The sequence below is a fragment of the Ixodes scapularis genome, unplaced genomic scaffold (assembly GCF_016920785.2).
Source record: "Ixodes scapularis isolate PalLabHiFi unplaced genomic scaffold, ASM1692078v2 PGA_scaffold1__304_contigs__length_218370807, whole genome shotgun sequence".
NCBI classification, from domain to species: domain Eukaryota; kingdom Metazoa; phylum Arthropoda; class Arachnida; order Ixodida; family Ixodidae; genus Ixodes; species Ixodes scapularis.
The window spans coordinates 41,165,803-41,237,891 of NW_024609846.1; the positions used below are offsets into that span (position 1 = coordinate 41,165,803).

At 46.0% G+C, this 72,089-nt stretch overlaps 2 protein-coding genes across 2 annotated transcripts; one reads left to right on the plus strand and one right to left on the minus strand.

Moving 5' to 3' along the window:
- Positions 1 to 7,884: 7,884 nt before the first annotated feature.
- LOC8034954 (cytochrome P450 3A16) lies at positions 7,885 to 28,945 on the minus strand. Its single transcript, XM_040498493.1, has 14 exons — positions 28,905 to 28,945; positions 28,725 to 28,821; positions 28,376 to 28,428; positions 27,813 to 27,909; positions 24,852 to 24,971; positions 23,145 to 23,233; positions 16,350 to 16,492; positions 15,512 to 15,630; positions 14,987 to 15,052; positions 13,626 to 13,814; positions 10,783 to 10,871; positions 9,178 to 9,315; positions 8,075 to 8,237; positions 7,885 to 7,995 (listed from the first exon to the last, which is right to left on the minus strand). Exons 1-14 carry the CDS (start codon positions 28,943 to 28,945, stop codon positions 7,885 to 7,887), a joined length of 1,515 nt encoding a protein of 504 aa, XP_040354427.1.
- Positions 28,946 to 47,351: 18,406 nt separating this feature from the next.
- On the plus strand, positions 47,352 to 48,881 carry LOC120850159 (neprilysin-1-like). The gene has a single exon (XM_040222572.1). It carries the CDS (start codon positions 47,352 to 47,354, stop codon positions 48,879 to 48,881), a length of 1,530 nt encoding a protein of 509 aa, XP_040078506.1.
- The last annotated feature ends 23,208 nt before the right edge of the window (positions 48,882 to 72,089 follow it).

The following is a 72,089-nucleotide window of genomic DNA, read 5'->3' on the forward strand; positions in this document are numbered from 1 at the left end:
ACGCTTCTGAAAAATCCATGAACACGACGTCAACCTGACCCCGCTCATTTACAACAGATGAGAACTCATGCGCACACTCAATTAATTGTGTGACCGTCGATAGACCCCGTCTAAAACCGTGCTGATGTTTGTATATTAAGTTGTTTTCTTCTAAGTACTGAGTGACATGATTTGAAATAATGTGTTCCAGCAGTTTGCAGCAAGTCGACGTTAATGATATAGGACGGTAATTTTGGACTGTCATTTTGTTTCCAGATTTGTGAATGGGTATAATTTTACCACACAACCAGTCTGCTGGCAATTTGGATTGTTGGAGAGAGGCTTGAAATATTATGAAAAGATATCGGGACACCCACTCAGCATATCTTTTCAGAAATGCATTTGAAATGTCGTCTGGCCCCGACGCCTTTTTTACATCAATATTCAAAAGCAAATTAAGTATACCACTTTCCGAGACAACCAAATCTGACATACAAGGTTCATCAGAGCTGCTGACGTGGTCTACCGGCGGGTCACTCGAGACTGTAAAGACTGACTGAAAATACGTGTTAAATTCCTCTGCCACTTGATACAACCTCATCGCTTACCATCACTTCTGTTATTACTTCTTTTTCGACGAGAAAAACCGCCAGAATTTTTGCGGAGATTCCAGCAAGAAACGAGAGAGCACATTGCCACAGTAATTTTCCCTAGCTTGGGAAATAAGATTCTTCAATTGTCGCCCCAAATTTGCAATGTCTGAGGAATTTTGTTTTGCTTTCCTTTTGCGCTTGATCTTTCGCTTTATTTGCAAAATTTCTCTTGTTACCCATGGGTGATGTCGTTGTGCTCTCACGCCCCTTGTCGGAACAAAGTGATATGTACAGTAGGAAACAATACTCTTAAATGTTTTCCATAATTCGGTAACATCACTTAACTAACTAAAATGGTCAAAATATTCATCTAAATAATCGAGGATGGACACATCATCAGCATTTTGAAAATCTCTGACAGTACGTTCGTGACGAGCATTATCGGCAGCTGTTTTATGTAGTTCTAAGTCAAGGAACACCATTTTATGATCTGACACTCCGTCGAGCACATGTGCTCTATCCGCTTCCACTATGTTGCTAACAAAAAGTAAGTCCAGAATCGATTGGCTCGTATCTGTTACTCTTGTCGGGCTGTCCACTAACTGTTGAAGATTAAAACTGAGTGCCATATCTAACAAAAGCTCGGAGGACGCGATTTCATTTTTACCTGGTTTTTGCTTTGCCCAATCAATATCAGCAAGACTGAAGTCTCCAGTCAAAATAATTTTAGTTTTGTCATTGAAGCGCAACGCCATGTAATCATACAATTCTTCTAAAAACCTCGGGGCGGTGTTTGGGGGCCTATATACAGCACCAACAACAAACACGTTGCCGTGAACTTTAACCTTACACCATAACACCTCCCCGTTGACAACGCAATCTAAAGGTACCAGGTCCACCGAACTTTTTGCGATAATAGCCACGCCGCCGCCCCTTAACCCTCGGTCTTTCCTAATCATTCTGTAACAAGGCGGAATAACTTCATTATCACCAATACCACTGTGAAGCCATGTTTCCGTGATGACGATCACGTGGGGGTCATGAGTTAGCAAGATTGTTTCCAAATCATCTACTTTATTCACAATACTTTGCGCATTGAAGGAAAGAAGTCGAAATGTCTTTCGATGGGGTTTCCCGGAGTGTGCTTGACGTCATTTTACACTTTTTTGTCGAGTTGGTCGATTTCTTTCTTTGCATATTTGCCCCACATTATCATCCCATTCGAAAACTTGGCCTCGTATCTTAATTTTATCGTGAATCAAGAAGACAGTTTCCCCGTTATCGCGATTGGGTTTACTGGTTTCCCACAACTGTTTGCGCTTTTGAATAGTCTGCCAAGAATAATCGTGTTCTAACGTTATTTTAGTCCCTTTCAAACACCTTCGCTTTTTTAGCACGTTTTCCTTTTCTGCGTAGTCAAGAAATTTAACTACAACTGGGCGGTTTTTGTTTGTTTTTCGCCCCACGCGATGTACACGCTCGACTGTATTAACATGAATTCCAAGTTTTTCTTCAAACACATCACCAAGTACTTTCGACCGCAATGAGTCATTTGTTTCCCCTTGAGCCTCTGGAAGACCGAAAACTATGAGGTTGTTACGGCGGTTCCGATCTTCTAAGTCGACGATTTTTTTTGGCATTCCTTTAAGTCATCATCGATCGCCTTAACATGTTTTTCAATGCTTATGATTTGAACTTTTTGTTCTTTCATTTCTTGAACTGTTGCTTCAATTTGATTTACTTTTTTTGTTAGACCTTCAAATTTGTGTTCAAATTGTTTTTGGTTATTTTTTATTTGACTTAGATCTCTCATAATCACGTTTTGTGTGTCCAGAATCGCCTTCACCATCTCTTCCATTGTAGGGTTACCACCCCCTTGGCAGTCATCAGGTCCCGGATTCGATTCAATGTCACCGCTTAACAATAAATCACGAGTGACACAAATGCACTCAATAAATAAGGTTAAGCACATCCGGGGGCAAGGCAGCAGGAAAAGGAAAGTATTGCTTGATCGTTTACAATGCAATGAGTGACAATTACTCACCTGCGTGAAGAAGATCAGAGGATTAGACATAGTGCACACATGAGTGCTGCCTTGCCCTCTGATGGCGAACCGTTCAGACAGCCCTTTTGTAGCTTCGTAGGCCACGGTTGATGTCGATGCCGATCTTGTGCTTTCGTCAAAGACGAGGCGCTTGTTTCTGCCGTCGTCCTCGTTGTCGGCGAGGAAGGTGATGCCGCTGACGTGTCCTTGAGTAGTCTTCAAACTTGATAGTGGCACAGTGACGGAGCGGTCCGCTGGGTCATGCTGGCGCGACAACGGACAGGCCAAAGCAGCCTGAGCGATTAGGAGCTGCGTGAAGAAGATCAGAGGATTAGACATAGTGCACACATGAGTGCTGCCTTGCCCTCTGATGGCGAACCGTTCAGACAGCCCTTTTGTAGCTTCGTAGGCCACGGTTGATGTCGATGCCGATCTTGTGCTTTCGTCAAAGTCGAGGCGCTTGTTTCTGCCGTCGTCCTCGTTGTCGGCAAGGAAGGTGATGCCGCTGACGTGTCCTTGAGTAGTCTTCAAACTTGATAGTGGCACAGTGACGGAGCGGTCCGCTGGGTCATGCTGGCGCGACAACGGACAGGCCAAAGCAGCCTGAGCGATTAGGAGCTGCGTGAAGAAGATCAGAGGATTAGACATAGTGCACACATGAGTGCTGCCTTGCCTAGTGGTTGATTCCGCACAGGACGTATCTATACGGCGAGCAAGTGTTCCGAAATGCGCGTTTGGCGCATCGGAACGCGAAGAAGAACACGCCAATCAAAGGGCAACATAGAGAACGCCGACGATAACGATATCTGGATAAGGGGAACAAAAGGGACAAAGGACGAACACAAATCTCCAAACACAGCCAGGTGACTGGTGCACGACCGAAAAGACCCACCTTGTCCTGGACTCCTGGTATAAAACCAGGGACCTCTCCATTTCCAGTGGAGCGCTCCACCAACTGAGCTAACCAGGAGTTAAACGTAAGTACAGCACACAGTTTTTATCTGCCACCAGTCTAAAACCAACGAGTGTGAACGACTTGCATTTTAAGGTTATGATGATAATGTAATTAAATGCTAAGGTGCAAGCGAGCTGGACAAGAATGACGATAATAATCCCTGGAGAAGGGCAACAAGGGGGACAAAAGACAAACACAGCTAGGTGACTGCATGGTACGCGACCGAAAAAATCCGCCTGGTCCTTGTCCAGCTCGCTTGCACCTTTGCAATAATTACATTATCATCATAGAGAGCCCGGAGGGAACGCGCGATGACGAAGCAGCCAAACGCTCGCCGTCATTCTTGGAGGTCAGGGGGAAACTAGAGCAGACGAACTTGCAGGCCGTATACTTCGTTTCACCTTTAGTTCAGACGCAGCTGACGCTATATTGGTTATATCTGCTCGTATACGAGCCTTTACAACCAATCAGACAGCGGCAAAAGAGCACCATGAGGTCGTGGCGTCATCTTTCTGAACATTCAACGTTTTTTAAAGCTTCATTATACGACTGCTTCGTCCGCTTGACATATTTTGTGCACTTCACATGACAGCCGAACCTTCTCAAAGATAATATTTTATTGGAATATTTAAAATGGAATGTTTGGCAAAAAAGAAAAACGAGTTTATACATCGGAATAAAATGTTCCCACTGCTGCAATCTGCAGGTCGCCTATGACACTCTTACATATCGTTGCTTGATAGTCGAGTTCATTGCAAAATAAGAAAAGGGTACGATCAAAATGCTTCAATCAATGCGCTTTGATTTGTAAACATTGGAGAGACCAAGTCTACGTATCACTACACTATGTTCTCTGATGTGTACGATCAAAAAATAAAGTATATTCGTGAAAGCTGTAAAAAGCCCACGCACATATCAATATTGTGACGTCAGCGAAGTAGAGAGACAGTGATCGAGCGTCTACGTTGGTGGAAATATATAGTGTACCGAGCGGGTGAGAGAAAAGAGAAATGTGTTTTTCTCGCCACAAAAATAAGCTACGCTTTGCCGAACGCTCAAACTCCTCCCAAATGTAGCGGTAGTGGTGCGGACCAGAGGGCCAAGTTTCAGAACTTTAAAATTGAAAGATTATTTAGTTAGCATGTGATTCTTAAAACAATGTGCTCCTAAAACAGGAGCACAAAGACACGATAAAAAGCGCAACCTTCTACTAAATGTCTAATTGGAAAAATACAGGGCTATTCATACACCCTATCGGATTGCTCGCGTATATAATTCATATTTCTTATCAGATAAGGGATATGACTATAGACATTTGATGTCCCTTAACAATCTAATGTTGTATGATTCATATACTTCTCACAATATTTTTCTCCTTAAAGGGACCATGAAATGATTTTAAAATCGAGTTTCATCCACCGCACGTCGTAAAAGGTGTGAAAAGAAACACAAAAACACAAAAATAGGGAGCCAAAAAAATTATTTGCCATAGAACTTTTAAAAGAAAACTGGACTCTTTTGCGCCTTCCTTCCTTCGCCTGTTCACTACGATGCATCCGCGGAAATGGAGCACGTCAGCCAAATCCAGGTCGCCTATTGGGTAAGAGCCTACCTCACCAGCACCGCGATCGTAAACAATAAATAGCCGGCGAATGTTTCCTAAAAGTTTTGTTAAATAATATTCAGATCCACATTTTGTAGCATAATTAGAGATGTGTGGCGAAAATTGCCAAATTTGATAATGCTGAGAGCCAGGCGCCATCTATCGTGTGGTAAACGAAGCAACTACTGCGCGTGCGCAATAGGGCAGGGCCGACAGTTACTTGGGTGGCGGCCAGCGACGAACGTTTATTTTCTTTGTTTTCCTTCCTCTCAAAACTCTGACTGACTGAACGTTTATTTTTCTACGTGTTCTTCCCGCGCGTGCCGACTTCAAGCAGCAAGAAAACAGTACTTAAAACAGACCACGACGAACAAGAACGCTGGATCCACCGACTCCGACGAAGCGTATAGGCCCAGCAGGCATTCCGACTCGGCGCTGCGTTGCTTCGTCGCAAGACTGTCTGCCTACGATCGGCTGGCGTGCTAAATGGAATATGCCCGCGCGACCCTTGTGGACCCTTCCCGTATTATTGTTTGATCACTGACCTCAATTCTAGATTAAGAGGTGAGGTCAATCTCTTCCCCTTGTTTTCCGAGGCAGTGTTGACGAACACTCGTCGAAAAGGGACTCTCGTCGATTCTATCTTCTTGTTTTGTGTGATATAGAGCTGAAATAAACGCCGTATCGATTACCTCCGTAACACGGTATGTACACTTTGTTATTGGTATGCCATTTTTATTCTGACAGACTGCACGTCACTGTCGAGCTATAACAGTTCGTGGGAGGTATACGTACAACCCCGGTCCAACCTTTCTTTGCCGAGTGTCGTGTCAGTATCGAGTTGCAATCGTAAAAGAACGGTCCCGAAGCGCTTACAAACAGCGCGAATACAAGACTTCCATCAAGCGCGCGCGTCCGCTCCGAGTGTAAACAGGTATTTACGTGGCTCTTGCTGACACTCGTAGTTCAAACGTATCTTTTTTAACGTCGGCTCGCTCCTGCATCTCCGAGGCCGCGAAAAATGCCATCTACGTCGCTTTGCAAACGACTGACACGGGCCGGCCCTTCTGCCAACAATGACGGGGTGGTTGACTTCTGGAGTCTTCACCGGAAGACTCGCTGCACTTCCCAACAGGCATACCGGCGTATGGAACTAGTCCCATGCTGTCGCTGTAGCGCAACATATCTCATTGAATTTCGCTCAGCTGCGATGCGGCGATGAGAGGCGCCGATTCAGGAAATACGTCGGTGACATCAGCGCAGTAAAACCTACCGGCGCACCCCAACTCGTTGCCGCTAACACTCCCATTCTCCTACTGCCGGGAGAACTTCCGGTTCCGGAAACGGCCTACGTCACGGCTTCTTTTGCGGTCAGTTGGAGCGAATGAAAAAGTCGATATTTCAATAATTTGTTGTGTAGAAGTTAATAAACCGAGACGAAAACGGATGCCTGTTCGGCATTCAGTGAACATTGACGGTTTAATGTAAAAGTTATCTGGAAAAAGTAAAAAGGTCATTTCATGGTCCCTTTAACGTTTCAAGAATTTTTTTTTTTTTTTAGCGAGAAATATCGCGAGACTTATATAAATCACAGCATTAAATTGTGGGGTGACAGCAAATGTTGCACCGCCAGTTCCTCTATTCGATAATTAATTTGTATGTGTACGCAAGCAACCTCATAGTCTTGTTGTTATTGTTGTTGTTAATATTATTATTTTAATAAACATTCAGTTGAAAGTAAGGCTTCGTGTTGTCTCCCTCACCATCTTTCCCCGTTCTACGGCGCGTCTTGTTTTAAGAACTTGCCCTTCTATAGACGCTTTGCACACGTGCCAGATTATAGCCGCTAGGCGGAGCGCAAGTTCGTCTGCTTCTTGGTGATGTCAAAACGGCGAGCTCTTATTGGCAGTATCAAAAAAATAGTGGGTAGATCTCGAGGCATCTAGCATTGAGGTCCATCCACTGTCCTTCCAATCAAAGCCAATCGGAGCTCAGCGTCATTTTGACGTCACCGAAACCCCTGCGCGAAAAGCAGACGACTTGATCTCCGCATTGACGTTCTCCTGTCCTTTCCGAGATATCAAGCCACTGCAAAGGGCGTTGACAAGCCTCTACGAGGGCCAATGCTGGGGAGAAGGACACAATCAAATCTAAGGTGGCAATAACTTGGCCTGCTAGGGTAATAATGAAGTGAACGGAATAAGAGGAAACAAAAGCTGGATATGTAGGTTATGGCGGCGCTCATACACAGCTGCTGCGAAGCGTCTATAATTCAAATGTTCAAGCGATTTTCGACATTTTCTTAACGAGACAGACGCCATTCATCCCACGCATTTGTTGGCTTCCTTGGCAGTCACTTCCTCGTTGAAAATTTCCGGAAATTACTCCTAACTTTTTAATCGGATAACGGTAATTACTGAAACCTACATCATGCTTTTGGTCCCAACCACTAGCGCTACAGATAAGCCCAATGCAGATGGTGCGATTTTGCTTGCGAATTCACAGCTGCGACGTTGGGCACCGCAACTTTCCCACGTTTTTTTTTTTTTTTTTTTTTTTTTTTTGCACGAGCGATTCTGCAATTACGTTAATCGCATATAAAATTTCACCATGTGAATCAAGCTGCGGAGACAGTGTTCGCCGACGCATAGTTCATTTCTGCGGAGAGAAGAACACGGTTATCTTTCTTCACGAAATACCCGATATATTTTCACTCCGATAGAAGTGCACAGTGGACGGCAGCCGGTTTTCTTCTGGTCACTTTCAATGTGACAGTCTCTGGAATCATCACCAGAATCACGGGCTGGTGCGTCGGTGGGATCTGAGAACAGAGAAAGAAACGATATGCCTTCAGATAAGCGATTCGACACTGAAAATACAGTATCGAAGTGATAGCTTACGTCGGTCTCGGGGCACACTTGGAATCTTATCTTCGAGAGCACGTGAAACAGGCAGAACTTGACCTTGAAAAGAGCGAACTTCATTCCCACGCACTGGCGTGGTCCCTCGCCGAAAGGCAGGTAGGTGAATGGTTGGATCAGCTTGCGGTTGTCTCCCAGAAACCTGCAAACGTAAAGAGCAAAAAACAAATCCTTAACCATAGTTTTCCAGGACGTCACTGGCAGAGTCCATTGCGGCTGCATGCGTGCTGAAGGTCAGCTTCCGCGACGCTTTCACATGGTGCATTTCACCGCAACCTCAAGATGTCGTCCTTGAGCTTTGGCAGATGACAAGTGAGAGCTCGTGCTGATTGAAATCACTGAACCGAGTGAATAATTTTTATCGATTAGCTTACAACGCTATCGAGTTTGCTAGCACGAGCTTGTTAATTGATGAACACTCTCATTTGCGCGGGCTCCACCGCGAATGAGGTGCTAAATAGAGGAACGTATAGGCGCAGATAACTTTGACAGCGCTGTACATTGTGTATAAAAACAAGTGTAGGTCTGATTATGATTTGTTAACAACATGTTTAAATGTGGCGCCCAGTCAACTTTAACATCCCAGTTTGGACAGTGTCCCCAAAATACAAAATAAATTCGCCTCCCGGGAAACAACTTGCGCATCGCGGAACTCTCCTTGATTGGCGACATTGCCGCAAGGAAGAACGCCGACATATGAAAACAATGAGGTAACATTTTCAAGCACATGGTAAAGAGAAAAGAAACCCCAAAAATTCAAACAGAATGTCATAATGTTGCTGGCTCCCTTCAGCAGGATATGAGTTGCGCCGCGTTACAATAATTGAACAATCACTCCATCCATGCGTACCGGGAATCTCGGGGACCACCCCCGAGATTCCCGGTACGCAAGTTTACACGCGTCGGGAATCTCATTTGCATGTTTCCGTTTGTATTTGGTGCCGGTAACTTGAAACAACAAAAAAGAAAGGTAAGAGATCGCGACTATTTTCCCAAATAATAATCGATTGCCAAGTGCCCGACATATTGAATCCTGCGCGGCTGCTGCTGCTGCTATTCTGCGGCGTCGCGACTGCACATACCTGCCCGGATCGAACACTTCTGGATCCGGGAAGTATCTCTGGTCGTGATGGAGGGAGTAGATGGGAATACGAACGAGGGTGCCCTTGTCGACTGGGATCGTGCCCACTCTGGTGTCCTTGACACAGGTGCGGTAAGTCCTGCGTGAGACATCAGATATGCACACGTGTCGTTCCACCTTCCGATGCGGTCAATCGAGCTTCGCAAAAACTGCAATGGCACGGTGTTCGTCGTCTTTCTGGGCATGTACTCTCACCGGCTAAAGCAATCAAGTACAGTGGATGCGCAAACTTTCCTAGTTTTTTTTTTCTCTATTTTACAACGAAAATTGGGGTTACGTTTAACAGTATAACAAAATAAGAGTTGTAAGCATTTAGAGAATGACAGTATAAAAGTGGTCACACATATAAATTGCCGATGCATAAGGTAAAATCTATCTCGGACATGTGCGCACAACTGAATAATGCAACTCAATCAATCCCAGAAAAAAGAAAACAACATTGCTACTTTTTTTTATTTTGTGGACGACAAGCGATAAGACAGAGCTAAAAAAGCAAGACGTTTACAAATCTCTGTAATGCGAAACTAGAGCCCAGCTCTTGAAGAGGAGGAGAAGGGGAGGGTATGGAGGGGAGGTTATGCCCCTCCTCTTCCTCCGTACCTTCCCTTCCTCCCTTTCCCCGCTAAATTTAAATTTAGCGGTGAAACATAACCGCTAAATTAAGCGGGAAAACTTCTCCGCCAAATTGAATGGGGAAACGTCCCATAATGCAACGCGCGCGGTTACGCCGACGTCGACGTCGACGCCGACGGCGCTAAACCCGGAAACAAAAGCATTAAAAACACAATCTAAAAAAAAAAAAAAAAAACACGGCACGTTTTATTTGCTGATGAGGCTTCCTCTACTTTCTCGCGGCTTGAACGTTTTGGGTTCTCTTTGCCGAAGAACGTCTTTCGCTTTTTTCCTTCCCGAGAGGAATACGCTTTCCCGGGACGATTGACGCCCCGCGGCATTATTTACTTTCTCTGGGGACTGCATTGTTGGCGGGAGAGAACGCTCTAAAGCGATCTTGAGTGATAATCGGGTCTCTCTTGGCGTAAAAAAACAAACAAACAATTGTTTCCCCGATTAGCACCTTTTTCCTAAAAGAGTAATTTGCTCCCGCAAACAATTCGATGATGCACTTCATGGTATCACTCACTGATTCACTCTACAGTGCGGTCGCGCACGTTTAAGGGTCGCCTCGGCAAAAAATGTAGATCTGGAACCGCAGATATCCGCATGCGATCCGCAATCCGCCAAATCTGATTTCTTTTCATCCGCATCCACCAGTTGACTGCGGATATGCATTGCCCTACTCACGCGAGTGACAGCTACCATGGCAACCGCGTCTCTTGGTTGCCGTGATACCTCGCAGTCGTACCGCGACGTGAGCCCCCGCAATGGAGTCAAACCAAAGGCTACTCTGTACGGGACGACACGCACATCTGCTTCCTTCTACAAGAAACGAATTCCCGCGCACGCGTGCAGCTCCCACACCTCTAGCGGGTAAGCGCTCTTTTTTTCAAACGATGAGTTGGTGTGAGCTGGTACACATGCCACTTACATCGTGACAGGCCCGCTGATGCGCAGCACTTCCATCACGAACGCATCCAGGTATGGCAGGCCCATGACAACGTCGAGCGTGATGTCTTTCTGGAAAGCGGTGGACAGACGTCGACAAAGTATGAGCCGACGAGACATTCACTATTCTCCAATTTTTAGTCTCCAAGTTCTCGACACAGCATCGCATCTATTTATTCGTGAAGTCCTCGCGTGTGGACAATTGAATACAGAAACCTTCATTAGCAAAATAAAACAAAAACTTTGAGCCGACTTCAGGCATCATCTTTACTAAAACAACGTCTTTTGAACTCGTGCAGAAACCCAAAAAGAACTTGTGACACGTGTAGCGCTGATTTAGTCTTAAGGGAATTAACAATAACCGAATCAAAGGGAAAATATTTGGGGGTTTAACGTAACACCATTTGCCAGTGGACACAAAGGGTGGCGCCAGAGTCGCTCTGTTTGTTGAGTGTGCCTACATCCGAGAGTGTTTCCAACGGATCGATTGAGGTCACGTGGTTTACGAGCCGCGTTTGCAGTAGAAGACGCGAGGAAAAGGCGAAGGCGTCGCTCGTTTGCCAACGTCACAAGCCTTTGTCCAGCCACTCCTCCCGCTTTCATTCTCGCCGTGTGACGACACACGAATGCGAGCGTACAGCCTCCGTCAATATACAATACCCATACGTTGAGGCAATATATAGGGTGGTGCTAGGCACACTTTAGCCAGGGACACGTTATTTCGGGGGAGAGAAAAAAAACAAAGGTTGATTCATTTACTTATGCCGGCTTAAACTGCATTGTCGAATGGGTCTTTCATATTGATGGAGACCGTACAACCAACCTGCGCAGGAGGTGTTTGCCAATAAATTCCGAATACACTCCACGATTTGGGATTTTCGACCCTCTCTCAGACCTATCGGCGAGGAGATGTTCTGGTGGCGCCACCTCACGGGCGCCCCCCTGTGACGAGAATGCGAGCAGACGACGCACGATGTCAAAGCACGGAGTGGCTATGCTACTTCGCAACTATACAGATTAAAATCGGTTTATGTATTAAAGAAACGTGTATAATGTTTCGGTAAGTGATCTTTCTCATGAATAACAACGCGTCAAAGTTGCTTTTAGAGCGCAGCTCTTAGGCGCCCGTTTCCGGCTTGAGCGGCGTCGGCGTCGCCGTCGCCGTCGGCGTAACGGCGCGGTGCATGATGGGTAAATTTCCCCAGTAAATTTAGCGGAAAGTTTTCCCCGCTAAATTTAGCGAAAAAATTTCACCGCTAAATCTAGTGGGAAATTTTCCCCGCTATATTTAGCTGAAACTTTTTCTCCTAAATGGGGGCCAGCAGGAAGCCCCCTCTCCGCACCTTCCCCTCCTCCTCCTCAAGAGCAGCCCTCTAATTCGGCGTTAAAGGGAGTTGTAAACGGCTTTCATTTTTTATATAAAAAAAAGAAACTTTCGAATGTTCAAAAACAAGGCAGCAGCTTCACATTGCAGCTTCCGCGGCGTGCCTCAAGGCTATTCACAGGCTCTCTGATCCTGTTCTTTCGGATCTGTGAAGGTTGCTGTAAAAAAAAGTTTTGCATTCTCCAGAGTAAATGACGTGCTGTCGTTTTAGCTGTGTACGCGCGCACAGCTGTGTAACTTGTGTTGCAAAGCGCCGCGCACTTCTTTTAGCTACATTGAGTTTGCCGATACGGACGGTTCCATCCAAGTGTGACTCGACAGTTAATGACGAGCAACTGGCGTTTAGCTCCTCCCGCGTCGAATACGTGGCGAGAAAGTTTGTCACATCGTGAATTCTGCTCGAAAGAAAAGCAGAAGTGTAGTAAGTTGGGCGAGTGAAAAGCAGAAATTGTTATGAAATATTAAATTGTCGGGCATGACCCGACAAATTCGGACAATTGATTAATTTGCGCATGCAATTTTTACTAAGAATTGTTTACAAATTTTTAATCGCTCACTGAGAAACGCATCACGCATTATGCGCATTTGGGTCCGCAAAATTAAACATACAGATGATAGTAATTCACAGCAGGAGTACACCTAAATTTTGGGGGACGCTGAAGTGTCACCTTCTTACTAGATCTGAGACTTCAATCTCGAGGGGGTCTCGCACGTTTCGCGTCGACCGGATGATTAAGCACGGATTTAATAGAAACGACTCCGGAAACCAGCCGCCGCTTCTTCCTCCCGGTTATACAGAGAAAATGTTTGCTTAGTGGTTTTCAAAATTCAAAAAGGAATCAACTTTAAACCAATAAGACACCGGCACTCACAAAACACATTGGAACCAATAGGATACACGGAGTCGCTTTCACTGAAGTGTTTACTACACACGCGAAAGGTTCTCGAATTTCGCTTTCACTTTCCTATTTTTAATTTGATAATACATTCCTTAACTTAGTTTTTTTTTTAATTATAGTAAAATATATACCATAATCATCATGGTAGAAGTTGTAGTGAAGTAAAACGTTATATATTCTATTTCCATCATCCAGCTTTTTGTACTGGAGCAGAGAAAAGCACAGGACACCACCATCCCAGCGCTTCGACACCCCAGCGTCAAAAGCGTTTGTTAGCATGACTACGCGTGCAAACGGTTTCAAACTTTGGTAAAATCTCCTACTTCAAATATTACTTCACCTCATAAATGCCGCAAAACCTACGCTTTGCAGTGAGACGCAGTTCCGGGGCAACGTCATAGATGGCGCCAGCTTGTTCTGTCCTCGCAAAACATATCAACGGGTCGTAAGGCACTCGGTCGTAACCAGTCGCGAGGGTGCGAACCTGCTTTTATTCTATCGTTGAACCTACACGGCCGTCTCGTGAGCCGTCCGTGCACTCACGTGCGTGAGGAGGGCCTGGTCTATTTCTTCCACGAGTCGCTCCTGGACGTCCTGGTTGAGTGCCAGGTGGTAGGCGCTCATGGCCAGAGTATTGGCGCTCGTGTCCACCCCGGCCAGGAAGAACAGGACGGCTTGGGCGAGGATCTGGTCCCTGGACAACACTACGACGCCGTCCCCGTTTAAAGTGTGCTGCGTCTGACCACAACTATAACTCCGTTTCACTTTAGGTCCCAAACGCTGCCAACGCTACGATCTGACGAAGCCAATCAATCAGCGCCAAGCGTGCATCATCGCGATTCGCGGCGCTCGTCGCCTTTCCGCGTTTGCTTTCACCGCTAAACCGACTACGCTCAGCGATTGCGATCCTGTTTTTTGTTGACTTTTTTTCTGTGCGTAATTGCTTTAGCCGGTGATTACAAACGCACAAGTTCAGCGAGCGCCTTGACAATGCACTTTTCGGCGCTGATTGATTGGCTTCATTCGGATCGCAGCATTGGCTGCGCTGGGACTTCAAGTAAAACGAAGATCCGCGCAGCGCAAGTTCGTCTGCTTCTTACGCAGCGGTTGTGGTGACGTCAGAAGGACGGCGAGCTCTGATTGGCTCTGATTGAAAGGATAGTGGGTAGACGTCAACGCTAGTTGCCTCGAGGTCTACCCCCTATCTTTCCCATCAGAGCCAATCATAGCTCGGCGTCTTTCTGACGTCACCGCAACCCCCGCAAAACAGGCGGACGAACTTGCACTCCGCGAAGCTCTAATTTATTGTCTGCCAAGAACTTAATTGGGTGGAATGCACGTTTATGGACGCCATCCTACCCAGTCACCCTAGCGAAAAGAAGCAGAAAAAGTCTTACATGATTTTTCGAATGATTAAGTCTGTTAAAACGTATGTAAATCTTGTTATAGTCACTGACAGTATAAAGAACGCAGGGAACGGTTTATTACGTTCGTGTTTCTTGCTTTGTGATTCGCTCATCTGCGTTCTTATTGGCCGATGCCGAAATCTGATTGGCTGAGAAGAGATAAGGCTGTGCTCGGGAGTCGCCTCATCCTGCTGTTCTTAAGCTGTCGGTCGGTGACTATTGTGCTATATCCATATTTCTCTAATCTTATACGTTCTTGGGGACTTCGTAGATATATCATTATTATATATTCCCTAAGGTAGCGTCGTTGCTTCTTCGCAGACGATAAATAGGAGCAATAGTTCTGAGCATGCGGTGTACCAATAACCTCAAATATTGCGTCCAGTCAACAGTCCCTATACTTTTGTATTGGGTGCAAGATACGAGCAACAGGATTCGCGAGCCTCGGCAAAGAGGAATACCTCGTTTCTTAGCCGGCTTGGCCCCACCGTTTTCCACCGCGCAGAGGTCATCCTCGTCCGTTGGCTCGGCGTTCATCAGGAGACGAATGAAGTCTTGCATTTCCTGGTGACGGAGGATTAAGACGGAACCTCCAAAGGCTGCGATTGGCTGAATGCAACGGTGTATCGTATCGATAGAGCCAGTTATTGAGTTGCGCTCAGAGTATCACCGCAGTATTCCCCGATCTTCTTGTGGGCGCCGCCATTTTGATGCTCAGTGCAAAGCGTGCGCTATTAGCGTTCGTTACAATTCGAAAATTTTACTTTTTGACGTTTAGATGCAGTTTCAGAAACCTCGTGCAATGTCGTTTTGCATTCTTGCGGACCGCTTTAATATTTTCGTAAATAATTAAAACATGTTTCTCTGCGATTTAAGATAAATTTATAGAAAACTAACAACAATGGGTTTAAGCACCAAGATGGCTAGAGTGTCGTTACTTTGAAGTGTGGCATACTTAGTGACTCTGTATCGAATGGGGATCACCGCGATCAGAGTAGAGTGTGACGAGTCAGACCCACTCACGTTTTCGGTGCAACATTTCCTCCGCTGCAGCAGGTCCGTCATGAGATCGGCGAAGAAGTGGATCGCTTCTGGCGCAAATATTCGAAGACCCAGGGCGGTGCTCAGGCGTGGAAACTGGACTGAGAACAAGAAAAATTCATTGCAGTTAAATAATGCACTGGTCGGTTTCCCTCTGTGCCAGCGACACGCAGTCTTACTTGCACTCGCTAAATTGCCCCTCTACCAACAGCTGACGTATGTCACACCAGACACCTTCGTGTTGTACTGGCCTGTACACAACGAATTTGATTTTTATTTGCAAAGAATACGGTCTACGCTTACAGATACAAATGTATTTGTAAAATAAAAAAAATTTAAAAATTCGACTGGTGGCATTTACTGCGAGAAATTGTACCATTATCGTCGACTAATTGTTCGTGAGTTCCTTTTTACAAAAGCTAACATATCTTGTGACGGCTCACAGCTGAGCTAGTTGATTTATTCCTTGCTTATGGTGCCAGCTGAGCTTGAAGGGAGATTACGTAGACAGAAAAGCAAAGACTCCGCTGGACTAGCAACTGTTTAATTAAGATCGTCTTTTTCTTTGCAAATATTACATTTCATTTAATAGAGGAATCTACTTTCTCTATCTCTCTGTGTGTTCGTCCTTTGTGTTCAGCTGGCACCCTACACAAGCTAAGATATATTTTGAGGGCAAGTAATCTATGAGGAATGAAGACGGCAAATAAATTGTAAAGACGCAGGATAAGTCGAGGAGATGAATACAGATATCCTATGCAGAGTACGTCCTTTCCGTCGTAACTATAGGGTAGAAGCGGGAATTACGGGCGCAGCTTACAGCAAAAGAAGGCTCTCCACTTCTCGGTGCCGAATATTCGTTTGGCCTGGACCACGAACGGGTTATTGGCGTCTCGATGGGAGTCCAGGCGAATGCTGAAGTTTGTTTGCGCAATCACGTCTAGCACGTAGGCCGTAAAGATCCTGGAAGGAAGCGTCGAGAAAGTTTTTCAGGTGTAATTAGCCTCAGTTCTAGCACAACGTGCACAAAACCGACACTGAGGACTACACCGATAACATCCAATAGACAAACTCCTTTTTTTTTTTTTGACGTCACGTGAGTGCGGTTGCGCTACACTCTAAAAAAAAGCCCGTGCGCCTACTTTCCCGCTCAACACTAGGAGAACCAATCACCTCAGCTTATGGAGGCAGCTCAGCGAATGACGATGCCGAAACATATGTTTAGGCGAATGAACGCAGTCTGAGTTGTGACATTAAGCAATGCAAGCGTGACGTTTTGCATTGCTTAATGTCACAACTCAGACTGCGTTTTTTGGTCTAAACATATGTTTCGGCATCGTCATTCGCTCACCTGCCTCCGTAAGTTGCGGTGATTGGCTCTCCGAGGTGTTGTGCGGAAAAGTAGACGCACAGGATTTTTTTAGAGTGTAACCGCCTAACAAAGTATAGAAAAATGTCTCGTTCATTAATAAAAAATATAAAGATTTAAAATTCTCTGAAGTACGGTGCTCATCCCAGCGTAATTTTACGATATTTGTAATTCTCAAAATTTGCGAACAAAAAAAAAAAAATTTATAATATCTACAAATGCCCATCCAGACACAGAAAACTATACTAATTGCGGGAACTGCATAATTATGGGTGCGATTTTATGCAAAAAAAAAAAAAGCTCACTAGATTCTACTAACTGATAGAAGACGAAACAGTAGACTCTTTCATTTCAGACAAGAACATAGGTTAGCGCGGTCACATGTTGGTTTCTGCCAAGATCATCGCTGTCCTGAACGGACGTTTGTTAGTCGTCCGTGATTGGAAAGGAGAACGGGACTGCTTCTCCTCAGAGCCTCTAACCTGACGCTTTATGTAGAAGAGCAACGCGATGGATTTATGTTCTGTGTATTGTTTCTAGCTTATTTTTAATTTTAAAAAGTTTAAATTCGAATTTAGAAAAAAAATATTCCGGTGAGTTTGTGCGGTTTTCTTTATTATTATTATTATTATCCTTTATTATTATTATGTGGAATAAAACTATTATTATTATTATTATTATTATTATTATTATTATTATTATTATTATTATTATTATTTTAAGAGAAGAAGAAGAAGTCGCCGGGCTCCGGCGTTCCTTTTGATAGCTGCCAAATATTAACTTTGATTCTAATTATTTCGTCGACTTAAGACCTCTGGCGAAGTCCTACCACCTGGACAAGAAAAGGAGCCTCTATGGGACCGTCGATCGACATCCTACCCTCTACGTAAAGTGGGCAAATGGTCTGAGGCGATCGCTGAACCGCCTGCACGATCGCCACCATGTCTTCGACGTCCTGCTTGTCCCCACTGAGGCCCCTTGCGTGCCCGGCATCGGAGTGTTGAATATCGCTCCAAGCCAGCGCTCCACGCCGACTCCGCTGTTGCGCCAAGTGAGGGCCCTTTTCATTCGCCTACGCCATCAGACCTAATGATCACCGGACACACTGCTTTCACGGTGGGAATCGTGCGCTCATTACGCGCACAGATCTCACGGTGTGCTGTCTTGGTACCGAGTGCCTCACCTTCGCCTCTCAAGTCTCAATAACGGCAATCTAGAAACCAGACGCTGTCTCTACTAAGCAAAGTGAGCGCGTGTGTTAGGATACTTTCTGGTTGGGCTGGTAGACCTATTTGTCGGTATTCACAGCGCCTTTATCTGAAGCTTGTTTCACTCACGTTTTACTTGTGTCATCCGACCATGTCTTCAACAGGATGCTTTAAGTGTCATGAGCCGGTACCTAGAGCCACTAAATAAGCTGCGCTTAGAGTATCGGCACTCCGTTCCCCGGCATTGTTGTGGGCGCCGCCATTTTGGCTCGTATGCAGAACAGACGCAACGGCCGATCGTCATGATTCAAAAGTGCGACTTCCTCAGCATTACATTCGGTGTTAGGAAGGTCATGTAATATTGCTTTGCTCTGTCGCGAACGGTTTAAACATTTGTGGAGGGCAAAAAAGCATTTCCTGTGATTTCTGAAAAAGCTTCAGATAACTGGCAACCATGATTTTACGACACAATATGGCCAAGTGGCGTTACTCTGAAGCGTAGCTTATTTAGTGGCACTACCGGTACCGTTGGATGGCAGATAGATGACATGCACGAGCTGTTCAAACAGCTTTCATCTTGGAAAGTCTTGTGCTGGTGTTTCTGCCAGTACATTTAATGCAATGAGCTCCGTGAAGCGCGAGCAATGGTGCTGTCACCTCTGCCGCGCCCGTCTGCAAACAAGTCGAATGCAGGAAGCGCGGGAGCGAATTCGCAGAGTGAATCTACGTCTTTTTCCTCGCAGTTAGCAGAGGTTAACAACAAATTAGACCTGCTTCTTTCTCTCAAGAGCAGTGTCGACACGCTACTTCAGCTTCCTGCAAAAGTCGAGGAGCTCCTGGCCGTCAAATCCGCTGTAGACACCATGGAAAGGTCCATAGCTGAGGTGTTGGAATCCATTGCTTTTCACTCAGCTCAGTATGACTCTCTTTTAAAGAAAGTGCCTGAGAATGAGGCCACTGTGGCTGAGCTGCAAACTGAGGTTGGGTCTTTTAAATCCACTTTGTCGGCCCAGTCACAGGAGATTCAGCTCCTTCGTGCTGAGCTCAATAACTCCGAGCAATTTAGTCGGCAGTCTAATTTAGAGACTCATGGGTTTCCATGCAGCCCTAAAGAAGACCTTCCATCCATATTATGTGACATAGCCCAGAAGATCGGCATACAAAATTTTCAGACCTCGGAAATTGATACCGTCCATCGCCTGCCCTCTACTCGAAGAGCCACCCCGGTTATTCTGGTGAGGTTTCGGGCAGTGCAGACCAGAGAACGCTGGTTAAGCTCTCGTCGTTTACTGGGTCCTCTTGCACGTGAGAAAGAACTGCCAAGACTATTCTTTAACGAGAACCTCACCCATGCAAACAGGGTACTTTTCTGGAGGGCAAGGTCGAGGGGAAACGAAAAGCAATATAAATACGTCTGCGTGAAAAATGCAAAGATTTATGCAAAAAAGACACAAAATTCTACAGTCATTCGCATTAATTCTGTGGGTGATTTGGAACTGATTGTCTAACGGATATGACCTCATCGTTTTCTAATTTCCAAGACTTTAACTCGCTTCTTGCGAATTTCGACTTGTCTTCAGTTAATGCACTTACCCTTGTTCACATTAATATTCGAAGTGCTCGGAAATACTGGGACCAGTTTTGTGTTACTGTGATTTTTTTGAAATCCCTTGTGGATGTTTGGGTCTTAAAGCAGATAAATTTACCAAAAGATTTAATTAGTCAATTTTCACTGCCTGGTTACAGAGAATTTATTTTCATCCGTCCTTGCAGGACAGGAGGTGCTATTTCAATATGCGTCCAAGATTCGTGGGAAGCTTTGAAACTGAATTTTACATTTAATCATGCGGAATGTATAGCCCTGAATATTTTTAACTCAAGATATTCCTTAACGATGGTCGCCTGCTACCGTCCCCCATCTGAACGCGTCTCCTTATTCCTGGAAGAATTGAGAGCATGTCTGACTGGCTTGCAGGCCACGGAACATATATGTCTGCTTGGAGACTTTAATATTGACACTCTAAATCCTACAAAGGCTGTTGTGTGCGACTATCTCAATATACTTGCTGAATTTGGCCTTGTAAATTCTATCCAAGCCCCTACCAGGGAGGAACATTTCAATAGTAGCTTTGTCACTTCCTGTCTAGATCACATTAATGTACGTGCCCACGGCGTTTCAGTTAAATCTGCGGTTGTCTCACAAAAGCTCGCGGACCACTACTTCACGGTTTGTCAACTGCTCTCAAAGGATTCTGTCAAAACCACCTGTTCTAAAAAGAGACAAGTAAAAATTTTTGATCGCAAAGCGTTTGACAAATTAATCGCATCATATGACTGGGACAATTTCTTGCGGTCTTTTAGTCAACAGGAGATTTATTCAAAGTTCATTCAGCTATGGAGAACTTTTACTGACTGCAGTACAAAAGTAATTATCGTTAAAAAGCGTCGACCTGAACTCGCGTGGCTGAATGATGACATTATTGCCGCAACCAAATATAAAGAACTTTTGTGGACGCGCAGTCGACAGTCACCGAAGAGCGAGGAATTGCGTATCAAATTTAAAATTGAACGCAATAGAGTAACCGCAATGATCAAATCAGCTAAGCGTATCTATGTCAAAGCAAAGTTAGTTGAATCCCGCTTTGACACCCGGGTAACTTGGTCTCTTGTCAACGAACTCCGTGATGGTCCCCGTGCTAGACGTTCAGTTGACGAAACCGTGGAAAAGTATTTCCCGTGTTGTCCTCTCTCTGCAGCCAATGCTTTCAACACCTATTTCGGAAAGACCTCAAGCATATCGCGCGATAATGAAGTAGATCTCTCGCTCTCAATCATTCCAAATGTATCGTCCGCTTTCCTGCCTGGAATAACTGAGCAAGCGCTACAAACTATGTTGTTCAGCTTTAAACCTCGTTTGTCTCCTGGAATTGATGGTGTACGAATGTCCGATCTGTGTAGAAATTACAACTCACTAAAAGATATACTTCTACGGACGTTGAACGGTTTTATAGCTTCAGGCATAATTCCAGACGACCTTAAAATAGCCATTGTAAAGCCTTTATTTAAAAGTGGAGATCACGGTAAGGTCGAATGCTATCGCCCTATCTCGATCTTGCCTTCAATAGCGAAGATTTTGGAGAAACATATTTTTATAACAATGACTGATTTTATGGATAAATTTAATCTTTTTTCCCCACAGCAGTATGGTTTCGTTATCGGAAAAGGCACACAACCTCTTCTTGAGGACTTCTCCGATCTGTTGAACACTGCCTTCGAAAATAATCTTGTTACGTGTGCGCTTTTCTTAGATGTTTCGAAAGCTTTCGACTCTGTGTCACACAAATTTCTTTTGAAAAAACTCCTTAGCTTAGGGTTCAGGGGTCCATTTTATTCCCTGCTTAAAAACCTTCTGTCAAACCGAACACAACTGGTTTCGATATCTGGACAATACAGTGCTAAAATATCTTTGAAATCTGGCGTACCTCAGGGGTCTGTGCTCTCGCCTCCTCTTTTTAATATTTATGTCAACGACCTTTCCCAGGCAGTGAAATACAGTAAGATATTTCAATATGCAGACGATACCGTTCTACTATCAAGTCATTTACATTATAGTAAGACAGTAGAATTACTGCAGTTTGATTCAATTAAGATCATGGATTGGTTTTCGAGAAATGTCATTAGCGTCAACACGAAAAAAACGCAACTAATGTGCTTTTCTAGTCCGCTTAAAAGAGTCATTTTAAACAAGCCAATACTTCTGCACGCCTCAGACTGTGCTTCTTGTGAATGTGTGCCAGTAGATTACGTGAACACTACAAAATACTTAGGAATTTATTTTGACTCTGATTTATCGTGGAACTCCCATCTTTTCTACATCATGAAGAAGCTGCGAGCAGCATCCTGCACCCTTTACAATATAAGAACATTTATCCCCATGTCAACCCGAAGACTCATTGTGCACGCACTCGTTTATAGTGTGCTTCGATATGGAATTACCTTGTTCGGGCAATGCACAAACCTATTAGAAACTAAAGTGAATTCTCTCCTAAAGGGCATCTTGCGTAGCGTGGCATATGGCTCCAATATTCAAACATCCGACAACATCTTTGATGATCTCTCTTTACCATCCTTCCGAGCCCTATTTCTGCATACCGTTATACTCCGACATTACTGGGATAATACCTTTAAGGTTCCCAACGTGGTTTGTCGTGACCTTCGGAAAGTGGCACCATATGCCACGCCGCGAATTAGTACTCATTTTGGGACATGCATTCGTAGTTATTATGTTCCAAACACCTTTAACAAACTCCCACCTGTGCTGAGTGACATTACTTCTCGTGGAAAGTTAAAAAGAAAACTGAAGACTATGTGCTCGCCCATAGGAAAATAGCGTCAACCTTCAAGACTTTTTGTAATGAGTTTGTTCTGTGCAATTCGTCTTTAACGATATTTACCTTGTCGCGTCTCTGAATCTCTGTAACTTCTTTGTTCTGTGTTTTTTGGTTTTCTTTGTGTGTGTGTGTGTTTTTTTTTTTTTCATTGTTATGCGTGCTTTTGTTGATATTTTGTTGGGATCAGTCCTACAAGTCTTTAGGACTTTGACGGTCCCGAAATGATACTCTGAAGACGTTTAAGCACCTGCAATAAATTTATTATTATTATTATTATTATTATTATTATTTTACCTAAAAACACGGAACCCTATTTATAATTGCCGAACTGGTGTAACTGGAACAGTCTTCCTAACACCATTGGGGCCCGAAACGACCATGCCACATTTGTAGCACAATTCACCGACCGTTTGCATGGCTTTAAGGGTCTACTGGTGCTCACATTTGTCCTTAGCACGACCGTACCATTTGCGTTGCTTGGTTTGGTGCATCGTTTGTTCTTTTTGCGTAACAATGTCTCGAAGACAATTTCTGCATTTCGTTTTCACGATGTTCTTCTCCCTCTCATTTTCTGTAATGCACGTACGCGCTCTGAAACGCGTAATGAATAATGATGATGATGATTATATACTCTTCGGATTACTCACTGTTTAACGTCGTACGGAACACCCTTCGCTGCGACGTCGCAAAAGCTCTGGACGGTGTCCTGAGCACAGGAATTCAGAACCGGGACCATCTTGAAAATGGACAACGGGCACACATCAAAACTCTGTCACTCGACTCGTGCAGTTTTCCGAAAACACCATGCTCGTTTAACTAGACACTATTCAATAGGATATGCGTTTAGAGTACCAGCATTTTGTTTCTCGAGTTCCCTGTGAGCACCGCCATTCTGTTGCTTCGTCCAGAGGAGGCGCAATAGACCCTTTTCAAAAGGTCCGCGCCCACGCCTTCTCTCCGCCACTGCTTGATCACGTGCTCTCAGCACGTATTGGACACGAGCCGCCAATATTGCTTTATGATGGGGGGATCGGTGGCCGAGTGGGCTGAAGCGCACACCCAGCTCGACGCGCTGCAGAACCCAGGGATCCTGGGTTCGAGCCCCACCCCTGCCCGTTTCGATCTGGATGAGCATCGTACCGGCGTGCGGTCGTGTATCACTACTGCGTGGTGCACGTTAAAGACCCCAGGCTAGCGGTTGTACTGCACTGGCTAAATTGCTCATCTACAGCGTGTGACTCGTCGCAACTTTAATGGCAGACTAACTACACGCTGTATAACTATCCCCACAACCCCAATTATTATATTGCTTGATGGGCTTTTGAAAAGTGCCATTTCCAGATACTGCGTCAGGAAGCTCGGGGGATACCGTTTTGCCCTGCCGCGGACTGTATTAACCATTGTGGAGGACTGAAAACCGTTTCCTATACGATTTCGAGATAAGGCTTCAGATAACGGGCAGCGATGATTTTAAGAATACATGGTAGCGCTCGGAGACAAGGACAAAAGAAGGAGAACTAGACAGCACTGTATGCTAACTTTCAGCGGTTTATATTCTCGGGAATCCCGGAATAGACGAAACTGTGTGCCTTGTGCTGTCGCACCACCCTCAGCCGATCCGGTGCCTCACCACCGCTTGCAAGTACGCAATTTACTCATTTACAAGTTCAATAGAGGCTGAGCTGACACATGCTACGCCGTATCGTATATTATATCAACTGGTGAACAATGGAACACCGTCGCAACCGTGCCGATGAAAAAGAAAATGGCTATTTCGATAGTTGTCTACGTTAGGATTCTGTTTACGTAATATGTCAATTAAATATTTGTCCGTTTGTCCGAGGTATTGCTTTTCACATCACAACGGAATCTGATAGACGACCACCTCCGCACGAGCAATAACAATAAACGGGCTCCCGTGCTTGTTCGAGCAACACCAACGGTGCTCATGCGGAAAGGGTCCGTCGAGTTTCACAACTTGACCATGGATCAACTCAACTCTCTGACGTCACCACACCGCGATGGCGCTGCTGTCGGCAGCGTCAGCGCACAACTTTTGCAGCAGCGAGGACCCGAAACACACTTGATCGCTCAGAAGAAGTGTGTTTCGGCGTCTCGCCGCAGCGGGGCGCCAGTCACGTGTCTCTCTCCTCATCCGTTGTCTGCTGCTCCACCTTTTCCATTTCGGCGGCCGCTTCTCGTGGCGATCTAGGCTTTGCCAGCATGTAGGAGGCTATGGAACAATCAAACGGTTCCAAAAGCGCAAGTCTCTGGGCCTTTCCTGCACACGATTGGTTCAGCTTATTCGGTGGCTTACTACATAAACCAAGAAAAGAAAAAAAGGGCTCATGTACGTGTTTGATTTTCGAGGTGCTGAACGTCGGAGCCACGACGCTGCGAGTCGCCCGCCATTCGTCGTCCATCAGGGCCACCAGCATGTTGTCCAAGACGGGGTCTCCAGAGCGTCCGATGAACTGCACGTACGTTTGAAGGAACGCACCGATGTCAGCCGAAAACTGGCCTACAACAACTGTGGTGGCTGCGACCACCCAGATGCGAAGGCCTTCGCGTGACGTCATCGGTAGTGGGTCACCGAACCGCCCCAAGTCGCAAAATACCCCGAAGTTCTATGAGGGTCGCCGCAAAGACGCGTTCGTTTCGGCGACGCCTCGTGCTAGCGTCGTGCTCGTTCTGAGACGCTGCGAGAAGACACGATCGTGATTAATATTACTGACGTAAGGAAGGCGGCGCCGCGTGAATCCACCAGTGATGACGTAGGGGGAAGGGGGAGGGGGGGGCTTGTTTTTTAGGAGGTATGTATTACTGCAAAGGGTCCCAGCCTGGAGTGTTTAGCGTCCATGAATCGAAAATGGACCCGTAATGGTAACAAATGACGTTACATGAGATGGCGTCTGTTGATAAAACCCTTTTTTCTATGCATTTGATCGTGAAAAATTATTGACATAAATCCTAAAGGTAGTATTTATGTTAATTTTTTTTTACGATCAAATGCATAGAAACAGTGGTCGTATGACCTCATTCCTAGTCAGATATATTTTGCTGCTTGAGTATCTTTCTTAGAGGTTACACATTTCCTTTTCTCTCCCGTTTTTCTGCATGTCTTCTTGTTGTATATATATATATATATATATATATATATATATATATATATATATATATATATATATATATATATATGTCAAAAATGCGTACTGTCGGAATTACTAATTCGAAGTTTATTACGACGTTTCGAGCGGGGACCGCTCTTCGTCAGGTGACGAAAGGAAGCTGGCGCCGCGTGTGTCCTACATTTAACAATGGCCACCGGCTTCCGTACTGCGGAGCGTTCTATCGAAGAAAACCTTACTTCACACACACACACACACATATATATATATATATATATATATATATATATGGCACAAAAACGCACTGCAGACGGTTGTTGGAGTTCTTAAAACATATATTATTCGTAAAGTTCGTCGACGTTTCGACCTGAGACAGACCTTTTTCGAGAATTTCAAGTATTGAGAAAGGTCTGTCTCAGGCCGAAACGTCGACGAACTTTACGAATAATATGTTTTGAGAACTCCAACAACCGTCTCAAGTGCGTTTTTCTGTCGTATATACTTTTCGTCATCCCGCGCTACGTTTCTCTCTCTCTCTCTCTCTCCATATATATATATATATATATATATATATACAACACGGGCACTTCACGTCATCGTACGTGGTCTCCGAGGGGGATATAAACGAATATGTGCAGATGAATGAACCGTACTTAATCCAATGAATTAAAGAATCCAAGTTTTCAGGAACCCGCCGAAAGCCAAAAAATGGCGGAGCCAGGATTTGAACTCTGGGCCTCCCAATGTCCGGTCGGGTGTGCTAACCACTACACCACTCCACTTTTTTTTTTCTTTATTTTACTACACCACTCCACCTTAGCTTTCTGGCGTTTCCTACCTGTCTTATTAATGCACAAGAAACGAAATGTGTCCAATCGGAGGTGTTCTGGAAACACACGCCGCCGCGTGGAACGCGGTACGACGCTTAGTGTCACGTGGTACGTGCTCGTTTGTGCTCCAGAAATCCTCCCACTGTTTGTCTCGCCCCGTGTACATGTAGTATTCTTTGTTTATGAGCTTTTAGAGACACGGTATCATCATCATCGGCGGCGTGTGTTTCCAGAACACCTCCGATTGGACACATTTCGTTTCTTGTGCATTAATAAGACAGGTAGGAAACGCCAGAAAGCTAAGGTGGAGTGGTGTAGTGGTTAGCACACCCGACCGGACATTGGGAGGCCCAAAGTTCAAATCCTGGCTCCGCCATTTTTTGGCTTTCGGCGGGTTCCTGAAAACTTGGATTCTTTAATTCATTGGATTAAGTACGGTTCATTCATCTGCACATATTCGTTTATATCCCCCTCGGAGACCACGTACGATGACGTGAAGTGCCCGTGTTGTATATTCAATAACGTGGCTCTTGATTCTCGCAGATGATGATGATACCGTGTCTCTAAAAGCTCATAAACAAAGAATACTACATGTACACGGGGCGAGACAAACAGTGGGAGGATTTCTGGAGCACAAACGAGCACGTACCACGTGACACTAAGCGTCGTACCGCGTTCCACGCGGCGGCGTGTGTTTCCAGAACACCTCCGATGGACACATTTCGTTTCTTGTGCATTAATAAGACAGGTAGGAAACGCCAGAAAGCTAAGGTGGAGTGGTGTAGTGGTTAGCACACCCGACCGGACATTGGGAGGCCCAGAGTTCAAATCCTGGCTCCGCCATTTTTTGGCTTTCGGCGGGTTCCTGAAAACTTGGATTATTTAAATCATTGGATTAAGTACGGTTCATTCATCTGCACATATTCGTTTATATATATATATATATAGTCGGTGACAGGTTAAGACCGAAGTGGAAGCTCCCCCCAGATATTTCCACTTCAGCAGAGCAAACGCTGGTGAAAGAGTCGCCCCCCCCCCCCTCTCCCTCCTCGGCGTTCGCTCTGCTAAAGTGGAAAAAGGTGGAAGAAGCTTCCACTTCTTTCTTAACCTGTCACTGACTATACAAATTTGCTTGCATGGAAGTGTGGATGGCGACATAAGGAATACCTACATATTCCTTTGGGACGAATACATAGAGTACTACCGCCACTAGTGCTTTTGCTATAAATGCACGCGGCCGAATATAATGTCGCAATAATCAACCTCAATTTTTCTAAAAAAGAAAACTGAGAGCCAGGCTTTGCCATAAACAAACTACCACTAACCCGTTTGCGTCACGGGAACGTGATCGTCTTACTTGAGTGTTGGGGAAGGAGGAAAAGTCCGTGATCATAATTTCTTTCAAGAGCTCCGGGTCAGCCACCATCAAAGTTGGCGTTCCGCCAGTCAACAACCTGTGGAGGCGGTTGGATGTTACAAAGACTGTGCAGTCCCTGACAGAACCAGAACGGCAGGGCGTATCTTTCGAAGCCTTCCACCGTGCTTTGGTTTCGCGCGCGTCCTCCAAATGCACGCGACGCCGAAGCGTTGCCGAAGGCAGGAAGTTCGCACCGGAGGCGGCACAGCCGAAACACCTTCTTGCCGTTCTAATTCTGTCAGTGACTATAAGCCTATGCGGAGCGCAAGTTCGTCTGCTCCTTGCACAGGGGCTGCGATAATTTCAGAACGCCGAGCTCGTATTGGCTAATTGGAAAAAATATAGTGGGTAGACCTAAAGGCATCTAGCATTGAGGTCTACCCACCATCCTTCCAATCAAAGCCAATCAGAAGTCGGCGTCGTCCTGACGTCACCGAGATCCCTGTGCAGAAAGCAGACGACTTTCTCTCCGCATAGGTAAAAAATTAAGTATTACAGCTTACCCAACAACGGACCCGTAGTTCTGGTAAATGTCCCTCCAGACCTCGTAATTGGGCTGTAATCGTGGGTTATAGTCATACGTTGACAATGTATTTTGCATACTGTGACGTAACATTATTGGTATTTTAGGTCGGTGCTTCCAGACTGTTGGACTATATCTCCAAATTTGGCATAATTCCCGAGCAGTCCAGAAACAATGACCCAAACGAACGTCAGTATTGCATCAAGACTGTGTTATAGTCGACGAAACATCGATAAAATGTTGGAATTTCTGATGAGTTCATGGTTTTCTATGTGCCCGTCTTGAGGGTGTTAAGACAGACCAGACGTAGGAGTTCGTTTGGCTTTTACCATGTAGTACTGCCTCACGGCGAACTTGATGTTTTCCCATAGTTTTATTTGAACCACGCCGCGTCTGGTCCAGTACCAGCACCGGTAATAACAGCGCCTAGAAAAAAAATAGAAAAAAAAAGCAGTGAGATTTTATGGGAGCTTCTTGAAATATGCTATTCTGTGTGGACGCAGTCTTACTTTCGGGGGTTTATTTTGCACCGCCAATATAAACTACACATTGCCCAAATGTCAGAAATATTCTAGAAGAAAGTGGGAACCTCGCTAAGGTGCCAAAGTTCTAAAAACTTGAAACTACCAGTTTAAAACGTTATAAACGAAAGCTGAACTTGTCCCATCCACTAAAGGAAGGTAAGACAGAGAAGGGGACGGACAACAAAGACTTCCCATATACTCCGATATTGGGTAGGAATATTTCTCACTTTACACCAGCTTATTGGCACCAGTTACTGGTGCCAATAAGCTGGTGTAAAGAATACTCGAACTCAACGCCCTGACCAAGAAGCGTCTTCGTCGCGGTGGAATTCCAAGGATGGTAGCTGACCTTTGCTTGAAGTCTCTCCTTCGCAAAACTTGGTGACGCTGGTGCGGGGACACAACCAACAATACGATCCCCGGGACTTCGTCGTCAAGCTTTGCAATTCCGCTGTGACATTATTTAAATGCGTTTCATACAGTGGCCACAAGCACTGCAAGGCATTCGATTTCGGCTCGTGACAGCCGATGCTTCCTTTGTATCCACTGCACTCGTTGAACCCGTTCGAACGCGAACGCCGGACTCAACGTTTTGCGTTCCAACGCGCTCAACGAGCGCAGTGGAGACGAAGGCTTTGTGCCTGCCCCCTAATCCTTCCAACCAGAGCTCAATGTTCTGACCTCCCCGCGAGCTCTCGACTCCTTCTTTCCCTCAGATTCTGCATGCATAGTCACTGAGAAGATAAGAACGGCAGGGAGTCGAACGCCCGGCCTCCTGCACGCTCCCGCGGCCTCCCGCCGGGCCCTAGCTGCGCGTGGGCGCTCGGCGCTGGCCAGACGCCGTTATCGAAGGTAGCGCGCAGGAGACGAGGCAACTGAAACTCTTCCTTGCCGTTCTCGCTCTGTCAGGGACTATAGTTAAAGCATGGGAGTGCACGACGGTGCTTCGCTTACCACAGCAACAGCCCAGAAACGACGGCCAAGAGGAGCATCCACATGTCCGCCACTAAACCAGACACGGTGTCCACGGGGTTTCAGTCCGCTTTGAAATGGCGTGGTAGAGGAAGTGAGCTACGAGCGGGGCTTAAAATATACCCGGGGTGATTGGTGACGAAGAGAAATAATCAGTCACCCAGCGGTGTACATCGGTTCAGTTTGCTGGAGACAGTTTATTCTGGGACGAAGCGAGAATCCGCAGTCTCTTTTCCTCCAAAAGCGGCGTGGTGTTTTCGACGACGAGGCATTACAACGACAAAGTGATTCTTGTCTCCGATTCCTCTGGAATCATCCAAAGTCACAGGGAAAACCCCTGATTGTTCACAGTCACAGTCGCTTCTCACACATTTGAGACAAATCTCTAGTAATCAATTTCGAAGAAGAAAAGAAGAGAAAAAGCCCCGTCCTCTGAGTCTCCCGGAAATTTTCGACACTACTGCACTTCTCAGGTTTTTTTTTTTTTTTTTTTTTTTTTTATTTATTTAAAAGCTAATTTTATTTAAAATTTTTCAGCATAATTGACACTAATCTCTATCTGTTTCTTCAGACGAAGTAATCAGTTATCATAATTCTCACGACAATCATTACTTTCGTTATCTAGCTGTTCCTAGGTCGCCCTTGTAACGTCATCCCAATTTTTGTAACTTTTTTTTTCTTTGCGCACGGGAGTTTTGATTTTGTGAAAAACTCAAAAAGGCAGCTGGTGCCAGATCACAAGAAGCTCAAACTATATTATAGACCCGGTGCACACGCGCCAGATTACGGCCGCCATTGTTGACCTTATCAGGCCTTACCGAGATACCAAGCCGTTGAAGTGGGCTTTGACGAGCTTCAACAAAGGCCAATGCTGGGGAGAAAGGCACAGTCGAATCTGAAATGGCAATAGCCTGTCCTGCCGTGGTAATCATGGAGCGAAGTGGTCAAGACAAGAGGAAACAAAAACTGAAGGCATGGTTATGGCGGCCCCCATTCACAGCTTCTGCAAAACGTCCATACTCGGCGTCAACTATTTTGGTGCCACATGGCCAAGGCTCTATAGCGCAGTATCCGCAGTGTTCAGAAGCTTTCAAAACTACCAAGAAAGCGCGTGGAGCTTTTTTCGGCGTCTCCCTCGCACGAGAGCGCATGCGAATAAGACATGAACAAGACGAAGCCACGTGTGCTCGCAGCCGTGCAGGCTGCAGAATGATGGAAAGTACGCTAACGTTGACAACGTAGGAAAAAGGGGCTGACTGTTGTGTTCTGCTATTTCTCTTTCACTTCTTCTTCTATTGATTGTCCTACATATCTCACTTTAAGAAACCCATCTTCTTTCTTCTCTTCTTTTCTATGTCATATAAAATCAGTTCATCACGAGGCACCGGACGAGATGGTCGTTCTTTCATAGCGGTACGCTTGATGCTGAATTCTACATTATGGCGACGAGGATCTACGTGAGTTCTGCGTTGGACTGGGAAGTTTCCATATTCCTTTAACGCTTACTATCAGAAGCGAAATTATTTGCTGGAATTCTGTAAATAACTTGGCGTAGTTTTGTAAATAACTTGCAGTAATTCTGTAAAAAACTTTCTGACAGTGTTATTTGAGATATTGTGTACAAAAGTATGAGTGTTGAGTGCGAATGCTTTAAACGTAGCCTAAGCTAGTGCCACTAAATAAGCTACCCTTCGGAGTAACGACACTTGGCCATATTGTGGCTTAAAATTATGGTTGCCAGTTATCTGAAGCTTTATCTGAAATCACAGGAAATGTTTTTCCGCCCTCCACATATGTTCAAACCGTTCGCGACAGGGCAAAGCAATATTACATTACCTTCCTAACACCGAATCTAATGCTGAGGAAGTCGCACTTTTGAATCATGACGATCGGCCGTTACGTCTGTTCTGCATACGAGCCAAAATGGCGGCGCCCACAACAATGTCGGGGAACGGAGTGCCGATACTCTAAGCGCAGCTTATTTAGTGGCTCTAGCCTAGGCCAAGTGTGTGATCATGAATGCTTAACTTGAATTTCTTTTGAATTATGATTTCGTGCATCTTTGTTTTGTATGTATAATATATATGACTGGCTTTGTTATGTGCATCTTGTATACCCGTCTTCTCTCCAAAAGAGGAGGGGGGAAATGTGTTTTTTTTTATTTATTTGGGAAAATGCAAGAGAGGTTAGCCAGAAAATGCATTCCGGCTGGCTACTCAGCATGGGAAGGGGAAAAGGAGGAAAGATAGCACTAGAAAGGCATACGTTATGGGTTGCTATACAAAAGTCAAAGTTCCGGTGTAGAGCAATCAAGGTACAGCACGAGACTTGTACAGTAACAGGAGAGGACACTCATACATCACCGCACAGGAAGGTTCTAATCACATTGTATGTTCAACACATTCAGTCTTAGCATAAATCGTAGAAATAATGAACAGATTCCTTATACAGTCTGTACATTGAAAGGTGAACGAATGCGTGTTCATATTCTGTCGAGGTCAGCTCACGTTTCATGATTGTATTTCTTTTTGTTATGTCACAAGATCATTTGCAATCGATATCTTACAAGATTATTTACAGTCGGCATGTTACAAGATTAAAGTCGGTGCGTTACAAGATTATTTACAATCGGTCAATCAAATTGGTCGTGTGAAGAAATGTTATTAATGCATCTAACGCCCTTCGTTGATGCGGTTGTCTTTCCCAGGCGCCTAAGACCTTTTCAAAACTGTATGGTTCGCTGGTAAGTTGTTGGATCCTGGTCAATAGTGTCAAGCGCTCTTCATTATATTTGGGACAACTAGAAAAAATATGGTTTAGATCTTCTTCCACGAGACACTGCTGGCAATTCGGGCTTGAAATCTGTCCATACTTATATCTTTGTTTATTCGTGTAGGCGACGTTCAAACGGATGCGGTGGTAGAGTGTTTCTATGTTTCTTGGTAAATTTCGTGGAGATATATTTCGGAGGCACGGGTCGATTTTAAAAAGAGGCTTGTAGTGGTATGTTGGGGATATCCAGAGCTTCTTGAATTCCTCTTTTCCAAACAACCTTATATGGGATCGAGCGTCCGTTTTTGTAAATGGGACGACCTCCGTAGTATCCATATAATGCCCTCTAGCAGCAGCAGCATCTGCGGTCTCATTTCCAGTTACCCCTATGTGCCCTGGTATCCACTGTAACACTACATGATGTCCATTTCTTTTGATAGTTCCATAAGTAAATAAAACTTCAAAACACAACTGTGGATTTGATGAAGTGGCAGGTGAATGCCTTAATGATTGCAGAGCAGCGCGTGAATCAGTCAGAATGACCCATTTTTGTGAGTCCGCTTTCGAGTTAACAAACTGGAGTGCCATCCTTATTTCGTGCGATTCCGCAGTTGTTGAAGGAACTTTATGGGAAAGTTTGTAACTACGAGTTGTCTTGAGTACAGGAATTACTATTGCAGAGGATGATGTGCCGGTATACGAAGATCCGTCCGTGTATACGTGTATGTAGTCGAAATACGTGTAGTGAATATGGCTTAGTGTGTTGCAGCTTAACGGTTTGCGGTTGTACTGTCTTTTCGGTGAGGCCTGGTACATTAATATGAATTTCTGGCATTGGTATCGTCCAGGCAGGACAAGATGACGTTGCATAATATTTAGTCGAAACTGGTAAGTCGGAACACAGCGCTTCGATGGCTTTACCGTATCCCGCAGCTGGTCTTTTGTGGTTCAAATTTACGAGAAAATGCCTTTTGTTTCGTGATTTATGTCTGAAATGCACTCGTAGTGTCTCCTGCGTACGCATGATTGCCAGGGGAAGTGTTCCTGCTTCTGCTGTTGTACCTTTAACAGATGTTCCCTCAGGCACACCAAGACAAATTCTTAAGGATTTGTTTATTTCTGCTTGAAGACTTTCGGTGTTCGTGTTCGAGATGTTTTGTAGGACAGGCAAGCTATACCTGAGAAGGGAATTGATCAAGGTGTTCTGGAGTTTCAACATGGATGAGCATGACTTGCCCCATGTTTTCCCTGTCAGACAGCGAAGTACATTGCACGCGGAACCAAGTTTTGACTTAACGTATTTTATATGGGGAGTCCAAGTTAAGTTTTTATCAAGTATATAACCGAGAAACTTGTGTGTTGGCTTGTATGGGATGGTATTCCCAGCCAAGACCAGAGGGAAACGTTTTGCAGACATTCGTGTGAAAGCCATTGCCACTGTTTTCTCTGGAGATAAGCACATGCCACGTTCTCGTAGGAATCGGCTAACGTCGGCAAGAGCCTGTTGAAGTCTTCTTTGACTGACAAATCGATTTGAATGTGTTGACCAGATACATATGTCGTCTGCGTAGATTGATAGGTGTATTTGCTTCGAAAGTTTCCGTCGCAAAGACATTAGTGTGATATTAAAGAGCGTAGGACTTAGGACGCCTCCTTGTGGAACCCCTCGTTCTATGATATGGTCTTTTGTGTTTCCTTCAATTGTTTGCATGAAAATAGCTCGCTGTGTTAGATACTCTTTCACCCAGTTAAAGATTTTCCCGCCGAATCCATGCTCAGCCATTGCAGTCAGAATTGCTTCATGTGTGATGGAATCAAATGCCTTTTGAATGTCTAAGAATATGGCGAGAGTCTTATCCCCATTGGCAATGCCTTGCTCAACCGAACTAACGAGATCGATTACACTGTCTGTTGTGGAACGTCCTGCGCGAAACCCTGACATTTCTTCTGGATATAAGTTTGAGTTTTCAATATACCATGTCATTCTGGTCAGAATCATACGCTCAATTATCTTACATACGCAACTGGTGAGCACGATTGGTCGAAACGACCCTAGTTCGAAGGGAGATCGTCCAGGTTTTAGAACCGGCATAACTTTGCCCCGCTTCCAGTCAGGTGGAAGCACACCGTTAGCAAATGATTCGTTATAGTATTCGAGGAGTCTGCGTCTTGAGTGTTCGTTCAATCGTGTGAGTGCAGAGTACGTTACGGCATCTGGACCAGGGGATGACCTTTTTTTGGAGTCCTGCAAGGCGTGACCAAGTTCCTCAAGAGTAAAAGGCATGTCTAGGGCTTTCTCTTTTGCCGTCACCGAAACAACTGCTGGATGTTTTTGAGTGCTGGGGTAGGAGGAGTTCTGGGCAATGAGACTGCAAAACGCCTCAGCAATCTCTATATCGGCACAACCTTGGCGCAATGCAAGGGCTCTGAATGGGTATATCTGTTGAGGAGGTGTTCTGATCCCACGTATAACTTTCCAGAGCAGAGAGAGGTGTTTTTTTGCATCCAGAGACGCGCAAAGTTCTCTCCATCGACGCCTGCTGAGTGCATCAAGATAGTTGCGTACCTTCTTTTGTGTCCTTCGTACATTGCGATAATCTTCCGGGTCCTTTGTTCGTCTGGCTTTTCTTTCTGCTTGCCTGCGTATTGCACGCAGCCTTTCATACTCCACATCAATCTCTGTGCGATTGAAGGGCAGCGTTATTTTTCGTGTTGCTAACTTGATGCATTGTGATATAGTGTGTATCAACTCAGCGTTCGTGGTTGCTGCAGTAATGCAATCTTTTGCGAGCGTAGAAAACTTGTCCCAATCCGTGACGGATATCGCATGCCGTTTCCTGTTGGTATCAAACCCACGGACAAATGTTAGAACCGGTAGATGGTCACTCCCCCTTGCTTCCAGATCAGTTGACCAAGCAACATGTTTTATATAGCTAGCTGATACGAACGTCAAATCAAGAACGCCACTCACAGACTCCCCGCGGTGAAATGTCGGACTTCCATCATTCAACAATACTAAATTCAAGCCACCTGTCACATCATTAATAAGGCGTCCTCGCTTGTCGTTTTTGGTGCTGCCCCAGAACTCATGGTGGGCATTGAAGTCTCCACACAAAAAAAATGTGGGGAGGGAGTACTTTGTACAATATACTCGAGTCGTTTGGAGTCGAAGGGTGCCCGTGTCTCGATGTAAGCGGAGATGACTGTGATACGACGCGATTTGTTTTTAATAGTTGCACAAACGTATTCATTAGTATCATTGGGGGCTACATCAACTACGTCATAAACAAGATATTTTCGTATACCTAATAACGCGCGGCTAATCCCGGATGCCTTTCTTGAGGCTATAAATGTATAGCCCGAAATTTTGAAAGTTGAATAATCACTAATGTTAGGTTCTGTAATTGCAACTACAGGAAAGCGGTATTTCCAAACAAGTTGTTTAAAATCAGAAAGTTTTGACCGGAGGCCATTTGCATTCCACTGAAACACAGTCGTTGAGCTCAAACTATCTTGAAAGCATTCTACTTTATCCAACTAAAAATAAAAGGAGTGAGCAGATCAAGACCTTTCTGGATTATTGTGGCCCATTCTGACTTTTGAGTATTCAGGAAACGGCGCACCATGTCAACAAACATTCTGAGTGCTGAGCTCCAGAAGGATTCGTCGGTTTTTCCAAAATTATGTTCCGAGGTGTCTGATGTCCTCGATGTTGTATTTTGACGTACTTGGGAATGTTCTTTTTCTGCTGTTATGTCTGGTAGTAGTTTTCTGACCGACGGTGAATTCTCTGATTTCTTAGCGTCGTTCTCTAAAGTAGGCGACTGCCGAAAGTTGGTGGCTTTCAGAGATTCACTGTATGTGCGGTTCACAACGACGGGCCGCGACTGACCCGGGTTGGTTGATTTCTCTTTCCCTGTGGACGTTGATGTAAGCTGAGGAAAGTCATCTAGATTGCTGACTTGAGGTTGTCGCTGATGGTGGTAGGCAGTATCCTGTCGGACAACAGTTTGGACGGTAGTAGAGGCTGTGGTGTGTCCTTGTTTGCGAACTTCTGCTAGCCTTTTTTGTTCCTCTCGTTTCGGGCATACTTCAGCTAGAGCGTCGTGGCAGCTGCCGCAGTTGACGCAGTTTGGCTCTTCTGACTGACAGCTGCTTCGGTCGTGCTTTCCTCCACACCGGCTGCACATTTTTTCTCGAAAACACGTGACAGATTTGTGCCCATAGCGGCCACAGTTCGCACACTGTAAGGGACGCTCCTCGAAGGGAAATACTCTGTAACGGACGTGAAATAGAAGAGCATATTCTGGCAGCTTTGTGGAAGCAAATTGCACCTTCACGACACTAAACTTGCCAAGTCTGCGAGCATATAAAACCGACTTCGATTGAGCACTGAGCACGTGAAGGCTCGTAAGCCTTCACGCCCACGTTACACAGGGAAGTAACCTTAAAGGGGAACTCCGCCGATTTCTTCATGGTCCCCGATTTGCTTGAAATTTCGCTAAACTCGCCAAACAACATCGCCAAAATAGTATCCAAAATATTAGGTCAAAATAATTTTTTTTCACGAAGTTATTGAATTTACAATTTTGGTCCTCACCGTGTTTTTCAAACTGAAAGTTTTTACTGGCAACAATGAAAAAGTGACGTCAGTGGAAGTGCAGGGGTTCAGTCTTTGGACTGTAGAATTTGTTCCCAACTGATTCGAAGCAGTTTCATGGTGTCAAATGAATGCTTTGGAAGCTCGCTTCAGTCCCCGCGCTCCATCACGGAACAAATGATTGGCATATTCTATTTTTTAGACTGCTCGCCCGTCTGGCAAGCTTACCTTCCAATGACGTCACGGCCCTGAAAAGGGCGGGTATATTTGAATGTTTGTTTTTCCATGATTTTCATTTGCCGATTTCGCAATAACTATTATGAATTTTACGATACTAAATAGCATACCAGAAAGGGTAAAGGCCGGGGAGTCAGAAAATATAGTTAGTTAAGGTAGCTCAAAAATCGGCGGAGTACCCCTTTAAGCAAGGTTTTTGTAGCCTGCGCATTGCGTGTATCGACGGCAATCAAATTAAGCCGTGTGTTAGGGCGGATCATTATGATACATTCCTGACACAGCTGCTGAAGTGTCTCCGAAAGTTTTAGGGTATTGATCTTTGTCAGGGAGGTTTCGGGATCTACTGGAACAAAAATAACTGTCAAACCTGTTTGTTCGTTAGAAGCTGTCAGCTGACTATTTTCCCGTGTTAGGTCACTGTTTATGAGAGGACACTTGCGTTTGCGTGATGAGACGACCGTGAAGTTGGCCTCGTCGGTGCTTGGGGCTTCATTCATAGATTCAGTGATGTCCTCGGGCTCGTGTTGTGCAGGAGTGATGTCAGGGAACTGTGAGTAGTTGGTGACGTTGCAATCAGGAACCATTTTTTCTTGAGTGGTGGTCGGAGTCGACGAGTATGAGTGGTCCATCGCCTGGTCTGGTGAGGCGGAACTTCTCTGATCTTCATGGTGGCTTTGTTCCATCGCCGTTCGCTTTCGGGTCCTTGGTGGTTGGACCGGGAGCGTAGGTGCTCCTTCTTAGCCGGGAGATCTTCCAAATTAAGGAGCAGAATTGACTGTCTAGAAAAATAATTGAGGACAAGGTCGCTGGAACGTCTGCGTTCTTGTCGGGAAATGTTGTGTTCTGCTATTTTTCTTTCACTTCTTCTTCTATTGATTGTCCTACATATCTCACTTTAAGAAACCCATCCTCTTTCTTCTCTTCTTTTCTATGTCATATAAAATCAGTTCATCACGAGGCACCGGACGAGATGGTCGTTCTTTCATAGCGGTACGCTTGCTGCTGAATTCTACACTGACGCCGAGTAAGAACAAAAAAAACATTTTAGTGAGTAATCAAAACATCCGTTATTGCTTGTAGAAATGTTTTTGGCACGCTGCGATTATCTTGAAAGTGTTAAATAACGAGCTTTCAGGGGCAAATTTATTACCAGGGTAGTCGGACGCGCGTGTTCACTATAAAAATCTTCCTTTAAGTCCAAGAGAAAATTTCGGTGCGAGCTTACAGAGCTCTACACTTGAAACAACCCCTCACCGAATGACCGTTCATGCGGTGAAACCACGTCTCTGTACCAAAAGCTCTCGCACTTGTTAACTCAGAAAGTGCTCCTTTACACCTTAAAAGCGAACATGCCGCTACATTTTTTTTCTTCACTAATGCGGTTTAAGAATAATATAATAAGAACTTCATTCGGCTAAAAAAAACCTCAAAAATTCATTAAAAAAAAAAAAAAAAACTAAGTCGGTACTTCTTGTGAACAAACACAAAAATAAAAAGACCGTTTAAAGCTTATCATTTTGATTTCTTTGTTCTTTCTAATGCGATTCTTCAGTCGACCTAACGACACAAAGTTTTTTTTTTTGTATTTTGTGTTTTGTTATAAAAACGTACCTTATTAATTGACAGATGATAGAAGTCAGACGTGGTATGAATGCGGAGCAAAACTATGGGAATTGTTAGAGCAAATCCGTTGAAGTTGATCGCATCTAGGAGGTGTACGCTAAGCATTCGTGTCTTAATCTGTTTTATATTGAATCTGATGTATCCTAGAGGTTGTTTCTGACTGTTCGTACATTCTCAGGTAAAACCTTCAAATGATAATTTCTTTCTATATAGCACATAATACAGTCTCAAAGGCGGAAACAACTGAAATATTTTGGAGACCTATTTGTATCTTACTGGAAATATACATGCACCGAACAAAACCAAACCTGAAAGACTGTAGAATTCGAGGTAATTATTAAATTTATTAATTTAAATTTAAATAAACCATTTTATTGCACTCTTCTTACATTGATGTTGCCCAGTGTGGCTTCTCTTAAATTACCAAGCCGGTATCAACATGATTGTTAGTGGCTTTATTTTGCATTTGACATCGGGACAATTGTGAGAAGTGAGGAATGACTTCTTATGGCAGGCTGCTTTTATGAAATGTTATGAGTGATAGCGGTGACATCCTGGTTAGAGACTGGTGTGGTAATAAAATACTTGTATATTTTTCTTGCCAAGGCTGCTGGCGCGAGCGCGTGGCTTCATTGATGGTTTTGTTTGCGCGAGAACGCGTGCAAATGACCAACGAGATCAAGCCCCGTGCTCACGCCAGTAGCTTTGACAGCGTTGCACACTAAGTATGTTACAAAGGAAGACGAAGATCAGTTAATGGCCAAACAAATGAACAAGCTCACTTAATCTTTTTTTCTCTATAAGTGAATATTGAAATGTTTCTGTACCACTGAAAAGGAATCACTGAAAGTACCGTAAGTAAAAGGCATTGCTACCTGATACGATGAAATCTGCTGCAATGAAACAAAGTTAACCACATAGTATGCCTAGTCCCCAAAAAAAGAGGAAGAGTGAAGTAAATTCGGAAGCCAAAATGAAGGAGTCATGTCAGCCTATCTGGTTGTCACAAGACTGCACGTTTATTCGTCATCGTCGTCGTTTGCCTTATGTACGACGTGTACGACGATACTCATGCAGAAAGCGCGCCGAGTCGTGTCACCATACTGCCCCTGCTCAGCCGTTGGAGCCCTTCTTTTACAGTGCGGACGGCTCGCTTCGCGAATCCGTTAAATTGGAGGAAATAGGGAGGCGAGAAAATGTGTCGGATATTGTTCCGCTCGCAAAATCGTTGGAACTCGGCGCTTACGAACTGAACTGAAAGACTGAGGACAGAAACTCCTCGAGCATTCATGTCAGTAATAAGGTACCGGCCACACAAAGAAGGACCTGAACAGCCGAGCACGATAAGACTACCCTCTGTAGTCTTGCCCTGGTACTTCACGCGCCTGTTCAGCTCGTCTAACACGGGCAATGTTCCAAGCAAACACGACAAACGAACAGACGTTTTCTGCAGTTTCAGCCACGAGTTTCGGTACTCGTGGTAGACGTCTTGGGGAATTGCGCTCACGGGAGACCCTGTGTCCACGAGCATCTTGAGTGGCACGCCGGCCCAAACAAACTTTCGCATTACTGGTTCTACTAAACCAACCAAATTGTCTGACCTAGCGTGAGAACATTGGAGCGTAAACAAGCTTCCTTCCTCGCCTGATAAGCTGTCGCTGCATTCGACGGCCTTCATTCCAGGTTCGTGGTTGGCTTTGAATCCACGGCCCCCTTTCCTGGGAGTAGTAAGGTCTCGGTAGCACCTGGCAATGTGCCCAACCCGACCACAGTGATGACACGAGGCTCTTTTAAATTTACACCATTCCGCGTCGTGCGTGGAGCCTCGAGCGTGAGCAGGCTAGCGTCGTACGCCTCCGGGAGCTTTGAGGAAGTGGCGATCGGCGATGTGGGCCTTGTGTAACCGCGTTGATATCGGACTCCGGCGTCGGCTTCATGGCTGCGATGTTTACGGTAGCGGATTCCGCGGCGAGCACTATGTCCTCGGCCACTTGTACCGTTAAGTCTCTTTTCGTGAGCAGCAACTTCCTTACATCTTCGTTGGTGATTCCGCAGATGATGCGATCACGGAGAAGGCGATCGCGAATGTCCCCGAAGTTGCAGGTCTCGGCAAGACGGCGAATCGCGACGAAATATTTCAAGACGGACTCGTCTGGCTTCTGATCTCTTTTAAAAAACTTGAAGCTCTCAGTGATTTCGTTCAGTTTCGGTGCGTAGTACGTTCCTAAGCGCTCTACGACTTCGGTATATGTAAGCGAATTGACCGCTGTCGACAAACTGGATGCTTGCAAGATTTCGATTGTCTTCGAACGTAATGCGGACACGAGCAACGTTCGTTTAAGTACCGCGTCGGTCACTGCATTCCCCTCGAAGAACGCTTCCAAGCGTGTCAAATAGGTGGTCCACTTATATGATGCCTCGTTGAACTGGGGAACAGAGAAAGCCATGGTGTGCTTGGTCGAGGTGGGTTGACCGGTTTCAGACATTGGGTTCATCCTCGTCGCCAATGAAGTAAATTCGGAAGTCAAAATGAAGAAGTCATGTCAGCCTAGCTGGTTGTCACTAGAGCCACTCTATATGGCAGCGTAGCTGCCAGAGTAGCGACACGACGCAAAATTATCTAGATGCACGACGTCAGAAGCGCTGATAGTGATCTCCATTTTGGGCCTGGGAGGTTGCCATGGTAACCGTGCTTCTAGCGACGCCAAGCGGCAACCTTTGTAGCCTAGTTGATATCTCCATTCGTTCATTGAAAAGTGGTATAAGACGCTTGGCATCGCGCTACGGCAAGAACCTCTGGAGGAACGGTGCCTGTTTTCTCTGAAAAGTGAGACGATTTGTAGCCCATGAAGGGACTGTCGGGCGACGAGAGCTGCTATGGTATTGTACGTGCACGGAGAATGCGACTGGTTTTCGGCGCCGCCGGGATGGCGGCCGCTTCGTGGGACGAACATACCGTCCTAGTACTTTCGGACTTCGCTCCGATGGAACGAAATCCGATTGCGCCGGCCGCGACGGTACGATTGGCTCGGAACATGACTGCTGCTCGACTGCCCTATAGTGAGATAGTATACATGTTTAGCATCATACTTCTTCAAGACCCGATCATCCCTTCAAGATGAGATTTTCTCACCGACTGGTGAGGAGCGACGTCGACGGGGTTCAACCAAGAAGGACGGCATGGTGGTCTCTAGGGAATTGTTGACGCCATCAAAAGAGACGGACGCCGGATATGAGGTGTTCTTGCCGACAGGCCAAATGGTCGTTCGGAAGTTTACCGGCATTCAAAAAGTCAATATTTTTATCTGGTGTAGCACACACATCCGTGTGTGCTACAAGGGACCACGAAATTATTTTTAAACTTCTTCTTCTTTACCTGTAATCCTCAACTCAGAAGAGAACTGTGAAATCACGCAGTCGTGACATGCTAGGGCACCGGTGCGATGACCCCAAGCTTTCACCGTGCTTTTTAAGCACACCGTAGAACTTGGCATTCGCAAGTAATGATATGTTCCGTCAGGGCACTCATTCAACAGAAACGCGAATTCAAATATCCATGAACGAATTGATTGCTGACGAGCGCATACATCCGAGCGACGCAGTTCTCGTTGTCCAATGCGTGAGTTGGGGTCGGCTGACGTCATTTCGGCCTTTGTAGGCATTGTAAAGAGGATATTTAGAACCATACACACATGATGATAACGTCATAGCACACTGACATTAAGGAGCACAAAACGGGCCCAGCTACAGAAAATAAATATTACACTCGTAAGAAATAAATACGTCTGTAACTTGTTAGTTACAAAGGCGAACACACCTCTGAGCATCTAACTCAAACTCAAACTCTTTATTTCTCTCCGTTTTGGAAGTTTAATAGTATGTGTTCATGCATTGTCATATAGCAGGACATTTCATATACGTCACTTGAGCAAACGCCAGTTTTTCACTTGAAAAACAAACAAAAAAACACTGCGATCAAATGCAAGCTATTGCAACGAAAGCAAGTTATATCGAAATCTTCAGATCTGCCGATTCGTAAAATTGGCGATTAGTAAAAAAGGTTAAAGATCGCAGGAGCTTCCTCGCTGAAAAATGCTGTGATCATTCGGTAACCCAGCGCTGAAACAATTTTCCCTAGGTCCTACACGCGCCGTATAGACGATTGCAAGCTGGGCGACTTCCCGCCGCCATGTCTCTGCTCCAGCAGGCACGCCCGTGCGATTACGAGCTTGCGGAAGCTACGTTCACCCGCGCGTTGCACGCGCTTGCACGCATGGGGCACCACTTGTGGCGCCATGCTGCTTGCAATTGTCTATACCTTTCTTTAGGATTATCAGAAATTCAGACCTTCAAAGGAAGCTAGAACAATGCAAAAATGTTATCCTAAAAGCTATGTGGAGCACGAACTTGTACTCCACATAGCTTTTAGGATAAAATTTTAGCATTTTTCTAGCTGCTTCTTTTTGCAGGGGTTGTGGTGACGTCAAAACGCCGAGATCTGAGTGGCTCCGATTAAAGGAGAGTGGGTAGACCTAAAAGCAAGCTGCCTTGAGGTCCACCCACTATTCTTTATTCAGAACCAATCAGAGCTTGGCATTCTGACGTCACCACAACCCCTACTAAAAGAAGCAGACGAACGTGCTCTGCGCATATCGTAAAATCGTTGATTAGTATGCTTGGGAGTTGTGTGAATATTTATACAGCGTGTAGTTGGTCAGCCATTTCAAAGTTGCGACGAGTCACTCGATGTAGATGAGCAATTTAGCCAATGCAGTATAACCGCTAGCTCTATAGGTCTTTAACGTGCACCACGCAGTAGTGATACACAACCGCAGGCCGGTACGATGCTCATCCAGATCGAAACGGGCAGGGGTGGGGATTGAACCCAGGTTCCGTGATTGATTAGTACAAAACGTAAACATTGCAAGAGCTTCCTCGCTAAAAGTTTGTGGCCATGCGGTTACCTGGTGCTGAAACGAATTCCCCAAAGCCCAACATGCGACGCATAAATTTCGCATCGATTCTCAGACACTCCAACGTTCAAATAAAGCTAAGAAAATGCGAAAATTGCATGCTAAATGTCTTATCGATCCTCAAACACATCCGGAAACCCGAGCACCGCTAAGGCGATATTAATGATGCTGTCGCACAGGTGCTAATATCCAGAGCGATCTTGCACAGAAAGGGTATAAAGTATCATTCTTTCAGATCTTCACGTTATACCTACGTCAGAAAGCACGAAGAAGCCTTAAATCGTCGGCAAGCTGCGGCACATCACGACTCCGCGCACCGAACAAACTCGCAACCACCAGCTCTGGGCGCTGCCATCTTACCGATGACATCACGGCTCTTGAGAGGTCACGTGACGAGTCGTCACTCGGTTGCTACAGAAACCGAGCCAGCTCAGCTCGTTGCTATGGTACCGCGTGTGACCAATCGCGGTGAGAGGCGGCACATGGAAAAGCGTGGCGCTACTCTGGCAGCTACGCTGCCATATCGAGTGGCTCTAGTTGTCACAAGACTGCACGTTTATTCGTCGTCGTCGTCGTTTGCCTTATTTTTCGGCGCGGCCGATCTATCAAGATCGGGCGTTTAAAGTAAAAGAAGAAAACAAAACTTCGGTCAGCCGCGTGAACCGCAGCGCGTGCAGCGTCATTCGCTCCCCAACAAAGAGAAGACCCCTTCGAATCAGTGGGATATAGGCGTGTGTCTGGGGAGCTGCTATTATGAGTCTCTCTAAGGCCATGAGCCTCTCTAAGGCCAGGAACTCGAGGGAAGATTTGAGGCGGTTCCGATCACCATCACCGTTCTGGAGGCGGCGACAACATGAAGCCTCCTGCGTAAATCGCAGCCGCCTTCGGAACTCTTCGAGGTTGCTGAACAGCTCGGAAGCCAGTGGCGGAGAGGTGGACAATGGGGCAGCAGTCGAAGAGGAGTTAGCAGAGCCGCTGCCCAGAAAAAAGCTTCAGAAGAGGAAAACGCGAATCCTGACCCGTCGTCGCTGGACGTGTGGCCGACAGCTTTGTGAGCCCAACCAAGTGCCCGAGGAAGATGCACAGCTGCTTAGCTCTCCATCACCCAACACGCCACGTCATGCCAGATCAGCCAGCTACGAGAGTACGTGGTCGCGGCGTGAGTGTAGCGACCCAAATCACCAAAGTACTGCATGCGACAAGTCGCAAAGCCTGGGCACCGTCGAGTATAGCCTGAAGAAGCGTAGTCGTTGTCAAAGCCTTGTCAATCTGAGTGCGTTTTCAGACTTGACTCTTCCGTTCGCAACCAGTGAACATGAAGAGAGGAGCGACGCAAGACTACGGATTCTGGCGGAGCCGTCTTTGTTTCCCCGAGCAGTCCACTCTGGCTGGATCAGCACATCTCGGTTCAGAAAGGACAACTGCATAAAGTCAACTTCAAACGTCCAAGGAAGTCAACTAGACTGGGCGTATTCCGTTCGTAACAACAGTCAAGCAACGTCAGCGCCTCAACCTCGGAAGTGTCTAGAATCAAGACACGACTATCATAAACGCCTTCATGATAAAAAAGACACGAGAAGCCAGCTGTCAGTGCAAGATCTGGTCGACAACAACCATCGACAGCTGACTTCAGACGCAATATGGACATGCAAGCTAAAAGAATCCACTGGCGCCTCGAGGCCTGTTTCATCAGTGTGGTCGGACTTCAAGTTGGAGAACGCGATGGAGAATTCCGCTATATCGATTAGTGGTCTTAGACGAACTTTACCATCTTGGCTTGAACTAGACAGCGACACGAGCTTCTCCGCGTCTTCAACTGGTGTTATGCCGCATTTCTCGGGTTTAGAGTCTCGTCCTGCTAGGAATTCTGATGAGGACATTGCTCTCATAACGCAGTCTTCCATTAGTGGCGCCACATCCACAGAAGGTGCAAACACAAAATCTATCACCCCTGAAACTGTTTTACAGACTCCCGTAATTTTACCACATAAAAGTAATAACTCAGAAAAACTTTCTATTGTGCAAGACTCTGCTCATGCTCCCGACCTCACCAAGGAAACTAATCATGGTGTCGGTGATTACTCGAACGTTCGTTCCAAATCGTGGAAAACATACCAAGCGTTGCTTAGGCGAATATCTCCTGTACTCGGAGAGCGTGCCATAGAACTTCCTCTAGTCGAGACCCACATATTCCACAGCCACATTATGCGAAAGGGCGGCTTCCCCCAAAAAGCTGAGCGAGCCCACGTCATCCGGTGCAGGGTGCCGACTGAGGTTCCCCAAGGAACTAAAACCTCTTTCAGCTTTGATATGCTCTCTATATCCTCTAAAGGGACGAAAGATTCGCAGCCTCCCCTACTTGACCGTTCTTCCCCTTGCGCTATGAGCAACATAAAGCAAGACGGAAAGCATCTGCTCAAAGGGCTCAGAGCGACAGGAGCCAGCGGTTTTCTCCCACTGAACAAGGCAGCTGATGCAAAACGCCCGCAATCACCTTCTCGGAGTTTCCATTGCAGCCCGTCGCACAAAATCGTAGGAGCCATGGATTCTCATGGCGTCATTGTCAAGAAAACAAACAGCACTACGTTGCTTCAAGAACCTCTGACTGTAGAGTCAGAGCAGCCATTCAGACACATCATACTGTGCAAGCGCAAGTTGCTGCTATGCCCATTCATTCCGCTACTGGCGTTGGCATTAATATTTGCAAGCACATCCACGTTCTTTCATAACTCGAAGCCTACTATGCCTCTGCGGAATCATACTGAGCATACATCCAGAATATTGTCAACGGGTAGAAATAATACCACGATATATCACAATGCTTCCCAAGAGGACTACGATACATGCTCTACGGTCTTTTGCAAGCGAAATGGAGCCTATCTGTATGGCCTTTTGTCCTGGCACCTAGACCCTTGTGACAACTTTTATCGGTTCGTCTGCAGTCGCTGGAAAAGCGTCGCTAGTGCCACCAACACTGACCTGAAAGTTGATGTCTCGGCCACTGTTTGGGACGATCGGAGCCATCATCTGGAATACAGTGTGCACGCTCTTTTGCAAAGAAGCCACACGGCGCAAGACGTAACACACCTCAAACGACTCTTCTACGAGTGCATGAATACACGCCAATTGGACATTGATGACTGGGCACCGATGCTCGAACTACTATGGCAGGTAGGCCTGGAAGGTTTTCCATTTAGCTCCTCCCTACACCGAAACAGCACCTCAATCTGGACGGTGGCCGCCAAAGTGCTCAAGATGACGGGAGCCGAACCGCTTTTGAGCATGTCCACCTTGGCACACCCATCGAAGGCGAACGCGGGCATCATCAGCGTTGGTCCGCCCGATATGTTGGCGCCAAAAGGCAGCTCTCAGCAGCAAGCAACGCAGTTCTACAACAGAACAGCCTTCGCCTGCATGACTGCTCTCAAGAAACAGCGCAACCCATCTAACTACTCACTCGAAGTGGCTTCTCTTGCGTGGCGTCTTGAGGAGCTCGTCTACTCCCACACAGTGATGTCTGGCCTGCCGAAGCGCCGTGTACAACCTCTCAAAGCGCAACCCGAGGTTTTTAGTTTCCTTGGCGAGTTTTTTCCTAGCAGCGGCTCTGCGCTATACATTGGTAGTCACACAGACGTCTTGGTCCACTCTCCGGTCTTCTTTGACGCCCTGATTAGCCTGGTGCACTCTACTGAACCGTACATCCTCATGAACTACATCGGAGTTAGGTTAATGATTGCGGTGGCTGCTTTTGCGCCTTCCTCGGGCCGGGTTCTTGTGCAGACTATGGTGGAACACCAGTATGGCAGAGCACGACCCTCACTGCCCCGCTGGAAACTGTGCATCCGTGCGGTAGAAAAGGCGATTCCCGACTTGTTTTTGCACGCAGTGCGGCTCGCCTACAAGACCCAGTTCGCCATGGACTCTGTGAAGAGGCTGCTGGATTCGGTCAGGCAGTCACTTGCCGGTGACTTAGCCAAACTAACCGTGCTTGATCGAGAATCGCGCGCCCAGGCTTTGGGAATGCTAAATGTTACACAGTTTCGGCTTTTTAGGCCGTCATGGCTGACCAACAAGGAAAAACTGGAGAGCTATGTGAGGGCACTACCTCGCGTAGTGCGAGGCCAGAACCTGCGGTCCTTTCACGCACTTCACAGTCACAGTTTCACGGAAAGGCTTCGCCGAGATGAGCCCGACCGGTGGCAGGGTTCAGCTTTTGACCGCGATTGCAGTCATGACGGAAAGGTGGTGTTTGTGCCTGTCCTCCTTTTTAACTTTTCTGTGTTCAACCCCGGCGCTGACCAGAGCCTAGAGTTGCCACATGCCGGCGTGCGCCTTGCTCGTTGCTTGCTGCAGCTGCTACTGGCCAACGTGTCTCAGGACGCGACTGCCGCCGGCGGACGCCTCTGGTGGCCCGACATGTCCAGCTCGTTCCTAGCCGTCTCCCAGCTCTGCTTTCACCAGTACGGCCTGCTGCATGTCGGCTCCCTCCAGTTGCTCGAGTACACGGCCGCCATCAAGCCCGCCACGGATCTGTACCAGGAGGACAAGCGAATCGACATTCGCTTCGAAACGCTTCCAGCTTACAGTGCCGTGCACCTGTTTTTTGTTTATTATGCCCTTTCTTTCTGTCAAGAGTCAAAATCGGACAACACCACCACGGTGGCTAGTTATTTGACCAACGTGCCACTCTGGAACAACCGACTGTTTCAGGAAACTTTTCGTTGCCCTGTTGGTTCCAACATGAACCCTTCCAATAAGTGCGTTCTCTGGCGGGAAGTTCACTAGATAGTCCGAGTAACTGTATTGAGTGCAATCATACCTATGCGGTTTTCGCGAACGTTCGTCGGTGCGTTTTTGCTTGAACAGATTTATTTTACCCGAGCTACGGTAGAGCTGGCGTTGACAGTAATAGCGTGAATCATATAAAGTCACGTTAAAACTTGAAGGAATTGCTGCGCTGCCATTTTAGGTACGCTGAAGGACCGAGAACTCGCAAAAGATTACAACGGTGTTGTCATCAAACGAAGTAGAACCACCGTTGTCGAATTCGGGCGGATATATATGCACGTTGAAAAACGTTAAGCGTTCTGCAATGGTTGTTACCGTATCAAGGTGTGTAAATAAAAATCATGGTTAAATAGACGTGAAGATAAAGCTTCAAACGCACCATTGCATAGCACGTGTCCGTTTAGAAGTGCTGTCAGTGTTTTAATAACATACGTAACATCTCATAAAACGAGAAGCGCGCAGGCGATGGCTTGTTTTTGACACAACTGACTATGATGAAATTGACATCTCTACTCCTGTTCCCCTGCTTGGTGTGATTGAAATTAGCTGCAACAAAACGCGCGTTTAAACCTGAATCACGGGTTTAACGTGGAATCTGCCGTCAAATACATCAATTTTAAAATTGGCAGTGACAAACTGTGACAAAAGCCGAAATTAATTTCGTTAAAAACATTTGTCTGCACAGTCCACATTACAAGTAAGCTCAAACCGACCTTGAACCTATCTTGCTGCTTGTTTTTTTTTTTTTTAATAGCAGTGGCGTCATGTAGTACATACGTAAAGTGTTGGTTACACAGCACACCGGCGGACGGTTCGCTTTCACCCCACCAGGCGACTGTGGAGCACAGACTAGTTAGTATACGACAGCGTACGGTTCGCCAACTAGTTCAAGGGGGATCAAGTGATGATCAAGAGTTGCCGGCAGACGTCAATGGCGAAACTGCGGTGTACTTGCCTTTCCTTTAGCGCGAACATGGTATGCCTACTTTTTCGCATTTTACTCGGATAGTCTAGTGTCGGACCACCTCATTTGGTGGCTTACAAGAATCCATTCCACTAAACCAGCATTTAAAAATATTTCAGGTGTTATAGGAAAACCGAAAAAACCCGAGGGTTTTGTGTCCAGTTTAGCTGTGTCGCTCACTCTACAGTGGTACGTCTAGCTGTGATCAGAGCCGTTTATACTGAGAGAGTTTGGCCTTCTTAAGGAGATTTTGGCAGTCTGACAACCACAGCAGCGTAGTCTGACAACCGGGGGATGACTACTTCCGTCCGCCATATTGTGGATCTGCCTCATAGGAACTCTACGCGATTTCACAGGAATGAACAAGACAAAGAAGTAACGCCATATTGTGTTATCGCGAAATCCGCTGGTTCTAGCGGCCAACAAGCTCCGCCCATCGGCCAAACTCTCTCAGTATAAACGGCTCTGGCTGTGATCGTTGCAAGTTTTTATTTTTCCTTCCGTAGCACTTGTGGGTAATGCATAGTTATAACGCTGTGACTAATTAGTCACATAAATTTATCGAACCTAGATTAACGTCGTGAAATTTTTGTTTTGTTTTTGTATTTATTTATGTTAAGCTCTTTGTGGAAATTTACTGTTCTAATTTGCTGACACAAATTCCTCAGAGTCCCACACACAACAACCGGTGTGCAAACGTCCTTCTACGTTCAGCGGATTTCTAGTCGTCATAATCCAGTGCTAGTATGAGGAGGGTATATAGTTGCCATGTAAGCATGTAAGTCACTCGAATATTATTTTTTGGTGTAAGAAAGACTTCCTCTCGTCCCTTTGCAAGCTACATTACCTTCAATATTTTTTCGTACTTCTTCGTGTCTCTGCATGGTTATCGTTCTTCGTAGTCGTTTAAGTTCTATTGAATCTTGTGATGCATTTTCTCCTGCGGAAGGTTCGTTAAAAGGGCATATATTTCACCATGCGACTACCGGGGTTGTCGACGCATATTACAATATCTTTCCTCACCCTTTTATGTTTCGATCGTGTTATGTTTGAAAAAAAAAAGTCAAATTTGGGGGTTTTACGTGCCAAACCTACGACGGGCATCTGGCACGCCCCAGCGGAGAACTGAGGATTAATTTCGACCACCTGGGGATCTTTTGACGTGCAACCGAAAGCTCGGTTACACGGCGCCTTCTCCGCAATAAGCCTCCGTCATATTGCGGGCACCTCGGTCGGGATTCGAACCCGCCTGTTATGTTTGAAGCATTTTAGTGTTTGCGTGAGCCAGTACCAAGACCGCGGGGTTTGTTTCTTGGCACCGTGTAACACGTATTCTTGCATACCGCTATATCATTCGGTGCTGTGCCCGTTAAAGAAGAAAGAGAGTTTCAGGGAACCGTTTTTGCACAGCCGATACGGTGCGATGGGTCCTCCGGTACGCACTGCGCATGCGCGAGTCTCATGCGGTAGCCCATGCGCACTTCGTACAGGAGGGCTCATCGTACCATATTGGGTGTGCAGAAACGATACCCTTAAACTCTCTCATAGGTAACGAAGTAGCGTTACTCGTTAGATGGTAAAAATTAACGCGTTATGAGATTCGTTATGGTCCGGAAATTGTGACAAGATACCGTTACCATTACTCAAAATAAATAACGTTACGTGTTGCGTTTTTTTTTTTTTTTTTTTTTTGGGGGGGGGGGGGGGGGGAATTTCGGAATTAATTAGAGGCAATAAGCCGCGGATACAAACAGTTAAACTTCGACAGGGTGATTTCATTATGTGCTATACGAGATTCTTTTTTAATCGAATACAGACTTTTTTAAGAAACGCAGTGAAAGATAGACAAATTCGGTCTGCAAAAGTGAGTTATATGGCCAGGCGGACATTATGTTCAAGAGGTAATTCGACGCGAATACATTAGTAAGGGATAGGCTACGAAAAAACAGCGTCTATGTGGGAAAGTCCTGACTATCCCTACACCTTTCTTTACAATGCATAGCGCAAGTTCGTCTGCTTCTTGCATAGGGATTACGATGACGTCATAACGCCGAGCTCTTATTGGCTGATTGAAAAAAAAATATAGTGGGTAGACCTCGAGGCATCTACCATTGAGGTCTACCCACTATCCTTCTAACAAAAGCCAATCAGAACACGGCGTCGTTTTGACGTCACCGGAACCCCCGCGCGAGGAGCAGACGACTTCCTCTTCGCATATAGATCCTCAGCTCAATTTACGTGCTCCACGAGGAATTCTAAGAGCAATCGAGACAGTATTACATCGTCCAAGACTTAAAGTTGCACACACCAACAATTGCCTTCATCAAATAGGTGAATCCGACTCTTCCGAATGCATATCACGAGGAAAAGTCTATGACATCCAACACGTGCTCTGCGATTGCATAGAATGCAGCCTTGAAAGGAAGGCAATGAAAACCCGATTGAGACTGACGGATGACCAGCAAATAGACCTTCATGGTCATGTTCATGCCGATCGTGAACTGCCCGTTTTGAGTCGCGCTCACTCTCTACTCCATGGTCACGTGCCGTTTTCTATGGTTTAGACACAACCACCAAACATTGTTGTCTGTATGTTTATACAGCCGGAAGTTAGTCTGCCTCAGTGGGCGTCTGGTGTCTCAGCTGCAGATGAGCAATTTAGCCAGTGCGGTACAACCGCTAGCCTGGGGTCTTTAACGTGCACCACGCAGTAGGGATACACGACCGCACGCCGGTACGATGCTCATCCAGATCGAAACGGGCGGGGGCAGGGATTGTTCTGCAGCGCGAGCTTTCGCTCCTGACTTGTTCCAGTAACATTAGACAAAGCTAAGACGTGCCTGATCCAAGAGACACCGATTTACCCGTTCCAAAATAAAAAAGGCGAAAAAATATTTAAAGAACGCATCGGGACGCCAGATCTTTTAACGTCACCACGCAGAGATAAGAGAGGCATACCCTAGCGGTGGTGGCATGAATCTGCTACTTTCGATAGTCTTGCGGCGTTAAATCTGGCCGATTTCAGACGTCGAAAGGTGTTTTTTCATTCTTCAGCACTACACAGAAAGATAAAAGCTCAGTGAAGGTGCCATAAGGAGTGCGAGGCCAAGTAAACTGAGTTTGTACTACCCAAAATGAGGGCGCCACAGTATGTTCGCAGCTTCAGCGCTGGTGGCCTATTCTGAGTTTAGCGGTCTTTCGGGCGTTGATTCAGAGCACGGTGTAAGATACACTCTTTAGGTGAGGACACGGCGGGGCTGATTGCGTGGCGCGAGGAATCAGATAGTGTTCGTTCGACGGGCATCCGAAAGGCTGCATTATTCCGCGGCCACCGTGCCCGCGGCTGACAGTGTCGCCGGCGGCCAAACGGCGAAACTATGTGAGAGCGAAAAGAATTATCTTAGCTCCATGACACCCCGGTACACCGTGGTCTTTCTGCACGAGCGACAACCTCGCTGGAGCTCTGCGCGTGTGGAGCATGTGGCGGCACGAGCCGTCTTTGCCGTGCCCACGGGTCGACGAGTCATCTGCCGGCGCTGCTTGGAACCATAGTGAGAGAGAGTGAAGAGAGAGAGAGTGAAAAGCGAACTTTATCTACACTGCGCGAGGAGCGCGCTGTCCTCACCTGAAGAGTAATATCTTATATCGTGATTCAGAGCGAGAAGCGCGTGCCTCACACGTAGTGGCCCGTACTCGGCTTGTGCTGGGACCACTTTCGAACAGTTGACTCCAGGATTTTGAATAAAAAAGTCGACAGTAGCCCGTATCTTTCCTCGCCCTCAGCATTGCCTGCGAGGACCGCCTTTCCCGGGTCTTATCTTCAATTCGCCTCCCACCCGACCGTGACCCCGGCTGAAGCAGCAGAAGCTGATTTATCCCGACAGCGACGAGGCAAGACATCGCCACCACCGGCGTTCAAGGCTATCCACGTATCCCTGCGCCGGTACACGACAGCACCTCTCGGTTCACCCCCTCACTGTTAACATCGGCCACCTCTAAAAGACAAAATGACGACGAGGGTGGGATTCGAAAAGGGCAGCGACAGGTTCAAGGCACGCTCTGCGTCCCGGTCGCAGAGTTGGCAAGAACCGGCGCATCTTGAACGTTTTCTTTTTGTTCGCAGCTTGGTGCCATTTTGTTACTACAATTTCGGGCCAGTCGAGCTAGCGTTTTGTTTCAGAGCGCAGCAGGCGCCCGTTTTCGGCTTGAGCGGTGTCGCCGTCGCCGTCGGCGTAACCGTGAGGTCACGTGACCGCCCCCCGTGATTTCATGTGGCCCCCGTCAGGTCACGTGACCCCCCTGAAGTCACGTGACCTCACGGGCCGGGGGGGGGGGGGGGGCGGGGGGATCACGTGGCCCCCATGGAGGACTAGCAGGCAGGATGACGAGGTGAGGAAAAGCGAGGAGGGCTATACCCTCCACTCAGTACCCTTCCATCCTCCTCCTCAAGAGCTGCGCTCTAATTCGGCGTTACAGAGAGTTGTAAACGGCCTTTCATTTTTTCTTTTTTGCTTTTAGTGCGACCTACTTCTAGCCAGGCAGCACTTGTTTCTCCGACCCAGTGCGTCTCGGAACTCTTGTACGCCCAACGTTTAGACGCCATGTTATTTTTTTTTTTTTTTTTAGACGCAGCGCGTTTCCAATTTAGTTGCTCCAGGCAAGAAATAAGCCCCGAGAAAGTTAGCTGGTTTTGCGAGCCAGTATTTTCTTCTTTTTTTTTCGTCCGCCCTGCGATGACGCGAACGTTTTCCAGGCGAGAAATAAGCCCTGGCCGAGGAGGTAGCTATATAATCTTCAGAAACGGCGATTTTTTTATTATTATTTATGGACCTTTTTTTGGGGGTGGGGGAGTTTTGTTTTTGAGTTGTACGTTCACGCGGTGGACGGAGGTGTAACGTAGTTACGCTAAAGCTGTTTCAAGTAACACCTTTTGGCGGGCTAGTTGGTTCATGATTTGTAGAAATAAATTAACTGCGCAAAGGACGAGGACAGGGGTAGAAACGAGTACGTCGTTTCGTGTGTCGTACTCGTTTCTACCTCTGTCCTCGTCCTTTGCGCAGTTCATTTATTTCTACAAAAGCTGTTTCTCGTTTCTTTTTTTTTTCTTTTTTTTTTTTTTTGTCGTGATACTTTGACGCCGATCCAAGATAACCATGGCCGCAAGCTCCTGCCTCCCGACATGACTGTTTGAAAGATGGCCTCCCGTGTTCATCGGCACCTTGCCCAGATGAAAGACTGTAGCGCCTGGTTTTCCTGTAAGGTCCGGTTTTCTGCTGCGTACGGCTTTTACGACACTGCTTCAGCGAAAGATCGCACACGCACGCGCCAAGAAATTTCAGCCACAGCCACCTCGCGTTGTGCTCCGCTTTCGCTGTTCAGCAGCCATCTTCCTTGGCACCGCCCTATGCAGAAGAATTAGCACCTCTTGCGTTCAAGACCAGTGGTGCCAGGAATAGGCTTAGTTTTCGAAAAGAGCTTTGTGTTCGACGATCAAGGTATCAAGGTTTTGGAAGCAATAACACTTGAAGATTCTCAACAAACTTTTCATAGAAGTGAATGAGCCGGCGTTTTTCTTGAATTTGAGTGTACGTATCGAAATGTGACTGTCTTTTTCTCGGATATGATTTTTCTTTAATTGTTTTTGGTGTCTTTATTACGAAACTCGAGAGTCGTATTTTAGCAGTTCTTACCCTTTCCTTTAGCAAATGTTAAAAAATTAAGAAAGAAAGAATAAGGGCATGTTTCTGAGTGCCCGCCCGCATCGCATCATGGAGCAAAGGAACCAGGTCTGGAACCTGTTCAATGTGCACCATGGGCAAGAAAACCGACACTCTCCACATCCTATGGGAGTGCCCCAAATCAAAGGAAGCCAGGACAAAGCACCGACCCCCAGACATTAGCTCCCTGGAGGGATGGACCCACCCGCCTGGATCCCAGGACAACCAAAGGAGAATCCTGAACGGCCTCCTAGATTTTATATATGAGGCCAAGTTGGACAACTTCATCTAATCCCTTCTCTTTTAATTCGTGCCAGCGTCCAGACCGCGTAGTTACCGACGCCCTCCCTCTCCTTTCCCCCTAGATTATGGCCAATAAACGCATTATGAACTGAACTCCGAGTGCTTTTGTGTTCTTTGTTTGGCTTTTCATTCTCTCATTATGTTTCTGTAAAAAAAAGAAGAAAGGGATAATGTAGTAGTCTGAGTTTCGCGGTTTTTAAGGCACGGGTTTCAAGCGAGAGAAGCGCGTGCCTCCCTCGCAGTGGCGCGTGCTCGGCTAGTGCGGGGATCACTTTGGAACAGTTGACCCCGGGATTTTGATTAAATAAGTCGGCAGTCACCGGTGTCCTTCCTCGCCCTTGGCGGGGCCAGCGAGGACGCGGTCCCCGCCGTTACTGGGTACTGTCCTCAATGCGCCTCAAACCCTACCGTGACCTAAGTTACCTCTAAGATACAAAAGACCCTGTGGCTGATGACCCTAACTGCATCGTACAAGCTACATGCACTCATAGACTTCTCAGGACCTTAAACTAAAAAAAAAAAAGCGGAGGCAGTGGGACACCGATTGGCGGCTTATTTATTTAGAAACAGGGTCATCTCTAGTGCTCGCGTTTGCCGATGCAATCGTCGTGACAAACCGGTGGTTCGTTGACCCACCAGTCTGGACATGGAACGTCAAGACAGGGGCCTCTTCTGAGTCGTCATCACTCCCCTGGTTGAACGCCTCGGGGATCGTCGTCGTACTGTTTACGCTGAGCGAAGCTGTCGTGGTCTCTGGCTTCATTTCGAAGACGATCGCCCGTCGGCCCTCCTTCTTTAGTCTGCCCTTGGTCGCGGCAAGAAAGACTACAAGAACCGTGAGCACTATGGAAGCAAAGACGCTAATCCGGAACAAAGCGCTGCTCGAGTCCTTGACGGGCTCGGTTTCGATCGAGTTGAATGGCACGACGCCAAGGACATCGGACGGTGGATCGGAGCTGGATTCAAGACCGACGTCCAAAGCAGAGAACCGTTCGGGCGAGTTAGAGGCGGTAGCTGGTGCTGGGAGGGGCGGCCGTCTCCTGGGGTTTCTAGACTCTTGGAGGTTCGGGACAATGAGAGCAGATGGATAAGACATTTTTCTTCTTTATCTAATCAAATTCGTTGCAAGCAGCTCGCGCTAAAGAACCCGTGGATCCTGGGTTCAATCCTTATCCACCCCATCCCTGCACGCTTCAATCTGGATGGGCATCGTACTGGCGTACGGTCCTATATAAATAGAGAGTTTTAATAGATTGTTTCGATATGTTTGATATTCAAATTCAAATTCGTTTATTTTGCCACAAACAGTACATTTGTGACAGGAGAGCTGGAAAAAAAGCTACAGGCCTGCAGCTTGACGAGTCCCAGCGATACCCGATAACAGTACGATGCATATGCGTAACGGCGGTGTGTGTGTGTGTGTGTGTGTGTGTGTGTGTGTGTGTGTGTGTGTGTGTGTGTGTGTGTGTGTGTGTGTGTGTGTGTGTGTGCGTGTGCGTGTATGTGTGTGTGTGTGTGTGTGTGTGTGTTTGTGTTTGTGTGTGAAAGGGGGGGGGGGGGGGGTTAAAGACCCCAGGTTAGCGGGCGCACGGCAATGGAAAAATCAAAAATAGGCCCGCGTTGCCCAGGGGGCGCTGCGAAGAGCGACTCGTTAAGACTATACTCTGTTTCACCTTATGATGTACCGCAGGGAAGGCTACAAGCGCGAGCTCCTTGCTCTAGGGCACGTCTTGGCGGCACAACCTCTCGTGCACTAAGGGCTGCTGCCAACGCTATATGAGCTCGCGCTTCTAGCCTTCGCTCCGGTACAACATAAGGTGAAACGTAGTATAGTTTTGGGTAGTACAAACTTGAGCGTCTTAAACTGTCACACACGCAGGAGCGTGCCCGCTCTGGTGCGAAATGCGAGATCCCGGGGAAAATACAAAGAAACAACAAGAATTCCACCGCCGTCGAAACACAGATCCAAACTAAGACGCTAATAGCGTGAGCCAAGAGACGCCGTTTCACGCCTACCTAAGAAAGAAAAAAAAAAAGGTGTGGGGGGAGGGTGGGAGAGAGCAAACGCTGCGGCAGCTGAGGTGTAACGTCGGAGCCGCTAAGGTGTCATTTCAAAGTAGATGGACTGAATGAGAGGTAAAGGTGCGGGGGCGCTCCATGGAGTCCCATAGGAGCACACCGGACGAAAACTCTATAGCGTTTTGGAACCAAGGAGGGTGTATTAAGTAGAGAGAATTCGTGAGCCTGTTAAACGAGTTTGTTGGACACAAAGTAGGACCGTCGTGTGGTGATTAAAGAACACTTCGAAAAACCCGCGCTTAAGTTTGAAATGCAGGGAACGACTAAACTGCATCTGTATGCATGAACCGTTACCTGTCGTTGTTGTGGCTGCCTGAACGTCTTACGGAATGTCGTTGATGTGGCACTAACTAACACAGCCTTGTGGTCACAAAAGCACACTTCCAAAATTGCGCACTCAAGTTTCAAGCCTGTAGTTCTACTTTCGCTAAATACTACTTAGAATTACTGCCTAACATTAACAACCAACAAAACCTGCCTTAGTTTTTGGGTTTTTTTTTTCTTTCTTTCTAGGCAATGGCAGTCGCCAAAAAAATTAGAGAAGTATGAGCATTGTCCATTCCCTCAACTCGGAGCCAGAGCAAGCGTCCACGTGACCTGGTGCCTATTCTACGACGCCACCGTTAATCATAGCCGCGAGCTGGGGTTGGCAAAGTAGAAGACGCGTGTTGAGCTCAGGGGTTGGGCTGTTCTCATCAACCCAGGGATTGGACATGAGCCACTACCCGAGTGTCCGCCGAGGCATGGATTGTTACGAGCCGAAGTCGAGTGGTCACGCAGTTGTTGTGTCCAGTCCATTAGCCGCGCCTGATTGTCGTCAGGCGGGTCGTTTTGATCCCCCAATTACGTCATCAAGGTTTGCGAAGGCAGAACTGAAAGAAATAGTCCTTTTTTATCCTTGCAATATCCTCGCGACAAAGAAGCCTCTAAATCAGTGGCGGTCTGTGCGAGAATACTTGGGCCATACTAGGACCAGTACGTAACGACTCTGCAAAGTCATGAACATAGCTTTATTGTTTTTTTTTTGCCCGAAATCTTTCTGGCAGAATTAGAAAAAACGCTTTGTTTTTATCGTTCCCATTATCAGCAGTCTCATGTTTATGTTTCTACTGCCGTCATGGTGTCCCGTAACGACGTATAGCCACAAGACGTCATGACACCACGCCACTCACGGTGTCACCAGATGTCATTAAGTCACGTGGCGTCACTGCGCAACGTGACTTGACATGACGAAGTCACGTCATGGTGTCAGCTGACTCCAGGTAACAGGTGACGTGATGATCATCACGTGGGTCCAGATAGCCACTCACACGCTCTGTTGGCTGTTAGTCAATCTATCAAGGCCTCCGCTGCGGCACAAGTCTGAAGGGTGGTCCAAACCAATCCTTTAATAGGGTCCGCAATAATGCAAAAGGCGGAACCCTTTTCTTTTATATATATCACTTCTGTTTGCCGTCTTAGCCCAGAAGCTTGCGGGGTGTTTGGAGGCGACTGGTGAAGGGACAGCCGGACAGTCAACGCGCCAGACCGCTTACAAGAAGGAAAAACGCCCATTAGTTTTCACGCGCGTTAGAAGGAAAGTAGGCACCATTTGTGGGTTTTCGGAGTGGCTTCGAAGGGGAGAATACAGTAAAACAGAGCCAAAAGCAACTGCTTGTTAAGCCTCCTTTTGTTTTTTTGAAGGGTTCCCGAGAGGCGATTTGAGAATCCATGGAATGCGATGATACCTTTTCATACCAGCCCACAGGAATCATGATCTAATGGCGAATTCCACTTGTCGTTTTGGAGGGCGCCGGGATCGACTTTTCTGGAGCGAGCCTATTTCACTGGGCGATCGGGATCGAGACCGACATGTTTCACTGGTCGTTTTGGATTAGCTCCCGCTCCAGATCTCAATCTGGATCCGAGAAAAGTTGCTCCCACGATTTCGGCGGATTCAACCAGAAGCCAGCCGGGCCAGCCCTCGGCGCACACACGTGACTTCCTTTCTCGTGGGGCATCTCGCCTCAGAAGAAGAAGAAGCACGTCGTGGGCTGGGCTCTTAGATTGTCTTGACATCTGAAGAATTCGTAATGGCCGCTTGCTTACCCCTAGGCTCGACAGCCGGTTCGTTTTCAAGGAAGGAGAAGAGAAGGTGTTTGCCGGCGCTAGGGGCATTCCGGCAATCTTTGCTAGAAGCGCCTGAGCCATTCCTGCCGGTCGTGCGTCGAACACGTGTTAGCGCCGCGATTGCGAAAACGTCTTCAAAACGACCGCGGCGGCCGCGGAAAGGGGATTCCTGGGCAGTTGAATGACGGGAAGGCATCCGCCGATCCCGGAGCAGTGGTCATGCTCCACTGGGGATCCGTAAGCAGGCGACCCCGTTCGGATCGTGTGCTCCAGCCCGAATCTGGTCAACTGATCCCGGCGCGCTCAAAAACGCCAAGTGGAATTCGCCATAATAAAATGAAAGCCGTTTAGAATTCCTTGTAATTCAGAATTAGAGCGCACCACTTAGGAAGGAGAGGAGAGTACAAAGAGGAGGGAATGCCCCTCCTCCTCCTCTTTCTCCCCTTCTCTCTCCCTCCCTCTCTTCTTCCTCATGACGTCACTTGTGACCCTAGTGAACCACGTGACGTCACTTGTGAAGGTCGTGACCTTCACAAGCAAAGGTCACATGAAGGCCGTGACCTTTATGTGATTTTCACGACAAGGTCACGTGAAGGTCATGACCTTCACTGTTTAGATTGTAACCTTTTTCATGGCCTTGAGTGACCTTTGTGACGTCACTTGTGACCCTAGTGACCTCCGTGACGTCACATGTTGCGTCATTATGGGAGACGTTCCATAACGTAAGTGCGGTTACGCCGACGGCGACGGCGACGCCGCTCTAGCGGGAAACGGGCGCCTAAGAGCTGCGCTCTAGAAAAGGTGGATTGCGTGTGGTGTTTATTGTTCCCACAGGCACAGCTAAGACAGACGCCATATGCCCTGCTTGCAATCGTTCAGACTACACCTACTACATATTTAAAAATAAAACTTTATTTCAGCATAATGTTTGATTTGTAGCAAGAAATGTTTTTTGTTTTGTTTTTTCACATATACTATATATATTATAACCGGGCAGCACTTGCGAGACAGCACCGATATATTGCTTTTTAAAATGAACACGACGGCATGGTATCGGTCATGTTATGATGGATACCCCCTCGTCAGCCTCTTGGATGGCAGACGGCTTGAGATCCTCCACTGACGTTGTGCCTCGTTGCTTTGTCTCGGCGGACTCCACTGCTCGTCTCCCACCGAGCTCATCGCTGTCGTCTTCGGTAGTAGAGGTTTGGTGGGTACCCTGGTCAGCCTCATAGATGGTAGACGGCTTGAGATCATCCGCTGCCGTTGTTCCTCGTTGCGTTTTCTTGGCCGAATCCGCTGCTCGTCTTCCACCGCGCTCACCGCTTTCTTCTTCAGTAGTAGAGGTGTGGCGAGGCCATGTCGATCGCGTTCGCGTGAAGTTCCGTCCGACGTACGCGGTAACAAAGGGCTGGGACCGTTTCCTCACGGAGCCTGCAGCGACAATCATGACGCCCAAGAGGACAATGCTGAAGCCCAAACACAGGACGCAGTAGCAAATGATGGTGCAACGATCAGAGCTGGACCACCGTTGGTCCTTGCTCGTCGCGGGATACCCTCCCCTTGACTCGAGTTCTAACAGAGACACCACCTCTGGAGACTGAACTTCTGACGGGGACGCCAATCCTGGAGGCGACCTCGCGTCCTGGTCGGCGTGGCGAACGTCGTCCGTGAGCGGAGACCACTGCGCCTGCAGCAGTTTCGGGCTGGACGCGGTGCCGAGGCCTGGTCCCAACTGGTCGACGCCGAAACGACGATCCGACCGATGCCGGCTTGAGTTCATGGTTGTTATTGTTTTCTTCTTCTTTTGCCTGGTACTCGCAGACTCGAAGGTCATCACAATCGGAAGAAATAAAAGGTTAAATATAGGCCTGTTAATATTAATATAATAATAATAATAATAATAATAATCAGTGTTTTTATTCGTGCCCAGGAACAACCTTGCGGTCTTGGTACAGGTGCACCGAGTTAACAGACAACACAAACAACGGACAAGCCCTAAAAACAAAAATGCACAAAGAAATTACAAAAATAAACACAAAGCCACAACACACGATAAGCTTAATGGTATTACCGCCACCAGCAATCGTTAGATAGAAAAGAAAAAGGCATCCAAAGTGTGGAATTCAGGTGTGAACACCCCAAGTTAGTGCATACAGTTCAAATTTAAAGGGACCATGAAGGCAGTTTCGAAGTTTTATTGGACGATTGAAATGGATGTCAGGCACGTCCCAGATACCGTTGACCAAGTTCTAGCGCGAACAGAAGTTTGGGTGCCGCACCAATCGAGCAAACAGGCGCGGTAATAATAGCACCGGGAACGATGCCTGAGACCCCACCGAGGCGGCGGCAGAAAGGTGAACTAAAGTGCGCCGTCGAAGCGTGACGACAACGGGCTCCTCGTCTGGCGATTGGTTCAAACGATAGACGCGCCCTTGGTTTTGATTTCGGTGCTGAGATGTGATGAAAAATTTTTATTTGAACGTTGGATAATCTTTTGAAGTTGTGGTTGGGAATTAATAGGTTCCATACCGTGTATAAAAGCATAATCTGAAGCGATCCCTCCGTTTGTCACTGGTTGAACGCATCCCGCACTGCTACCTCGGGCGCGTAACAAGCGTCGAGCAACCATGGACAAAAAAAGAAAAAGAGGTACGAGCGCCGGGGGCGACGGACGTTTATGTGCAGTAGTAGGTTGCGCGAAAGGTCGGCTAAAAACGTGCGGTCGATCGGGCGACGTTAGTTTGCATAAACTGCCGACCGGTGCAACAATGCGCAGCATTGTGTGTGTGTAAAACTTTTATTGAGCCTTGCTGCATCGCACTCGTAAAGCGCCAATCCAGAGTTCTGCGTCCTTAGCAGCATCTCCCGTTCAGTCGGCGTGAGGTCGCTGAACGGAATCTCAAACTCGTTTGCGAGCGCGGAGTTGTCGTCCATTTCTTCCAGGTTTTCTTCACAGACCGCCGTGCACTAGAGCGAACCACGTGTGCACTAAATCCTACCGATGCCGACAGTGGTCCCTGACGTCACTTCTCTTTCCAGAGGCGAAAAAGGGAAGAAATCTGAATGTTTGTTTCGGTTTCGCAAATTTATTTGCAGGTACAGAAATAAGAGTCACAACGTTCTAGAAAAAATTGTGTGGCATGTCAGGGCCCCAATGCTTCCAAAAACACCTTCTCAAAAAAAAAATTAAATTGCCTTTATGGTCTCTTTAAGTGTTAGCTTTTAACATTTTTACAAACTGCAGCATGTTATTGTTAAATATATCGCGTGTTTCAGAAAAAGAATTATAAGTGTGCCCAAATCTGGACACAGGATCGTGGAGGTTGAGTAGACGCTTATTGCAGAAGGACGCATTTTGCCTTGTTATTTTTAGAGGAATTTTTAAGAGTACTCTAGACGTCAATACCGTGCAATCAGTGACGGCGTGGACAAGTTTGTGTAAAAATAAGATATCGGCAAGTTCTCTCCTACGACGCAGGGTAGGTAGTGCCACGCTACGCTGAACTAGGACAGGGACACCAGTAGTGGTGGGCACAATGCGCGTTGAGTAACGATGTCTATAAATAGAAAGAAACTTGTTCTGAACCCGTTCTATTTTTGAGGAGTTTGTGGCACAAATTTCATTTCATACAACAAAGGCGTATTCCGGCTGTGGTCGACACAACGCACTGTAGAGTATAAAAAATGTGCAGGGGTTAATGAACTCTTTAGTGATGCGGCACGCACTCCCGAGCGTGCGTAGAGCCGCGTTCCGGATGTGATCAACATGACTGGAGAAGTGTAAGGTGCTGTCAAACACCACGCCAAGATCCTTGAGTCTCTTCATACGTTCCAAAAGGTCCGTCTGAACAACATATGGGAATCAGTGTTGCGGAGTTGCCACTCCGGAGTTGGGAATGATTCGCGGAATCATTCCGCATTTTCGCAACCCCGGAATAAAACGGGAATGGAATGGCGGCAACATTCAGGGGAATGGAATGGGAATGGGATTAGATGCCTTTTGCCAGGAATGGAATGGGAATGGAATGAGCCGGCTTCTTTATATATATATATATATATATATATATATATATATATATATATATATATATATATATATATATATTATATTTTTTTTACGTTCAGCTATATTGATCCGGTCAGGGAGTCGGTTGTTAAGAAATAAAATGAGCTGGAAGCTACGAACCCGCGTAAGGCCCTACCAAATTTATATGCAAAAAACAATGCAATACAAAAAACAAGCGTCAAAGCAAAGAACAGAGGGGGGGGGGGGGGGGGGGGGGGTGGTGGCGCCTTTCACCAGTGAAGTTCAACACATATCCGAATGCCTCTGCGCCTGTAATATTGCATGGCTCAAAGGTACGTCATCAGCCGACGTGAACCTGACCCGCTGCTCTGGTGATCCGATACCCAGGAAGGAAGCCAGACGTGGCCTCGCTGTGCGGACCCAGACTTCGTACACCTGCGACTCGTCTCGAGCGCGCTGTTTTTTGGAGAGCTCGCACCTGTGCCGGCTATCTCAGGTCGCAATCCACGAGGTCTTTGTTTGAATGATGCTAGGCGAAACTTGAAGAGTGCCATTCATGCGTTGGACTCTGGATTGCTCCCACAGGCACAGCTAAGACAGAGGCCATAAGCCCTGCTTGTAATCGTTCAGACTACACTACTACATATTTAAAAAGATAAAACTTTATTTCAGCATAAGGTTTGATTTGTGGCAAGAAATTTTGTTTTCACATATGCTATATATATTATAATCGGGCAGCACTTGCGAGACAGCACTGATATATTACTTTTTTTTAAATGAACACGACGACATGGTATCGGTCATGTTATGGTGGATACTCCCTCGTCAGCCTCTTGGATGGCAGACGGCTTGAGATCCTCCACTGACGTTGTTCCTCGTTGCTTTGTATCGGCGGACTCCGCTGTTCTTCGCGCGCCCATCGCTGTTGTCTTCGGCAGTAAAGGTTTGGTGGGTACCCTCGTCAGCCTCATGGATGGTAGACGGCTTGAGATCATCCGCTGCCGTTGTTCCTCGTCGCTTTTTCTTGGCAGACTCCGTTGCTCGTCTTCCACCGCGCTCATAGCTTTCTTCTTCGGTGGTAGAGGTGTGGCGAGGCCATGTCGATCGCGCTCGCGTGAAGTTCTGTGCGACGTACGTGATAACAAAGGGCATGGACCGTTTCGTCACGGAGCCTGCAGCGACCATCATGACGCCCAAGAGGACAATGCTGAAGCCCAAACAGAGGACGCTGTAGCAAATGATGGCGCGACAATCAGAGCTGGACCATCGTTGCTCCTTGCTCGTCGTAGGATACCCTCCCTGCGACTGGAGTTCTAACACAGACACCACCTCTGGAGACTGAACTTCTGACAGGGACGCCAATCCTGGAGGCGACCTCACGTCCTGTTCGGCGTGGCGAACGTCGTCCGTGAGCGGAGACCACCGCGCCTGCAGCAGTTTCGGGCTGGACGCGGTGGCGAGATCTGGTCCCAAGTCGTCGACGCCGAGACGACGATCCGACCGATGTCGGCTTGAGTTCATGGTTGTTATTGTTGTCTTCTTCTTCTGCCTGGTACTCGCAGACTCGAAGGTCATCACAATCGGAAGAAATAAAAGGCTAAAATAGGCCTATGATAATAATAATAATAATCAATCAATCAATGTTTATTAGAGTGTCCAGGAACAACCTCGCGGGTTTGGTGCTGGCACGCTTATAACTAGTAATTAACAAAAACACAAGAAACATAATTTTATACAAGACCCAACATATGCAGAAGGGTAACAAAGATAGGAATTCTGCTGGTGAAAATCAGATGTTCGAAGGGAAGTTGAAGCGCGTAAAGTAAATGCGAAGCAGCGAGACATCTGCAATGGACGCATATTGTAAAAAAACAATAAATTGCACACAGTCGGACATTCAGCACTTTTCAGTCCTGCTCAAGCATGAACAGGTTTACAATAAACTGATTGAAAGCCCTATAGCACGAGTCAAATATATCAAGTACTTCCGAGCACACAGTCGGACATTCAGCCAACCTGAGGAGTGGGACTAGTTGATTAAAAGCTCGAGAAATATAAAAAGATGATTGAAGACGTGTACGTACGCGTGGAACTCTTAAGACTGTGCACTTGAGACGAGAGGTATGGTGGATCAATTAGGCTGTGCGTGACCTTAAACAGAAACAACAAATCAGCTTTCTCCCGACGCCGGTGCAGGCTAAGAAATTTAAGAAGTTTTAGCGCATCTTCATAATTCTTACCAGGTACATCCTCTTTAAGATAGCAATGCTTCATGATAGAAATAAACTTCTTTTGAACTCGCTCAATCCCCACAGAATTGGTTTGGGAAATTCCATTCCGCACAACTGAGGCGTACTCCAGCTGTGACCTTGCTAATGAACTGTACAATGTGAGAAATTCAGGCGGGTTTTCAAACTCTTTCGTAACACGACATGCGGCACCCAAAGTGCAGAGAGACGAGATGACCACCCTGGTTACATGGCCATCGAACCTCAAACTTGAGTCAAAGGTGACACCGAGATCTTTCATTTTATCGACACGAGACAGAATTTCGCCGTGGATATTATATAAACAAGAGGTATTATGCGTCTCACGAGAAAAAGTCATGACCTTTGTTTTAGAACGGTTTAAACAAAGATCATTATCTAAGCACCACTGGAAGAAGGAACATGCGTCTTCCTGAAGCTTAATGCGATCCTGTGGCGTCAATATTTCCTAGATTTTTATATCATCCGCGTATTGAAGAAACATGGAATTTGAAATAACACGGGAAACATCATTTACAAAAATTGAAAAGAAAAGGGGACCTAGGACCGATCCCTGAAAAGCACCAGAGCATGTCTTGTACAACGAAGATGACGAATTGTTGACGTTGTTGACGAACGTATGCGTTTCTTATGCACAAATAACTCTTCAGCCACTCAAATACTGAGCCACACACACCGTAGGTGGAAAGCTTGGACAATAGCATCATATGATTAACAACATCAAAAGTCCTACTCAGGGCGTCTAGCTGACCCCTGTTACAGACCAGCCGAGCTGCGGTCGACATAAAAGTTACAAGATTAATGGTTGTCGATCTGCCAGAGATAAAGCCGTGTTGATTATGAATTATTACGTTGCGAAATTTAAAAGACAGGAATTGATAAACTACCATTTCAAAAAGCTTAGAAAATAAAGAAAGAAGGGAAATAGGCCGGTAGCTAAGAACATCACCATTATTTCCTGACTTCAAGACCGGAACCACAACAGCGGTTTTCCACATTATGGGGAATATTCCAGACTTTAAAGAGTTATTAAATATTGTGGTTAGTATGGGTGCGAACAGTTCATGAAAATATTTGACAATTGCTGTGTGTATTCCGTCATGACCAGAAGATTATGTGCCTTTCATTTTCTTAATGCAAAGCTCGACACATTCTTCGTCGACATGAATGCTATTCGCCATTTCGCTGAACTCAGACGGGTTGAGCGACGCGGTGCATGTGGAGTCCGTACTATCCTTGTAAACTGAGCTAAAACAATCAGCAAACAACTCGGCCACGCCCCTCCTATCTCGCCCGATGTTCAAAGGAGTGTCGGACCTGATATTCTTTCCACATCGCGATCTAGCGTATCTCCAGAATTTCTTCGGATTTTAACCAAATCCGAGTCTACTTGAGCATGGTGGGTTTTGCGATAGCGCTTTTAAACCTTCTTACACTGTTTTCGACAACTCTTGAATTCTGCTTCCCACTCAGGAAGACCGCTTTTCTTTAACTTTTTATGAAATAAGTTTTTTCTTTTTCAGTAGCATCCTTAATTCACGAGAAATTCAGCTAGGAAAGGAAGATCTATTCTGAGCTCTCAGTGGGATATAGGTATCCATAGCCTCCTGTACAAATCTCGGGAACAGAAAAACTTGCTCATTGGCATCAGTGGATTCAAAAACATATGACCAGTCAACAGCCGAGAGGTGGTGGTACATTCCGACGTAGTCCCCTGCCAAAAAGTTATACGACGCTTGCGGCGGAGAGGCATCAGAGTGACTGTGAGTTGGATAATTAAAAATAGAGATCGCTACATCAAGCGCGGGGTAGTACATATCCTCAGGAACCATTGGAATTTCACTCCGAGTCACACGTACACTGTCCGTATTTGAAAAACGTAATTCTAAAGCATTACCTTGCTTATTAAGATACATTGTTGAGCTGCTTCAGATCCAAAAAAGAAGAGAAGTAATAATAATAATAATAATAATAATCAATGTTTTTATTCGTGCCCAGGAACAACCTTGCTGTCTTGGTACAGGTGCACTGAGTTCACATGTAGATATGATAATAATAATAATAATAATAATAATAATAATAATAATAATAATTTTATTCGGCTTGTTAATTCTTTCTTCAGCAGGTACGAGGCGGGTCAGTCGAAGCCAGGGTCGGCTTGTGCGACTAGACCCCGCGGTGATGAGACTGATTGTTCTCAGGCGCGAATACAAGACAGTTATACACAATTTAAAGTTGTTTCACGGGTTACACACACAAATAAATGAGTACTTGGGCATACATACAACATCAAGTGCACCACAACGCATATAGACGTGCATGCCTAGATCTACACGTAAATATACACTTAAATACATATATACACTTCAACATCATGCGTACATATAGGTTGATGGTAATAATAATAATAATAATAATAATAATAATAATAATAATATTTATTCCACTTTCATGTGTGTTTTTTTTCGATATTTTCGGGCCCGTCAAAGCCAAAGAGGCTTGTAGGACATGGCCCGGAAGAGGTAGTAAGCGATTATATACATCTAGTTAACAAACACCGATAAACAGTCATAGTTGTCCGGGATGGGGGAGGGGAGGCGGCGGGTAGTCAGTCACTTTGTACATGGCACGGATAGAGATAGCAAATCACAGTAGACCGGTAGAAACATTATAGACGTATGTACAGGTACATGTAGAGACACACGCAAAGCACACATATAAATATATACATGCCACTGACAGAGATAGTCAATCACAGTGAACCGGTAGAAACACTATAGAAATATATACAGGTAAAATAAAAAGGTTCCGACAAAGTTGTCAAAAAAAAAGAGAAAAAGGTAAGGAAACATTAACGAGTACTTAAGGTGGAGTCCAATCAATTAGGAATTTTTTTAGTTGATTTTTTGAGGCAAGCGTAAAGATGTCATCAGGAAGCGAATGTACATTTTCGGGACATAAATATCACGAATAGCTTGTCCGTAGCGAGTATAAGAACGAGGTACAACATAGCGAGGACTATCTCTTACCGCCGAATTCCAGAAACCTCACTCAAACTACACTAAAACTGAAGGGCCCCTCCACTTCCTCGAGGAAGTGGAGGGGCCCTTCAGTTTGAGTGCAGTTTCAGCGAGGTTTCTGAATTCGGCGGTTAGAACTCGGGAGGACATGTAAGTTTTTTTTTTTAAATCATCCATCCAAAAGTGGCGCAAAATTAATGAATTTACGAACAACTTTTGGAAGGAAGGTAAACCAAGATACTCAAAGATACTTCCGCATTATGTCAAATCACAGTCATACGCCACGCTCTTCAGTAAGTTCCGCAGAATATTATCGATGCGTATTTGCCATCTTATAGAGCAATTGGAAAGAACGGTGATTCCATATCGTAAAACGCCGTATGCAAGACTGCTGGCAATAGCTCTGCGCACACCAATCGGAGCAAGATGTCTAAGGGTGTACAAAAGCCAAACAGTACTTCTGAGTTTGCTACAAATATAGGACAGGTGGCTGTTCCAAGCAAGGTCGCTGTCAAAATAAACTCCCAGGTATTTAATTGAATTGACATAAGAAACTGCCGTACAGGAACTAGAAGCACAATCGGAGGTATGAATGAAGAGAGGAATGTTTGTCACAGTTTGTTTTAAGGGATTTCTAAAGCATACTAAACTAGTTTTTGAGGAGTTGACTTTGATACGGTTGTCACGAAAGCAGTTCATAGCAGTGAAAACAGCTTGTTGTAGTATTTGTACGGCTGATGTGAAGTTGGTGTGACACGCGACTAAAACTGTGTCATCCGCATATTGAAATATATCACAATTTAAGATGTTTTCTGCAAGATCATTCACATAAATATTAAACAATAAGGGGGAGATTATGGATCCTTGTGGAACGCCACACGTCAGGGACACCTGTGTGCTCATGTTTAGACCTCCCAGAGCAACAACCTGGGAACGATTAGAGAGATATTTTGTAAGAAGTGTGTGAAAGTTGCCACGAAATCCCAGCTTGTGTAATTTCTGAAGCAATATACTGTGGTCGACGGAGTCAATAGCTTTAGAAATATCTAAAAATGGACCGCAACTGTATAGATTATTGTCAAAAGCAGAAGGGAGGAGGTCGGAAAATTCTTCTATCAGTGAAACAGTTCCAAGACCCTGTACAAAACCAAATTGTCTCGGTGCAATTACTGAGAACCTGTTGAGGAATCCTGACATAGTTATTAGCAAGTGCTTTTCCAGAAGCTGACCTATGACAGGCAATATGGAGATTGGTCGATAGTTTTCAAATTTGTCTTTTTGACCCTTTTTGAAAAAAGGTTTAACAAGTGCTGTTTTTAAGATTCTTGGAATTACACCGGTCGTTATGAAACCGTTTAGCATAAATAAAAGAACAGTAGTTAAAGCCGCAAAATTTTGTCGTAGAATTCTGATCGATATGCCATCAATTCCGTTTGGTTTCGTTTCTTTGAAGCTAAACACCAGAGAATGCAGGTCAACATCAGTGATGGTTGGTAAAATTGCTGATTCACAAATTGAATTATTTAGGCTGCAAACGCCGAGAGAAGCCTCAGATGATACTCGTGATGTGCTCGAAAAATAATTGTTGAATGAATTTGCTACTAGCTGAAGATCGTCTTTAAAGTACTGCAAGGGAGACTCTGGATGTGTAGTTTTCCCACGCAGTTATGATGTGTAGTTTTTCCAAGCAGCTACATTATGATAAATTTTGCTCTCATGATATTTTAAACCTCCTCGCTTGCGCTGACCGACCGAGAAGTAGCGAGAGTTCAAAAAGCTACTCGAAAGCCGCCCCCAGAACAAGAGGAGCGATGCGTCGTCCTCTCACGTCTCTGGTGAGAGTAGAATATTCCTCTAGTATTTCTTCCATTTCATCGGAGTTGACAAAGCATAATTTCGTGATACAAACTTAACAAAAACCAAATTTGAGGAATGTGCTTTGAAGTCGGGATTCGTACTTTCCTCGGAAAGTACCAGAAAAAAAATACTTTAAGTAGAGTACAAGTATGTACTTCAAGTAAAGTACAAGTTTCCTAAACCTACTTGAAGTATTACTTTAAGTAGAATGTGTTTAAAGTACTTCCCAACACTGGACGACGAGGGAACACAGTGGCACGCCAGTGCCATTATGAGGTGACTTTGGAACTGCATTTCTCTAGAGCGAAAGTTTTGCGGGATTTACGAGGTCAAATGTGCGTAATACCTTTTAGAAATCGTCGTTTATAACGTTAATAAAGGTTTTTCGAGCCAATAAAGAAAGGATGATGCGCGAGATAAATATAAACTATGCTAACTCCCGTCCTCTCGTCGTAGGAGATTTTAAGACGTTCCAAGGCACTCGGTCTTAAAAGAAAAAAAAATGTTTTTTTTTTTTTTTTTGTAAACAGCATAATTGGGACAAGCATGTCACAGAACAAATCTTCCGCGAAAAAACAATTTTTTTCTAGCAATATTTACGCCACAGGACGTAATTTCGTCGGAGTCACAACTTCTCCACACTTGAAACTCCCGCTCTTTCGACGGGCGCGGAGTGGCTGTTATAGACCTTTTCATTTCAGTAGTTGCCTGACCGGCGGGTAGAGGGCGCTGGCGCACTCGCCGCCATTAGGTTGCTTCAATTTGGTCGGTTTCGGTTTTAACGTGCACGCGATTGTGATGCTGTTTCATGTCACTTTCGATTAATTTTTCGATATGAATTTCTTTCTAGTAGCACACA

Coding starts and splice junctions, on each gene's coding strand:
- LOC8034954 (XM_040498493.1), bottom strand. CDS start 28,945: ATGTGTAGTTTATATTGGCGGTGCAAAATAAACCCCCGAAA. Junction 28,822..28,904: donor TGCAAAATAAACCCCCGAAA/GTAAGACTGCGT, acceptor TTTTTTTTCTAG/GCGCTGTTATTACCGGTGCT. Junction 16,493..23,144: donor GTTCCGTACGACGTTAAACA/GTGAGTAATCCG, acceptor GCTTCCTTCCAG/GATCTTTACGGCCTACGTGC.
- LOC120850159 (XM_040222572.1), top strand. CDS start 47,352: ATGACGGGAGCCGAACCGCTTTTGAGCATGTCCACCTTGGCACACCCA.